General features: G+C 40.4%; 4 protein-coding genes and 1 pseudogene across 4 annotated transcripts; 4 read left to right on the top strand and 1 right to left on the bottom strand.

Annotated features, from left to right (window-relative positions):
* Window positions 1-1773: 1773 nt before the first annotated feature.
* On the top strand, window positions 1774-8269 carry LOC149828145 (putative anion transporter 4, chloroplastic; annotated as a pseudogene).
* Window positions 8270-23878: 15609 nt separating this feature from the next.
* LOC149828144 (putative acetyltransferase At3g50280) lies at window positions 23879-25285 on the top strand. The gene has a single exon (XM_090018117.1). The coding sequence runs from the start codon at window positions 23879-23881 to the stop codon at window positions 25283-25285; it is 1407 nt and encodes a 468-aa protein (XP_089874243.1).
* Window positions 25286-36532: 11247 nt separating this feature from the next.
* Window positions 36533-40181, top strand: LOC149828143 (josephin-like protein). Its single transcript, XM_090016772.1, has 2 exons — window positions 36533-36665; window positions 39577-40181. The coding sequence occupies exons 1-2, from the start codon at window positions 36585-36587 to the stop codon at window positions 40039-40041; spliced, it is 546 nt and encodes a 181-aa protein (XP_089872898.1). The 5' UTR covers window positions 36533-36584; the 3' UTR covers window positions 40042-40181.
* LOC149828142 (uncharacterized) lies at window positions 40067-40802 on the top strand. Its single transcript, XM_090016773.1, has one exon. It carries the CDS (start codon window positions 40067-40069, stop codon window positions 40688-40690), a length of 624 nt encoding a protein of 207 aa, XP_089872899.1. The 3' UTR covers window positions 40691-40802.
* A 7115-nt stretch (window positions 40803-47917) lies between these two features.
* Window positions 47918-53185, bottom strand: LOC149828141 (sulfoquinovosyl transferase SQD2-like). Its single transcript, XM_090018116.1, has 11 exons — window positions 53059-53185; window positions 50856-50922; window positions 50528-50598; window positions 49625-49742; window positions 49474-49547; window positions 49136-49191; window positions 48966-49049; window positions 48803-48890; window positions 48637-48714; window positions 48493-48549; window positions 47918-48413 (listed from the first exon to the last, which is right to left on the bottom strand). Exons 1-11 carry the CDS (start codon window positions 53172-53174, stop codon window positions 47918-47920), a joined length of 1305 nt encoding a protein of 434 aa, XP_089874242.1. The 5' UTR covers window positions 53175-53185.
* Between the last annotated feature and the right edge of the window lie 18904 nt (window positions 53186-72089).

The following is a 72089-nucleotide window of genomic DNA, read 5'->3' as shown; positions in this document are numbered from 1 at the left end:
AGGCTATAGGCTAGGTTACAGCAGAGGGACAATCAGTTGATCTCTCTCTTTCTTGATAGATATAAAGGATTGAATCTTTAAAGGCAATGTTTGCTGTCCTCTTGTGTGATCAGCGGCGGTTGGAAGTCAGTCTTTAGCAGCAGTTAAAGTGCTATTTCCTTATTGGTACTTTGGCGGCAAAAGTCATTAAATACTAAAAAAAAACTAATTGGATGCACTCAGCGTGTCCGACTGGGTGTTGATTGTGACACCCAATAACAATTAACATAGCAAGCATTTTTTTTTTTACATCTAAAACCATAAATGTGATAGGCATGTTTTTATTAGTGGGAACTGACTTTTATAACCAAAATCCATTTTGTATACACGTTTTTTTTGTGATTCAAAAAATGACAACTATGAATACATCATTTTTTTATTGACTTGTGAAAACTTTTTATTTTTGGTTGAAAAAACAAGATGTAGGGACCAATTCATATTAAATTGAGTACGCTCAATACATCTATAAGATTAGATTCACTCAAAACAACTTGTACTTGATTGTAAATCTAGACACTCAATTTTTCTCAAGATGATCAAAATATTTATGTTTTTGAAAGAATCAAGCTCCATGTTGAAATTCACAAAGAGGACAATACGAGAAAACCCAAAAAATATGTCAGACGACTATCTGAGTTTACTCATCTAACCCTGGATGGCTACTCCAATTCAGTCGTTCAGTCTAGCCTATCCAACATTTGAATTATTCTGTCTCTAAAAAACGACCAAACCTATTTAGCCGTCCATCTATGAATGAACAAACCAGTTTACTCATCCAACCAGTTTGAGTAAATAAGGCATATTTGCCTTATCTCCAACAACTTTTTGCACGATTCTGAAAGAATATTCTTTCCAGATAAACTTTCTCTTGACAAGGACTCCTTTTAATTAGCCTCACCTTTTATCCAAAACGATCACATATCCATTTAGACTAGATTCGAACCCAGAAAGCTCTATGATCCAGATATGTTTTGAACACCTATAAATACGAGCCTACCTTTATGATTAAGGAGATTAGAAAGACATCTGAACGCTAGCACTGTGAAGAACGAACACAAGACCGCTGATACCTGTTTTTTCGATCTTCCTCACTTGCGTGGAGGTTTTGTCGTAACAACAACAAAAAACCCTCACTTTTTGACGAAAGTAATGCCAAATGAATAAAAAGAACTTAAACGCCTAAAACGGACCATGGGTCTGAAAAATGTGCATTTGTTTTCTCTTTCTTTCTTTTTATTTGTTCATTTTATTCATTGAGTTAATTTTATTAGTTTAGAGCATATACTTACATGTTTCATTTGTTTATTTGTATCATCCATTGTGTGAGTTGTGCTACCTAATCAAAATGCATGCTCTTGCTTTACCTTCCCTTTGGCGAAGGATAGTTAAAGTTTGAACAACGTTCCTACATCCTTTTAAAGGTATTTTTAGTGATTCAAAAGGTAAGTTTCAATTTTTTTATCAATAATATATATATATATATAGAAAGAGAGAGACAGAGAAAGAGAGAGAAGATTGTGTTGCCCTTTTTTCATTAAGTAACCATTACGACCTTCCAAAAATCATAGCTTTAGGTGTTTTATGTTATATTTAGATCGTTAGATGTTTTTATCTTTGTTTAATAGAAAATGTAACCATGTATTTGGTGTATGCTGTTTTTTTTTATTGTGTATCCATCATTGGTGATAACATATGCTGGTAAAAAATGCATACTTGGTAAAAAATCTTTAAGACATGGGAGATGCTTTCTACGAATCCACGCCAAACCTCTTTTATTGGCCAATGTTTGTGATATCCACAATGGCTTCAATTGTTACAAGCCAAGCCATGATCATTGCAACCTTTTTCATTGTGAAGCAGTCTTTCCAGTTTGTTGGTTACCCCAGGGTCAAGATTATTCACACCTCCAAGTCACAAGGTTAAGTATGGCTATTCTCTTTGGCTTTAGAAGTCAATCACAATTTGCAAATGCTTATGGTAAGAACTAACAAAGCCTATGGAACCTCTTATAGATTCCAACTCTCTCTCTCTCTCTCTCTTTGAGTTCACAATAATAGTGTATGAAATAAAGGTCTAGATCTCATATCAAGTGTCAAAACCAATGTTGTCAGTATTAGTATCAGCCTTGAATCGTTTGACCAATGACTTGACTGTATCGGTCGATACCAATACTCAAGTAAATTATTGTGTATCGATCAATGTCAATACTTAAGTGAATTGTTTTGTATTGATCAAAAAATAATAAAAAGCATTACATGTCAATCAGGGACATACGACAGCTAACTAAAAGGTAGCTCGAAAAAAACTGAACAAGACCATATATGAGGGCAATCTCAAGTGGACTAGAGATCGAATGTTAACCAAGTTCGAGTCGCGTCAACCACTACTGTTATAGGATAACTTAGTTAATTTGCAAAAAATGTCTAACCCACCATAAATGAAAGGAGACAACTTGACTAAGTATTGTTGGTAACATAGAGCAGTGGGTCACGGCCAGAGCCGAGCAACAATAACTGCATCATAGAAAAAGCAATCCGAGCTTATAAAGCAAGAGAAAACTAGTTCTTGGAGAAATGTATAAAATAAGGACCATCTGACAACATAATGATTTGTGCTCTATAAGCCATCATCTATAGTAATGGTTCATGTTTGATGCCTCTAGTACCTCATATGTGTTATCAAGGAGGGCGAATGGTCTAAGAACTAAGAATTTTATGGGAGAACCAGGAAGCTAGTCAGATAAATATGACTAATTTGGGTTCACACGAAGGTTTCTCTCCTAACGTTCATCACAGAAAATGACAGTTTCTCTATACAATTCATATTGTCTAAACCCGATGAACAAACAAACATGACAATAGTTTGGTCAAAAGAAGAAACAATCCTATCATCTAACCTAGTCGTGAATGTGGTGTCGTCTAGTTCAGACCAAGTGTCAGTCAAAAACCTCTTTAAAAAGTCCAAGGTCATAAAAGAGCCTCTCCTAGTCGCACCCTCAATGAGAATCGAGGGTCTAGGTTGCAAATAGTATAAACAGAAAATGGGCAAAAGAGAAAAACTCTCGTAGGTCCTGAAAAAACATTTCAAGAAAAAGGGTTACCATCATAATCTCAGTGAAAGGAATAGATAACATAAGATTGACTCTCCCACTAAAAGGACTCAATCCGAGACAAAAAAAACACAAGAAAGCCTGGACTCTTCCATTTCTTCTTCTGAAAAAGACCAACATGCTTAGAAATAGACAACTACAGGTCAGGGCAAAATCATAATGGTATGAAAGAAAAATGTAATCTTGCATGGGTCATCATTTCACGATTGTAGGTAAGCCTTAAAAAAACCATAAAATAAAAAAATAGAAATGTTTAAAAAAATAAAAAAGTTTTGAAAATCCAAAAAAATAAAATATTCTAAAAATTCAAAAATGCCAAGAAAATCCAAAAATATTTCCTTCTCCCGGGGTCCAAGCTATTCTCTTCGTTGCAGGATCATACTATTCCTATTGACAAGAGCAAGATGACCTTTATCAAACCCCTTTCTTTTTTTTCTAAGATTATTCCCAATGATGCTTGTATGTCAAAACCACGTGAGGGCATGTTAAAGGAGTCGAACTTATATACAATATAGAGATAGGGTGTTGTAAAGTTATTCAAAGTCTAAATCTTTTAGACAAGAAGGGACCTGTAGTAGCTAAGGACACAAATCCCCAAACTGGCTCAATATTGTTCGACAAGATCACCTAAGTAGTCTTGAAAGATCGGTTTACTTCTAGACACTGGTCCGACCTCGTTCAACACAACCCACAAATGGTTTCTACATCTCAATTGTCCTGGGCACTATCCTAACCTCGTTCGACGAAACCTACAATGGCTCCACACCCAGTCATCCTTGAGCTAATCCAACCTTATTCGGTAGGAACTATAACAGTCTTGACAATCTAGTTCATCGTGGCTCCAACAATCATAGGAGGAGGATAAAACATCATCATTATGCATAGTATGACATTAAAAGATCATTAAAGGTCAAAGTTCTTGTCCCAAAATAAATCGAGTTCTCTTCAAAACAGTTCTTCTCTCAAGTAGGTCCTTGCACCTGAGAGTCTAACACATGAGATAACCAAGTCTTAGAAAAAAGATAAAGAAATAACACAGTGAGACTAAGATGCTGTAATCCAATGATTCTAGCCCATGAGTCTATAATGACAAATTATAGGGGCATGGGATTATTATCGTTGCATAAATGCAGATCCAATGAAAACCCACCTAGGTAACCAATTCTCTAGAAAAAAGGTTGGGTGTTGAATATATTTGATGCAAAATCTGCTTCATAGGTTGGTCTTTTGAGAAGCCTTTTCTTTTATCTTGATGGAAAAAAACAAAAAAAAAAGAAAAGAAAAAGAAAAAAGAGGAAAACCAATACTTACCTTTAGATCTATGTCATAGTGGCAAACTCTAGTTATATAATTGCCTTAGGAATAAAGGTTAGAATAGAAAAATCAGAGTTATGAGAAAGCCAATACTTGCATCTAGACCTATGACAAAGTAATAGACTCTGATCATATGGCATTTGAAGGCAGAGGTTGGATGGCTAGTGGCATCCCTTCTACATCGAGAAGCCATGAGACCCATGGTTGTCAGGTCTCAGGTAAAAGGATGGTAAAACTGAGGAATAAAGCCCCTCCAAGTTAACGACAAAAGAAAAAAATTTACTCAAGGACAATACATGCACTTGAATTCATTTTCATCAAGTTCTATTCCTTCAGAGTTCAATCCTTAGTGGGGACCATCAGACTTAAAAAGAATGCCTTGAAACTTAATCTTATATCCCTATAACTAGTCACTTAAAAACCAAGACAGAATTAGAGAAGAAAAATTCTAATAAAGCCAAGTGTCAGTCTCTTGTATCAACCTAAGAAGAGGAAAGTCAAAAGTGTAAGAATCTCAAGTGCAAAAATCAACTTGTTAAGAAGATTCTAATTTGGAGAACAAAGAAAAAAACAAAAATCTCATACTTTATATGATCAATCATTCATAGATGTCATAAGCTACCCACTCTATCACAAATGCATAAGTCACACTGCACATTATAAAAATTCATTGCATGTATCAAAGAGTCAAGCCATAGAGATCCTAAGTTTGAGGAGTACACATAAAGATTTGCCCTATCTTCGATTAGAAAAGAAAGAAAATAACAAAAATTCTATAGTTTATATGATCAATCATTCATAAATGTCATAGGCTACCCACTCTATCACAAATGCATGAGTCATATTGCACATCATAAAAATTCATTGCATACATCAAAGAGTCAAGCCATAGAGATCTTAAGTCTGAGGAGTACACAAAAAGATTTTCCCTATCTTCAGTGCTACCTAACCGAAGTATGCTTGACTCTTCTCATTGGGGCAAAAAGTTTTACGTCTAAATTGATCATCTTAGGAAGGGTATCTCTATCCTAAGATGTTATTGAGGCATCTTCACTCTATATATGAACTTACAAGAGGTGTAAGAATCTTGATGTTTGCCCATACAAATTCTCAAAAAGAAAATCATTCATAAAAAGCATAAAAAATCAAAATAGGCCTAAAAAGCATGAAAATGAGGCATATTTCTCTTGTGTTATCCATGCCTAAAGCACGATATTTTTTCTTTCTACTAGAAATAAAATGTTCACCATTTGACATTGGCACCAACCTCACTTGACAAGACCACCAAATGGTCTTGGCAATCTAGTTATCCTCAGACTAATTTGGCCTCACTCGGTGAGACCTATAACGGTCTCAACAATCAAACTGCCTCCTTTGGATGTTGGCACCATCCTCATTCGGCGAGACCAATCACGGTCTCTGCAATCCAAATTTTCTTCAAATACTAACCCAACCTCATTCGACGGGACTGAATTAAGTTTCGATGACCTAATGTTCCAAGCTTTGAGTGTCTACTTTATTATAAACCAAATCATATTGATTAATGACAAAAAGGGGCATCTTTAGACACCAAAATTTCATGATGTATAATTGCTAATTTCTTTTAAAGACAAGTGTTTGCAGGTACCCAATAAGAATTGGACACAGGTACCCAATAAGAATTGGACACCCTCACATGGATGACAGAACAAACCGTCATTCAACACGGGATGACAAAATAGACTATTATCTATTACTAGACGATAGAACGGGGATGTTGTCCATCGTAGGACAACATAATACATAACGTCATCTACTATTGGATGACATAATCTTTTTACCATATGTTGTACAAACACGCGGATAAGCTTTGAGGCTTATCACAATTGCCTTGCACGTCTTCAAGGGTGAGAGGACTCTTCTTGAATGAGAAGACTCTTATGGATGAGTAATTCATATCTCATGATAAATTTCTATAAATAGGGGCTCACTCCTATACTTTGGACATGTAGAAATTATCAGAAAATGTAAAAACTAAATACCTACATGATGACCCTATAAGAACATGTCTACCAACGCCTTGCCGATACGTTGTCCTGACGTCATTGAAGAGTACTCATATATATATATGAAGTGCTAATGAACAAAAAGGAGCTTGAATGATAAAACAAACATTCAAGTCTAAACAAGTTATTTTCTCAAATTCCTAATCTATTTATTTTAATTTTATTTAATCTTTGGATTAGGTATTTATACACATTTTTATCTTTGATTTACATATTAGAATCCGCTGCAGTGTGATTCAAGCTACGAAATTTGAGAAACTTGTTTTAACTTTACATTTCTTTTGAGTAAAGGACGGTCAGAGCTTGCAACGGCGTCTCCTAGGATTTCAAAGAGAATTTCATTCATCTGAGTAAATCCCATCTTTCTTGACATTCAAATATTTTTCTAAACACTAAGACTTCCACACAAGAAGGAATTTAGGAGTAGGACCGTACGATTTATCAGTTGGTGGTGGTATTAGATTACTTCATACACCACTTGCTTGATCTTGCATTGCCCTATGAACTGCCTCTCTATTGGCTAAGTTTGTAATAAGCCATCTGTCCAAAAAGTCCAAGAGGAAAGGCAGTTACAAGGAATATAGCAGGATAACCTATAAAGCATATTGAATTTTGAGGTTGAGTTTTACTTAAACTTTGCACTTCATCTTGTGGGTGTTTGCTCACTGCAATAAGAAAATTTCATCGCCCATGCACTTCCCTTCTAATATGCTTATAAATTTTAATTGCTTGTGAACTTTTAATTGCAGTCATCTTTCCTCTGCATTAGTAGATCAACATGGCAGTAAAATAGTACTGGCATGTGGTGTTTCTGTGTGGTCAGTGGCTACTTTTCTCACCCAATGGGCTGCAGAAAGTTCATTGTTGGCATTACTTGCAATGCGGGTTTTGCTTGGTATGGTGGAAGGTGTTGCCCTCCCTAGCATGAACAAAATGATCTTAAGGTACCCAATTTTTTTATCATCTTCTTATATTGATGGTTCATTAGAAATAAATACATCAATATCTCTATGGTATAGGTTTTGGTTTTGACTGAATATTTTGTTGCAAACATGCCTTTTTGAAGAGTTCTGCAGTCCCTTCTTCAAGAGTTGCTCAGGTAAGTTACTGAAGTTATTTGGACTGTTTTATATAAGATGGTTCCCCAAACAGAAAGGTCTAGGGCTGTTGCCCTTGCAATGGGTGGATTTCATCTTGGCAGTGCAATTGGATTTATCATTTCTCCTATTATCATGTCCCAGACTGGAGTTTTTGGACCCTTTGTAATATTTGGACTATTCGGTTTCCTTTGGGTTTTGGTGTGGCTTTCAGCATCATCAGATACTCCTGATCATCATCCTCAAATATCACAGTATGAATTGAAATACATAAAAGATAGTCAGAGGCGATCAAAGTTTACAAAAGAACAGACAGGAGTAGAGGGCTTCCCCCTTTCAGCCTCTTACTCTCAAAGTCACCCACATGGTTGATAATTGTTGCAAATGCTATGCACAATTGGGTAATTTCTTTAGATTCTGTCCATAGATATACTCATTAAATCTGTGCACCTTTTTCCTTGGATTCTTCAGATCCATTGTTTAGAATTATTTATCTTGTCTGGCTTAATATTAATTTATTGTTTACATCTTATTGGCAAGGTTATTTTGTCATCCTTTCATGGATGCCCATTTATTTTAACACTGTAAAGAGTTTGATTGCAACTATACTAGGACTCACTCTAAAATTAGTAGACTCCTATTTAAGAAGGCATCCTCCTCTTTAGTGTGTATCAATAAAAAAAGAAGGTTCAGTGCGGTCATGAACGTAGGCAATTCTTGCCAAACCACGTAAAATCCTTGTTTTTGTGTGACTATTTTTTTTCTTTTTGCTTTTTCGTGCTTATTTCTTCGATCCATTGGTAGGTCTCATTCCCTAACAATAAACAAACTCAGAATTGAATCCAAAGTTATTAAGATAGATTTTTTTTTACTCAAATGCAAGTCTAAGACTAGCACTTTAGTCTCCAACCATTTTCTGTAAAGTCCATCTTAACCGCTCTCAAGTTGCACCCAAACATATATTAATTTTTGAAGTCATTTTCAAGAATTTAATCATTCAAACAGCCTTTTAATTATGTCTGCTCTTTATAAATGATGTTTATAAGTGGCACTATTCTTTTTTTTGTTTAATAGCCAAGCAGGAAAATGATAGCCTCCATGGGATTTGCATCAAGACCTGAGATAAATATTTGATCTTTTTTAAGGTGGTTAAGTGGCATCTTATTTATATAAATGTAACACATAAATGAATTGTTTTAAGCCACAAGTATGATAAACACAAATACATTCAAGCAGGCCCCCCTTCTGATATGTCATCAAAGGGTTGTTTCAGACTAGTTATTTTAGGATCTCTGGTTGGGATTACTCGAACCTGAGATCCTAGAGATTCAAACGCACCCTAAGTGAATGTGATAGTTGCGCCACACTGCTAAAGCCAAGAATCTTCCAGTTAGAAAAATAGAAATATTAACAAGAAACAAATTTCATTGAAGTGCATTGTTACTTTATGTTGACTGGTTAAATGTGATTTTACAAGGGTGTGAAGAGTGAATTCACATAGCCATACTTTAAAAGTGAAAACTGTTAATGCACAAGGAAAACTGTCATAGAATAGGATGATTATGGAAACCATGATCAGGATCAGTATGGGAAAACACAACCAACATCAAGAACTGGAAGTAAGACATCTTCAGATTCATATGCAAATCAGAGCAGAATGAGAAAGAAAATTACAAGTTCTCGAGTTTCTTCCATGACTGCTGTTCTTAGATTTTCAATCATGAACATGAATTTGCAGGTTCTCTGTTTTCAGTTTTTGATACTCATTGTAGGTTTTCATATAGGCGCCTAACATATGGCAAATTTATGTTGATTCACCAAGGTTTCCAACCTTTATATTGGTAAACTTAAATTACGACAGTGGGGATCCATTGTAGTCCTTAAGAATCAACAAGAATTTTTGAGGCCCATGTTGAGAGCTCTCACCTCTCTATCCAAACGTACACTTTGGATCAGCTTTTCATATCTTTATTCTCTGTTTCTTGGTCTAGGCATCGCCTGTACTGTTGTCGCCCTGTGCCTAGGCCATTTCAGGGCTAAGAGTTGTAGTTACTTAATGTTTCCATTTGGTTGTTTTTCCTTGTTGCTGATACCAGCAAGATCCAGGCAAATGATGTGAAGTACTAATAATTCATGTGTGTGTGTGTGTGCGCGCGCGTGCACGCTGTATGTGCGTGTGAAAAGATTCATTCACTACAGACAGGGGTGTCAACGGGTCCGGTTTGGTTTGGACCCAGGTGGAACCAGACCTGACCCCGATTTTCGGGTATGGTATCATGTTTGGACCTGAGACTAATCGGACCCACCATAAAAGAAACCATACCTGGACCTGATAAGAACTACATAAACCAGACCTGGGCTATACCCGGTAAAATAATATTTTTTTTTATCATTTTTACATTGAAAATTCTGGGTCTGGTATAAAATTTCACAAACTATACTCAGTTCCATGTATTAATTGGACCTTTGGGTCCCGACAGCGGTCTTAATGGGGTCTTCTTATTTATCATCATACCTTGACCCTATAGGGTTTGGTAGGGGTCGGGTCTGGGTAAACCTGACCGGTTGACACCCCTAACTACAAAACGATGGAATTTAACTTCCAACTCTTATCCCCAAACTGAAACAAGAACGATTATAAAGATTCATCAAGCATGCATGGTGAGATGTTAGGTTAATGAAGAGATAGCATAATTGTTCATGCTTATTGATTGAGTCAGCTTAGTTCCAAATAATGGTGAAGGAAGGTTAGGACGATGATCTGAACCTAGGCAGCTAAAGTCTCTTCACATTTGAGAAATTGCCTCGTATAATACCATCAAGTCTTGGTTGGTTGCATGTGAAAAGCACCATATATAACAGTCCTCCTTGCCCTTACTCTTCTATCTTATCACTCCATCCACAATCACTAATGACCCTTAACCCCTCCATTCCTTTTATGGTTGTGTGTGTGTGTGTGTGAGAGAGAGAGAGAGAGAGAGAGAGAGAGAGAATAATTTGGCCACACCTTGTAGAGAGAATTCTGAGTAGAATTTGTGATCTTGGGATTAAGGAAGTCCTCCATTATGTACTACCCGAGAAGAGAAATGACAAAGAACACGATAGTGTGAGTCTGTCAACTCATGACATGTTTGCTTAAAAAAAGTTCAAGTTGTGATTGTTGGACTCAGGGGTCAGTCTTGTAACCAGGGACGCAAACAGTTCGGATTGTGGATCACAAAATACATTGCGCAGTCAATCCGATCGGATTTGGAACAGCCAAAATTTGCAAAAAAAAACTTCCTGAATCTGATATGTTTTCAACCCTACTACTAACCAACTTTCACAAGTTTCAATGGAAAAGTATTCTCAAGTGAGAATCACAGTCACAGCTTGTACTTTCTTGTGTTTCACTAAGCTTGAGAAAGTAATGTGATAATAATTTGCAATCACCAAACCTGTGAAAACCCAACTTTCACAGGGTGTTGCAAAAGTGCCTCAAGTGTTTAAGATTTCAACATCCAACCTTTTCTTTCTCCAAGCCAAACATTTGAACCACCTGCAACACTATAGTGTATGACACAAGTGTGCGAGTGTGTGTGCATGTGTGTATAAAATGAACTTGCATGAGCCGAGCCAAGCTGATCAACCCATGTTCATGTTTTGCTCATCTTACTATAAGCAGTTTGCAGCTCAGCATGCTGAGCACAATTTATGAGCTCAAATGAGCATTGCAGAGTCGCCCAGCCAAGCCAACCTGAGTCATGAGCTGCTTGGCAAGTTTTTCATCCCCTACTTGTATCAAGTGTTTTGATATTTATCGTTGTATATGGCATGGATGTTGATATGTATCATGTTGACCAAAAACAGGATTTAAAAAAAAATTGAGATCTCAAGCCTATAAGCATGTTATTAAGATCATTATCTTTAGCATTTCAATTGCCCTATTTCGAGAATTTTGAAGATACGAAAAGAGTTTGTTACAATTGAGTTATCAAGATTCAACTAAGCTTGAACCTCAAAAGAATCACTGTTTCGCAAGATAAGGTAACCTCTCCCACACTTGAACTTGGCAAGCCAAATTAAGAACAAAAGAATAGAAAGAGAAAGCTTGAGAATCATAAAATCTGATGATAAAAAAGATGAAAAATGAAAAAATTTATAGACTTTAGGAAGACCAAGACGTTTTTGTGATAAATAAAATTAAAGGTTATAAATCCAACAGTTAGAAAATTGAATGAAAATGACCTTGAACAGTCACCTGCCTATGACCGATGATCAAGGGCTTCCAAAATCGTTCAATAGTTACAAAGCCCCATAAACACTATATAAATATATTTTTTAAAGTCTTTCAAATGGTCAAACCATTCAAAAATGAAAAGTCAAAAGACAACTTGGTTAAAGCAAACCTCAGCACTTCACATGTTGTATCTCAAGCACCTTTACCTACATACGCGCATATGTATAATGGCGCATCTGTTCCTACGCTACGCGTAGCAACATCCACAAGTCACTCTAACACACACAACTTACCAAACTAAAGAATAGAGAACAAACACCCTGTTTTAAAACAAGAGAGAAATTTCTCCCTCTTAGATATGGGATTAAACATTTTCAAAGCACTTTTGATAAAAAACAATAAAATCATCAAAACTTTACAAATATATTATATTTTGAAACTTTTTTCATAGCAATCATCTACCATATGCTTGTGAAATGCTTGAGCATAGCCAGAAGAAGGATGGTAGTACTAAAAAGATTTGATCTCACAATAATAGGATGGAAATCAAGTAGAGAGACACCCACACATACGAGTTCTCTTGATTTACATTTATATAGAAGTTTACAACTTTCCTAGATTACAGAATTTCAGTTTTACAAAGATAAGAACAACATTTGAAAAGCCCGTGCGTTTCTCTACGAGATAGACGTAGACATTTCTGTGTGAGTTGAAGATGATCATGATTACGCCAGACGTTTCTCCAAGCGTTCTTCCAAGTAATTGTGCCAGACGTTATTCCTTAAGTTACGTCAGTCTGATCTCTTTCCTTAACATGCCCCTTCAATCTGAGTGTGGTGTCTTCAATGCTCAGATTGGTTCTAAAGAGACTGAACATAGCAGAATTTAATGATTTCGTGAGTCCATCTGCTAGCTGCCCATTTGATCAAATGAATTCCACAGTAAGTTTTCCCTTATTAACAAGATCCCGAACGAAGTGGAAAGCAACTTCAATATGCTTGGTTTGTGCATGAAAAATGGGATTAGACGCCAAGTAGATTGCTCCTAAGTTGTCACACCATAGTATGGGAGCAGAAGGAGTAGAAAATCCCAACTCATTAAGTAGAGATTGAACCCAAAGAAGTTCGGCAGCACCTCCAACTAATGCCTTATATTCAGCTTCTGTACTTGACAAGGCTACAATTTTTTGCTTTCTAGAGTACCAAGTGACAACATTGCTGCCCATAAAGAGTATTCACCCTCCTGTTGATTTTCGATCATCAATACAGTCGGCCCAATCAGCATCGGCAAATGCTTGAAGCAATAATGGGGAATTAGAAGGTTTAATTATAATCCCATATTCAGTTGTACCCCGAAGATATCTGAGAATTCGTTTAACAACTTTCCAATGATCTATGGCAGGATTATGCATATATTGGCAGACTTTATTCACGACAAAGGCAATATCAGGGCGTGTCATGAAAGCATATTGAAGGGCACCTACGATGCTGCGATAAAGAGAATCATCTTGAAATTTTTCTCCATCCTTGTGTAGCTTGGTAGACGAACTCATGGGGGTGATAGCTGGCTTTGCTTTGTCCATTTTGGCTTGCAATAGAATCTTGTTGAGATAATTGGTTTGACATAGAAGAATTGTACCAGCATGATATAGAACTTCCACACCCAAGAAATAAGATAGTTGCCCCATGTCCTTAATAGAGAAGTGTTGTTTCAGGGCAAATATTATTCGTTGAATTTCTGAATGTGTGGCCCCGGTGGCAATGATGTCATCAACGTACACAAGAATATAAACTTGAGACTTAGTGGAGATGAATAGAGAAGCATCGAACTAAGAGATGTGAAACCCATGGTTAAGAAAAAATTCACTTAACCGCATGTACCAAGCTCCTGGGGCTTGTTTTAAGCCATAAAGAGCCTTGTTCAACTTGCACACATAAGATGAAAATTTTGGATCAACATATCCATCGGGCTGGAGAATATAAACGTCCTCATGTAAAATGCCATCAAGGAAGGCATTATCAAAGTCAAGCTGCCGAATATCCCATTTATACTGTACTGCCAAAGATAAGAGAATACGAATAGAGGTGGGTTTAACAATCGGACTGAAAGTTTCTGAAAAATCAATTCCAGCTTCTTGAAGAAAACCACGAGCCACCAACTGCGCCTTATGTCTGGAAATGGTCTCATCTGAATTATACTTAAGTTTGTAGACCCATTTTGAGGAGATAATATTGAAGTGAGACTGCGGAGGTACTAGCTTCCATGTATCATTCTTTTGGAGCGCCTGAAATTCCCTGTCCATGGCTGCACACCAATTTGGATCATGCGTAGCTTCTTTGTAGGAAGAGGGTTCATGGGGAGAGAGAATGGTGGTAGGTCCATTGGCAACAAAAGTTTTGGGTTTAAGGGTCCCGGTCATGGACCGGGTGATCATGGGATGAGTGTGGGTAGATGATGGTGGATTGGGAAGTGAAACTCTAGGATCAAGGGAAGACAAGAGAGGTGGTTTGGTGGGGAAGGCGACACGGGTGAGCGGGGCTGAGGTGGAGGTAGGCATGTCGGTAGAGAATTCAGGAGGTAAGGATCCATAATCATAAATTCCTATTGGTGGTGAAGAGGGAGAACGTTGATTCAGTGAAGGGTCATGGGAACTAGTATGTGGCAAAGTGGGAAGCAAGATTCCCCATTGTGCTGATTCAATGGATTTGGAAAGACCTTGAGTCGGCGGGCCAAGACAGTTTTCATTAAAAAAAACATGCCGACTAATGATGATTTTCTTTGAGTTTAAATCATAACAAAGGTAGCCTTTGTGTTTAATTCCATACCCAATAAAAAGACATGGTTTGGTTTTTGGTTCAAACTTATGGGAATTGTAGGCAGTTAAAACCGGATAGCACGTGGATCCAAATACTCTAAAATGATCATAACTGGGTTTGTCACAGAACATCATTTCGTATGGAGTGACATTCAAGGCATGTTTCATGGGTAGCCGATTGATAATATAAGTAGTTGTCGGAAATGCATCAACCCAAAATTCATGTGGCATTTTGGTTGAGTCAAGCATTGAGAGCCCCATTTCAACTACATGCCTATGTTTCCTTTTGACTAGATCGTTTTGTTCCGGAGTTCGTGGACAAGAAAAATGGTGACGGATTCCATTGTCAAGTAGAAATCTTTCAAGTCTATCACTAATAAATTCCCCTCTATTGTCCGTTTGAAAATTTTAATTTTGCCATCAAGCACATTCTCAATAATAGACTTGAAATCAACAAAGCATTGATATACTTCAGATTTAAACTTAAGTGGAAAAAGCCAAACAAACCAGAAGAAGTCATCTATTAGCAAGAGGTAATAAGAGAAACCTTCTCGAGACAAGATTGGAGATGGTCCCCAAACATCTCCATGAATTATTTTTAGTGGTTTGACCGTCTTGTGTGTGGCTGCCTTGAAGGGTAATTTATGTGCTTTGCCAATGAGACAACTTTCACAAAAGAAGTCGCCCTTATTCTTCAACGAAATAAATTTCTGTGAGGAAAGAAAATCCATAAGTTTATGATTAGCGTGTCCAAGCTGTCGATGCCATGTGACAAAATCTGTTTCTGTCTTGGTTCTATCCGCAAGACACACCTCCGGAGTGGATATTTGAAGTTCATACAACTCCTTTGGCGTCTTCACGCCCTTGAGCATCTTCTTCCCAGTGCGACGATCCTTAACAAAAAATTCAGTGGGAGTGAACTCAAAAACGCAATCATTGTCAGCAGTAAATTGACTTACGGACATGAGGTTTTTGGTAATACGAGGAGCATATAAGACCCGATTTAGATTAAACATAAAGGGTCCAGAATTAAGAGCTATAGAACCAACTTGAGAAATAGGAACTATACTGCCATTACCAACAATTATACCTTCTCCACCTTGATAATCTTGAGGATGTTGAAGCTGAGAACCATCATTGGTTACATGATTGGTTGCCTCTGTGTCAGGATACCAAAAGTCTTTTTGAGCTTCATCAAGTGTCATGGCAGAATATACTTGTGGAATATCCCAGCAAGTTTTGGCTATGTAGCCTTTTCGCCCACAATATTGACATACAACTGGTTGCTGAAAACGACCACCTTGATTGTCAGATTGTTGAAATCGTCTATTGTGCTGGTTCTGATTTGAACCATCCTTTGAATCATATTGAGGGACATTATAATTATGCCTTCCATGGGGCGGAAAAAACCGTCCTCCTCGCCGTCCTCGGAAATTGTTTCTTCCTCGTCTTCGGTAGGCCACAAATGCAACCTGCGTGTTTTCAGATGTTGCTGGAGCCTTGGATTTCAGCATCTTTACCCTCTTCTCTTGATTCAAGAGAAGGTCATAGAGGTTAGAAAATGACAGATTATCGATGAACGAGCTTGTAGTGATAGCCGTGATGAAGCTTTCATATTCCTCTGTCAATCCATTCAAGGTGATTTGAACAAGATCAGAATAAAAAATTTTATGGTTGGCCGCAGCCAACGTGTTGGCGAGAGACTTGATTCGGTCGAGATATGTGACCATGTCCGCTGTCTCCTTCTTAATAAAATTGAACTCTTTCTTCGGGAGCATGATTCACAAAGAAGACTGAGAGCCGTAGGACCGTTCTAGATCTTCCCATGCTTCTCGGGCCGATTCAACATGGAGGATTTGACCCAACACTTGTTCTGTAACTGTAGCTTGGATCCAGCTTAGCGCTAATTGATCAGCACGTTCCCATTCTTCATAGGCTGGATTTGACTTCTGCCTATTATCTTCCTTCTCAACAAAGCGGGATGGTGGTGAACACAAACCATCAACGAAATTCAGCAAGCCTTGAGACTTCATTACAGATTTGATCTGGCTTTTCTAGAGCAAATAATTCGATTTGTCTAGTTTCACCGAAACTAGGCACGCCGCAGCATTCCATTGAGCTACTGCCATCTCCTTAAAACACACTGGATGAAGGATCGAATGCTTTAGAGCTTGAAAAGCTCTGATACCATGAAAAGATTTGATCTCACAATAATAGGATGGAAATCAAGTAGAGAGACACCCACACATACGGATTCTCTTGATTTACATTTATATAGAAGTTTACAACTTTCCTAGATTACAGAATTTCAGTTTTACAAAGATAAGAACAACATTTGAATAACCCGTGCGTTTCTCTACGAGATGGACACAGACGTTTCTGTGTGAGTTGGAGATGATCATAATTACGTCAGACGTTTCTCCAAGCGTTCCTCCAAGTAACTGTGCCAGACGTTATTCCTTAAGTTACGCCACCCTGATCTCTTTCTTTAACAAGTACTGCACACACAGATCATTGGTGTGGGGGAGAAGTTATCTGCATCACATGGAATAAGTGGAGTGGAAGAGAATTTTATGATTCCCTTTTATCTGCATCATTTCTATGTACAGTGTTTGTTCAGTGTGGGGGTATTCAAGCTTTCAATATACGTCCTGTCGGTATCATGGGCATTAGATGTTGTGGGGGTAAAGACATATATACTCTCAGTCTTATCAACTGAAATACAGAGTAGGAGGCTTATCCAGCAATTGACTTATTCATCCCTTCATGTTAATTGCTTACTGAAGAGATGAAATGACCAAAGGAACCAACAGGGTGGGCCCCTATTAGGAAAGGAGCTACAGCTGATACATAAGGCAACGTACTATAAGCTTGGAGTTGGCACAAGATAAGGAATGGATTATGCCATATGGGACAAAAGACTTTCGAGAGTGAACTGGGCTCCTTGCCGGACTATTATGAATCATGTGTCTTTTATGTCCCTGTGACATTGTATCTTGCACACAAGTCTCTTTTCCTTGAACAGCCAGCCCAAAGATCACAGCAAACAGCCTTGCTGTGATCTCAAAAGAGAAAATGTGCCTGGGTCCACCATTCAAGAGCACTAATGCTGTCTAAGTGAGTTGATTCACCATCTTAACAACCCAATAATTCATCAGTACATTAGAATTCATGGTTTATACGTACTTTTTAAACATAAAGTCTCCATTAGCAGCCTGATGATGTTCATTTTGGATATGCATAGCAATGAGATCCATAATTCTTGGCTAGTTTCTCAAAAGTGCTGAAGAATTGCCACAGTTATACTGCTCTTGACAAATGGTTCACCATTCTTTTGTTCAAACATAATCACCTTCTTCTTTGATCCGAAAAAGAGTGCAGGTTTGGCTCACACACACACACACACACACACACAGTTGCTTGATTTTGATATGGAATAGACCACAACAAGTGGGGTGCCCGGTTCACTGCATCTGACAGTTTTGTCACAGAATTTTGATTGTCTTTTCTATGTTTAACAAACTAGGAACAGAATATTTTGCCTCGCAGATGGGGCGGATCCATTAAGTGGCCTGGTTCTCAGAGAGGGTTCCTCGTCATAAAAAAAAAATATTTCACAGTTTTTAGCATATCATCTAAGGGAAATTACAAACCCAAGGGCTCAAATTCAATGGTATAGTTTTTGTTGTCATGGATACTTTCCAACTTTATTGGTTAGCCAAAAAAACGGCAATTAAGTGCTTCTGTAGGTTAGCCAATTTGGCAATTTTCACAATGTGCAGAAACTAAACAGAACAGTGTGCATGCCCCCGTGCACACACACACAAAAAAAAAGAAAAGAAAAGGCTACCTGAAGTGCAAGTGACTGTGAACCATTGCAATGGTTGTACTAAATCTACAATTAAAAAGAAAAGAACAAAATAGAATAGAACAATGCCTTTATAAAATATTCTGATTGTCCTGCAACAACCAGACATGATAACTCTTTATGAAAAATACAAGCAAGATCAAAGATAGAGCCTCAATCCTACTCAAGTAGGGGTTGGACCTAAACTGGTCTAGCCATTGTCATCACTTAGCTGGGCCTTGGGCTGCCCCAAATCTTAGAGAATCTTATGCTGCAGGAACCATACTGATGGCTAGATACAGATCCCATCTGCACAAAAAAAAAGGATAATCTCAAATACTATCATATTGCACATGCACATAACTTGTTGGAGGTGCTCACTTGTCATATTTACCTGACCAAATTCAAGATCCAGATCCAGCTGGATCCTGCTAAACACAAACCTGGTTCCAACTCACTGTATCTCACATGTTCATTATATAGTAAAAAATTGTAGGAGAATGGTGGATGCATGTACGTTTTTATGGTTTTGTATCTCTGCTTATATAATTTCATAACCCTAGAAGCACATTAGTATCTTCACAGCCAGGATTCTCAAATCCCAATAATTAATCCAACCGACCAGACCAGCCTTCACTTTGTAAATTTGTGAAAATATCTGTCATTGAATTTCTTAACTGCATATTACACAACTAAAGATCTCAGTTTACTAGCTAGTTTCAAAGAATGACCGACCACGGATTTCATTCAGTGGTTTCTATCACTAAAAGATACACCACATCCTCTCCCTTTTAAATATTTGGAAAAGATTCTGGTCTGATTTTCCTACAAAGTTAGGTAAACTAATAAAAAAGAAGCAAGGTTACCTGAATTGCTCTCTCTCTCTATATATATATATAATTCAGTCTGATTTCCAATCAAGTTAGAGAAAATAATAAGAGGCAAGGTTAGCTGACTCTCTCTCTCTCTGCCTGATTTCCAACCATGCTAGAGAAAATAATAAAAAAGAAGCAAGGTTAACTCTCTCTCTCTCTCTCTGCCTGATTTCCAACCTTACTTGGTCAATGTACAGGGGTGATAGGGGTATCTATGATTGATAGGTAGGCTTCAAATCCAAAGAACATCAAGGGAAGAATTCTTCCCCATTCTTACTCATTATTGACATGATGTATCCAGGTGCATGAATACGATAGTACGGGCCATGTTAGTGAATCGCCTTCTGACTTTTTGCTCTCACAAGCCTTGCCATTTTGGCACTAGTAACGTATATATTTAATAACCCTTCATAGGAAAAATCTTCATCCAGATCACGAGCTCCCACGAATGCTCTATCTCCATCACCTCTTTATCATTAAATTCAACAGGACGTAGCCCAAAAAAACGTGACCAAATTCAACTTGGCGTTATTATTATGCATTGCCAAGCTGTCTTCAGCAGTCCATCTGGAGATGAATGGGTATAGAAGCAAAACAGTATTGATATTTGTCTGTATAAATTTGTTTTTATATTATATATTCATGTACTATCTTAAGGACCTATCTTGGAATGGACGGCTGATTAGAGCCTAGCAATTAACGGGTCAGGTTTGCCCGGACCCCGACCCGAACCAAATCCTATAGGGTCTGGGTATGGTGATAAATAAGAAGATCCCATTAAGACCCGGGTCTGGACTTGAAGGTCCGATTAATATATACCATACCTAAAAATTGGGGTCGGGTCCGATCCAAACCTGACCTGTTGACACCCCTACTAGCAATGTATCATCAAAAGTACATACTTTTCAAATTGATTTTGTGTATACCCTTTTTGAGATCTCTCATCTTCTCAGAGGTTGGAGTTTATAATTTTTAAAGTTTATAATGACAGAGAAGAGAACTTTTAGATATAATCAATACAAAAAATTGAGATTGCTAAACTAGTTGTTTGCTTATCCCAAGATCGTTTAATTAATAGAAGAAAATTAGTACACGGATTACCTTAGATTGCATCCTTAATTATGTGACAAGTGGGTTGGAAGGAGAACTTAGTGGGGGCAGAAAGTAAAAACCTTACATAATTACATACCTTGAGTGGGACCCACATTCATGGTTTGTGATCCCCACCAAAACGTGTGGCCCACTGACCAATTGGCATGCTTACAAAATTACAAATAATTCCAACTATGCATATGATGGCTGGCTGTATCCTGCTGGGATGCACATGGACCCTTGATCTAGACTCTAACCCAAAGAAATATGCAAATTAACCGAAACAAAGGACAGTTGGATCCTTTGACAACTAATTTGGTATAGTTAAACATAATTAATGCCCACATAATCAAGCTCATTAATGGAAATAAAGGACCAACTTGGGAGAGCACAGTGATTGGACTACACAGTGCCTCAGGACGACAGATCTGCATCCATAGGTTTTGAACCAGTGATTTCCCATCAATTTGGTGATGCTCATTGTGAAAAGATCAGATGCAATATGATTGCACAAATATTTGTGCATTAAGCACTTGATCACCCTCCATCTTGGGGACATGGGCTGTCAGTAGTTTGGCCCAAGGCCTGATGGAGGGACATTAGGTGCTTAATGGACAAATTTTGTGCCATGTGATTGCACCCGATCCGAACTCATGTTCATGGGCCGCTTTACCAAATGAGCTCTCTATTAATAGATTATATTTCGACAACATAGAAAAGGACATTTAGATTCATACTCCTAAGCTGGTATCCAATCAAAGGCCACACAACGGGCGTTGGAAGAATGAAGGCATTTTCATTAAAAAATCTCATATTTCTTGTTTTTTTTTAAATAAAATCACCCTGCAAAAGAATAGCTGATAAAATACAATGGCATGATAAACAGGGCATTTACATTATAAAGAAAATATCATGATATTTTGAAAAATGATTGCAATATTTTACAATTTACAATGCTGACCAAAAATATAATTGTTTTTTGTGATATTTTCAAAATAAATAAAAAAATGCTCTCAAATGGATCTAATTTAGTCAGATCTTGAGATTGAATCTCACTCGGTCTTCGTTCAAAAAAAAAAGAACAAAGATAGAAGAAACTCGCCAATATGACTATGTATGTTGTATTTCCTATATATTGGCTTGGGTTCAAGAAAAGATATCATATATATATATATATATATATATATATATATATTTCAAATTTTTTTCCTCATTTTATAAAATTAAGACCGAATTGTGCCATACATATTGTTTGCTAATGTTTGTCCACAAAGGCTCTGATAATCTGATATGGGCAATTCATGAATGTCACCAAATTAATAGAACATCAAGAGTTCGAAACTCATAGGTATGCATTTTTTGTTGTGAGGCTAAAGCTGGGTGTACTTCCTGTTGGGCAAGAAAGACATGAGGTTTTACGCCAATGAACTCAATGAATGTGACAGTTTTTTTATTGTCCAAAAGTATATATATAATTATCAAAATATAAAAAACTCCTCAAAAAGGCATTTTTAATCATTTTAGTAACCTGAAAAATGATGTTTAATTTTAAAAATAAGCAATATCTGAAAACTATCACAATTTTTTAGCAAAATATCTGCCTTAGAAAACATCACCCTAAAATGTCTGTGATATTAATTTGTAACCATGACTAAACCCCCAAATCCAACATCTTAAAAACCATCCACCAAAGACAAAATGATCTGTCCATGTAGCCACCTAACTTTGATGTCTCCATCAACTGCCCTGGTTGGGAAAAAGGATCAGGTGCAATCACATTGCACATTTCAAATGTGCTGCACCTGATCTCGCTGATTCGCCTATCCAGAATGAGAATGAATCCGTGCAATCACATGACATAAAATTTGTGCATTAAGCACCTGATTGCCCTCCATCAGGCCTTGGGTCCCACAACTGATAAGCCCTGTCCCCAAGATAGAGGGTGATCAGGTGCTTAATGCACAAATATTTGTGCAATCATATATTGCACCTGATCTTTTCAACATGAGAACCAGGTGATGTGGCACCTCATGGTTGGCCTCAAAAACCTTAAAACCCACCTAAGCCCGAGACCTGGCCCTCTATTTGTCTAACCTCTCCAACGCGAATCCAATAATCATGAGTTTTTATTTTGATTTTATTTTTTACTGGTAGTTAACTTCACAACTAGATATGTAATACCCAAAGGGAAGAAAATAAAAGCTAAATATATATAAGGTTGATTTTCATTACAAACCACTTAATTAGTTTTAAGAGAAAATCACACATTCACACTTGTGAAAAGTTGCTTGGTTCCACCTGAAAGCATGACTTTTAAATCTAAAACTTTGGTGTTTTCATAACCGTTGATTTATTGAACTGTCCTAAAATCTTGCACAGGGGCCGGATCCGGAGATTCAAGTGTTGATCTTCACTACTATATAGAGAAATTTAGCAGAAAGCAGTATTTTTTCACATTTTTTTCTGCTTCTACTGCATTTATCCAACTTTGTAGACGCAATCTACATAGTTTCTTTAATAAAAAAACGGTTTTTTTGTTGGATAATATTTTTATAACATATAAATTGGTTTTCCAAGGGCTTCAAAAATCAAGGAACTCAATTTGTACCAAAATTTTATGATTTAAACAAAAAAACCATATTTTTATATAAGAAAAAGATTATCTAAAGTGCAATTTCTAGCAAGCAAAACATGTTGAATACATATATGAGGTTTGGATTGAGTGGATACAACTTTCACCTATGATTTTCTGACTACAATATACATACAAGTCTAAAGGTCAGATGTGATTTAAGAAAACATACAACAATGGATACAACGATAAGATATGATTTGATTTTGAGTTCAGTTCCACTCATATCCCATCTTCATACCCCTCATAAATCTTATGATGCAAGTTGTTCTGATCAAATCTATCTTATTGATGAATTCAACATGGTTGCTTTACTACTGGATTGTACTTAAAGAAAAAATTATGATTTTTTAAATTACAAAATTGTGTTTTTTCAATAGTTGATTTTTGAATTACCAAAAAAACTGAATAGGAGTAGGATTTGGGCGATTTAAATGTTGATCAAAAAAACTTGCATCAATGAAATCCCTCCCAAGGAGGATATGAAGATAGAGATGACATAGGGGATGAGTGGAACCTGGCCTCCACAAGAGTCATCCTTATCCTTATGATGTAAAATGATAATACTTTTTAACATTCTCGATTGCTGTATGCTCTTACTATTATTTTACACCCACATGTCATCCTGTTGATATATATATATATATATATGTGTGTGTGTGTGTGTGTGTTCATAATTTATACCTTCCACCACCTTCCTCACTCACTAAGTGCATGGATTAATGCCAACTTGCCTGCTCTATAAATCCCTCTCCATCCTCTCCACTCTCCCTCACACGACGAGAGAGAGAGAGATGGCGATAGTATCATCAAATACACACTCTTCTATTGTAACTATGCTCTCGGAATGCACCATCTTCCCAGAGAGCCCCTCCCCACCCATCCTCTCCAAGCTCACCGTTGCAGACCTCCCCATGCTCTCCTGCAACTACATTCAGAAGGGCGTCCTCCTCCCCGACCCGACGGTCCCCTGCGAAGCCTTCCTCCGCCTCCTCAGGGCCGCCCTCGCCCGCACCCTCGTCCACTTCCCCATGCTCGCCGGCCGCCTCCGGACGGACTCCGGTGGCTTCGTCTACGTCGACTGCGACGATTCCGGCGTCCCCTTCCTCCACGCCGCCGCGCCGGGCCTGTGCCTTGGCGACGTCCTGGCGCCCGGCCGCGACGTGCCGGCGTTCGTCCGCGAGTTCTTCGCGCTCGACGGCGCCGTCAACTACGACGGCCACTCCCGCCCGCTGGCCGCCATCCAGGTGACGGTCCTCGCCGACGGCGTTTTCGTCGCGGCCACCGTCAACCACGCCGTCGCCGATGGGACGTCCTTCTGGAACTTCTTCAACAAATGGGCTGAGATTTCCCGGGGATCGGACGAGGTGTCTCGCCCACCCGAGACCCTCCGGTTCTTCGTGAAGGACTCGGCGGCAGTCCTCCGGTTCGAAGGCCCGGGAAAATCACTCGTTTCGAAGGCGCCGCCGCTGAGGGAGCGAATATTCCGTTTCAGCCGGCGTGCGCTGCTGGAGCTGAAGGCGCGCGCGAACGAGAGGTGGCTCTCCGGCGGCCAGCCGACGGAGATGGAGCTGATTGGAAAGGAGAGCAATGACGATTGGAAGGCGAAGCGAACGCCGGCGACGACGGAGGTGTCGTCGTTCCAGTCGCTGTGCGCGCAGATTTGGCTGTCGGTGACGCGCGCGAGGCGGCTTCCAGCGGCTACGAATAGGACGACGACGTTCCGGATGGCGGTGAACTGCCGGCGCCGTCTGAGCCCGTCGCTGCACGCGGACTACTTCGGGAACGCGATCCAAAGCGTCGCGTCGACCGCGGAGGTGGCGGAGATGCTCCGGAGGGAGGTTGGGTGGGCGGCGGCGTTGCTCCACCGAGGGGTGGCGGGGCACGGGGACGCAGCCATAAGAGGGAGGGTGGAGGAGTGGGAGAAGGCGCCGGGAGTCTTCCCGCTGGGGAACGCCGACGGGGCGTCGATCACCATGGGAAGCTCAGCGTGGTTCCCGATGTACGACAACGACTTCGGATGGGGGCGGCCGATTGCGGTGAGGAGCGGGCGGGCGAACAAGTTCGACGGGAAGATGTCGGCGTTTCCAGGCCGGGAGGGCGCCGGAAGCGTCGACGTCGAGGTTTGCCTCGCCCCCGAGACCATGGCTCTGCTCGAGCGCGACCCCGAGTTCATGCACTACGTTAGTCCTTCTTGCTGAGAGAGTTTGGGCCGTCGAAACTTGGAGCAGCCCGATCAGGTCATTTGGCAAATGAGACCTGTCCTCATCTGCCAATCTTGACCGTTGAATACAGTTTCAGGATTGTGCCACGATGGCATGCCCCATCCCGCCAAATTTTCCTCAAGAGAGAAAAGGGAGAACACGGATCCGATCATTTTTAGATGGGTTTCATAATGGCATTCAATCCTAGCCATCCAATCAACGGTTAGATGGTTCTGCTGAATAGCTAGCTGCGATGAAACCCATCTTATTTCAAATGATGGGATCCGGGGTAGATTTTTATTTTCATTTTTTTTTAAATTCTTAATTTGTTTTTAGAGGTTTCATAGTTGTTGAATGGAACCCGGGTTTCACAAAAAAAAAATCTGTTTATTACACGGGAATGTGATGCCGACTGCATAAAACCCTACTCTCTTTCATAATGGAGGGATGCTACGTATGGGTTTCGAACTTGTGATGTCCCTTAGTTGTTTACCTCATGTTATCATGCCCTATTCAAGCCAAATTATTTGGACTGTACCTTGCTTTCCACATTTGTGGTGTTTACTTTTTCTCTTTTTAATGACAAGAAACCTTTGTGGAGAACCTTGAGTGAGATATACGCCCACCCTACTTTACATGACTCACTTGTGGATAGGGGTGTCAACGGACATGGTTTACCCGGACCCCATCGGAACCAAACCCTATAGGGTCTGGCTATGGTGATAAATAATAAGACCTGATTAAGATCCGATCGAGTCTCGACTCGAAAGTCCGATTAATGCATCGACCCGGGTATAGTTTGTAAAATTTTATATCAAACTCGGACCCTACCCGAGTTCCGATCAAGACTTGCAATTTTTCAATGTAAAAATGATAAAAAATAGATTTGATCAGGTATGGTCCTAGTCTGGTTCATGTAGTTCTTATCGGCTCCAGTTTTGATTATTCTTATAGTGGACCTGACCCATTGACGTCCCTACTTGTGAAAGAGCAATAAAGAATTTAATGGGAATGGGTACAAATTTCTAAAAAACTCGTCTTGTTTTTTATATATAAGCAAGTTGGGGTTGGGCAAACCCCTGCTAGTTATACAACCGTACCATTGGGTTTTGAACTTGCAACGTTCCAACACAAGGTGATTATAGTAATAACTGCCTTACTTCTATATATATATATATATATGATATGTGGAACAATTTGGGTACAGATCGGTTCAGTTTTACGTTATGTGGAACCATTTGGATCGGTTTTCAAAATGGGTAGGGTCTAAACAGTTTCAGGTCTATATTCATTATATACCCAAGACCTCACCAGTTTTCTTTACGGGTCTAGATTTTCGATCCAACCCAAACCCATGGTTGTATTAGAAACGGTTGGGTCAGGTATAATTGGTTGGGAATGTCTGTTTAGGTCAGTTATGCCCGAGCTATTTACTCTCTTAATTTAGGGTTGAGAAATAAGATGAGCTGCTCGTGGTTAGATTGTGCTCAGCTGGTAACAAGCTTGTTTAAGATCATAAAATTAATAGAGTCGACAAGTTGAATCGGGACAACAGGTATTTGGTTTGACTCACCTAGCCAGGACCCAGAAACTTTTATGGTGGGTTGACAAATGCTAAACAAAGAAAATTTCTTAGTTAGGCCAGATTTTTTTTTTTTGGTGAGCCCAGAAGTTATTTTTTTTAGAGCCAGATGAAATATTTTTGAAATTAGCGACGGTACAAATTCTGTCTCAAATCCATCGCTAATTATCGATAGATCGGCGACACAAAATTTTTGTCGCAAAAACTGTAGGAACTTAGCGACAGAATTAGCGAGGGAATTTTTTCGTCGCTACTTTTTGATTTAAACCGTCTCGCCTAAGGCGCGAAATTTTCCCTCTCTCCCCCGTTCAAAATTTAAACTAATGTTTGATTTAAACGGATCCCTGACGTCGAGGAGGTCAAGCGACCACTGGCAAGGCTTGTCAGACGATCCCGCTAGCCAATGAAGCGAAGCCTCGTGCTCGCTCGAAGATCTCGTTGGCTGATGTCGACCAACGCGACGACCGTCGAGCCATCGCCCAACTCCGACGCAATAGAGGAGGGCAGGGGAATCTCGATGAAGGGCGTGCGGATCGCGGGGCGGCCGCTGTACCTGGACATGCAGGCGACATCGCCAGTGGACCTGCGGGTGTTGGACGTGATGCTGCCCTTCTTCACTGGCCGCTTCGACAACCCCCATTCCCGCACTCACCTCTACGACTTGGAGTCGAATGAGGCGGTTGAGCGCGCCAGGGAGCAGGTCGCTTCCACGCCACCTACCTCCCCGTCGGCCTCCTCGACCTCGATCGCCTTCGCGATGCCATCTGCCCTGACACCGGCCTCGTCTCCGTCATGGCCGTCAACAACGAGATCGGTCCATTCCGACCTCTGCGAGACCCAATCAGAGATCTTGGGGCCGAGGGCGTACGACTTGCTGGGATCCGGTGGTGGGTCGTCTTCCTCCTCCGCCGCCGGCGACGAATCGGTCCAAGTCCGGCCTATTGCTGCCGGAATTCCTCCCGACAGAGAGCAAATTTTTTTTAAATTTAGCGACGGATTAGTGATGGATATTATCCGTCGCTAATTTAAAATAGCAAAGGACTCGCGACGGATATTATCCATTACTAATTTAAAATAGTGACAGACTCGCGACAGATCATTTCTGTCGCTAATCCATCGCAAATTAGCGACAAATAAGTTTTGTCACTACTTAGCATCAAAAAATTCGCGATGGAAGATATCCGTCTCTAATCCGACGCTAATCCATCGCTAAACTGTTTAGCGACTGATTAAGGTCGTCGTAAATCCACAAGTTTCTTGTAGTGTGGCCACTCATTTGGCATAGTGAACCCCATGGTTTATAGTAGAAAGAGGAATCAAACTGGATGAGGAACATATTTTCTTTAATAAATAAATAACAAAAGGGAAGGGGAGGAGTGGAAGAAATCTATTTTTTTCCTCGAGTGAAAGATTTTTTCTTCTTCTTTTGCCCGACAATCTATCCTGTTAAGTGATTAAACCAGATGATTTATCGCACAAAGGAGCACACAGGTTTTTTTTTAAACAAAAGAGAGATTTTTTTTTTACCAAGAGACCTACATCTGAGAAACTGAATGCCTCATCCCTTTCGACAAGGGAAAGTATCAAACTAAAGAAAGGGGGAGGGAGAAAGGATTACCTTATTTTCTTTCTTTCATCAGAAAAGGTCTACCTTTTACAGACGCCAATCCCTGCACGCCGGCCCTTGCACACTAGCCTGCACCTTTTTTTTCTTCATAAGCAACCACCTCCAGAAAAATGCCGGATTATTGTTATTGCTCATCTCCCTGTACTGGGACATTACAGGTTCTAACCCCACATCGGTGGTTGCCTGCTTAACCCCATCAATATCAAACCGTAGATCTGGAAAAGAAAAAGAAAAACAAAGCACAATAAAAAGGGAAAAATCATAGGTAGAAAACAAAAAGGAATATCAACAAGGGGCTACTCATTATATTTTTTTTCATCGCATTTTTTTTCCCGAAGATTAGACCGAATCTAGCACGCCTGTTCCCTTTGGAAACTTCCAATAGCTATCAACACTTCTTTTGCTGATTGAAAACAACAACAAAATAAAACAAACAAAACACAGGTAAGTACAGGCAAAGCATCGACTGCTTCTGCTATTTTTCCAACGAACACAGGTAGAGCACAAATCGGTTTTGCATCTACATTTTTTTGCGAAAACAGGCAAAAGAACATAGCAGAACATAGGATAACACAAGCAAACACAGGCAGAGCATCGACAAAGCGCTGAACACCTTTGTTTTTTTTTTTTGGCGAATAGAAAAAAACAGATTGGCGCTCTTTGCTGACTGAGAAACAAAAAAAGAAGGAAAAACCGACTAAAGTGTTGTCCATAAGCTTTTGACTTTTTCGAGAATAAGGTATTTATACTTGTTTATAGGTAAAAATACCATATTAACCCTGTTCTTTACTGGAAATTCTAGTCATGTCCCCAAACAGGCGAATTTACCTATTGTCCCTGGTCTTTTCAGGTATTTACAGTCATATCTCACAATGTTCATTTACTAACTTACCCCTGCTTTTAATTTGATTACCTGTATTGTCCCTGTGTTAAAAAATTACTGCAGTGCCATTTATCTTTGCTAAATTTTACTTATGTATCCCTAATTTACAGTGATAGTCCTTGTTTTTCTGGTAATTTCAAAAAAGACTTGCACTCAATTTTTTTTGACACATGGTCAGTTTTTTGATATTTTGCAGAAAACCCTGTTTCCTTTAAAATTCAGTTTACTTGTAGATTTTTTTTATTCGCAGTTTTCTATTATAAACCTTTCTGAAATTACAGAAAACACTTATTTTATAGTTTTGAATTATGAAAGTTATATTTCATATACTTTTGGCTAATGCTCTTCAGATTATCTACTTGTTGAATGTGAATCTATTCTTATCATATCTTACCATTTTTAAAAATATACATAATCAAATACAGAAAAATGACAAGGTGCGTGTCACTGAAATAGCCAAAATCGACAAACTTAATGGCATAAACTTTTACATTTGAAAGAGGAGGATTCCTCTTGTTCTAACATTGGAGGGCATCAAGAATGCGCTCACTTTTGAAATGAGAGATCTTGATACTGCAACAATTGACGAGGTCAAAACCTCGTATAAAAAATACAAAATGGACAACATGTTGGCCAGAACCATCATGTTAACTTATATGGATGATGATCTCATTAGAGTATTTGAAGATTACCCTACAACTAAGTTCATGTTTAAAGCTATTTCTAAGAAATATAACATCACTTTTGAAACCTACATTTAACTTTTGTTAGAACAATATAATACATGTACGAAAGAAAATTATAATGTTGTTGACCATGTCAACAAAATGATTGTTATGGCCAATGACCTGGCAATTATTGGGAATATAATTCTTGACCGGAAACAAATATCTACCATTTTGCATAGTCTACCATCTTCCTGAAAGATGGTATAAACATCTCTTAAGTTAAACTCTAAAAACCCAACCTTGCAGGAGCTTTCTGTTTAATTAAAACTTGACCAGCAACACATGCAACAAGACATAAAAAGTGAATTACACTTCGCTAAAGATGGTCCCTCTCGAGGCTATAGCCTTTACATATGCCCATAATTTAAGAAAAAATATTTTAAAGGCAATGACAAATTTGATAAGAAAAGAGGTCAAACATTCTACAAGCCATAGGCAGCGGCTTCACAAGTGAAGTACTTAAAATATGGAAAACCTGGACACTTAAAGAGAGATTACAAGAGTCGGTCAACCAATAACACTGGTAGGAATAACAAAAATAATCAGCAAAAGGAGATGCGAGATATAATATGCGTGATATCAGAATGCTCTTATGTAGACCAAGTTCTTTCGGTTGGTGGGTGAACTCTGAGACAACACGACATATAACAATGACTAAGGAGAGAATGGTAGACATGGTCGAGTACCAACCTTGTGAACATCGGGTGTACATGGGCAACAACACTTACTATGATGTTATAGGTATTGGGACCAATATGATTGAAACTTCTAAAAATAATATATTATTGTACAATGTTCTATTTATACTATCCATGAGGTACAATTTAGTGTCTGTCCCAGCCCTAGTTGCCAAAGGTTTTGAAGTTAGATTTCACCCAGGGAAAGTCAACATGGAAAAACATGGATGTATTCTATTTGATAGTATTTTTGACAAAAATCATAGACTATTTAAAATCAATGATTTTGATATAAATAAAGTTTCATCACTTTCTGCTTATATCAATAATGTCTTCCATGTGGACGTAAATGTCTGGAAAGGAAAGAAATCAAAGTTAGCTATTTATCTACATTTGATATGATTGTTGATCCTTTAACAAAGGGCATACCAGAGAAAATGTTTTCGAAACATGTATCCTGTATAGGATTAAGATATGTCTAACAAAGATATATGTTTGGATAAAAAACTAAAAAAATATAACTCATTCTAAGAATATTGATGCAAGAAAAATACACCAATAGTGAGAGGCTAAATCCTACATCTTGATTTGTTTCGCATGACCAAGTAAGAGATGTTGATCTTATGAGATTTTCGTGGCCATGTTTCATGGATGGTCTCACCTGTTGAAGAGAGAGGTGGGCCCACTCTCTCCCTAACAGGTGAAACCGCCCAGGTCGAGGACCTTATCCAGAATAAAACTCTTCATTCTGGATAAGTTCAAGGTGAAACGACGTAGCAAATTCATGTTGGGTTAGTGACCACCCAAGAGGGAGTAAACCTCTCCGCATACAACTCTCTCTTTTATAAAGTGGAGAGAGGGTTCACTCACCAACATTGCACATTTGAAGTGAGTAACCCCCCCCCCCCCCCCCAAACATCCATTTAGTTTGGGTCCTTTATGAACTCAACCTCTATTGGAGTACGCAAAAAAATGAGTTGAGCTTAACACCTCATATTTAGTTCATTCAAATTGTTTATCAGCTCTATTTGCACTTGATTTGTAAAGGACGGGGGGGGGGGGGGTAGGGATAAGAAAAGCCACAAAGGATCCTAACCATGCATGACCCCATAACAATAAGTTCTCAAGAGGCCTGAATCTCACCTTGATAAGTCTCAATCCAAATTTTAACCCGACAAGGGCTAGAATGAAGTGTCAACATGTTAGAGCTTAGATTGAGTTGGACTTAGTAGGACCTAGTCGGCGATGTCTACCCAGATAATGCATATGGGCGGAAAAATGTTTTTTTAAGGATTTTTTTGCTTTATGCAACTTTCATGAGAAAGTGCTAAGCTGAAAGTGTCATGGTAGCATAAGTGGGCTTCATTTTTCTGACCTCTTACCACTTTTTATGTGTAAATCCTGAAAGCAGGTTATATGCCCCCCCCCCCCCCAAACAGGGCATCTCATGTTCGGGGGTCCCAAAAAGCACCACGTATTTAAGTCTGTGCATCTCGTTTTCCCATGTTTGTCAGCATTAATTAGCATTGGAGTTTGATGCGATTGCAAAGACTTAATTACCCTCTCCTCCATTGGTGCCCAAAAAAATAACGATTGTAGAAAAGGAGTGATTGTAAAGACTTAAGTGCCTCAAAGATGATTATTTAAGACTCAGTCTCTGCACTGCAGGATTATCCGAGAAAAAAATCTCTCCTGGAGGAGGCCATGAACATCAACCCTCTCACTCTCTCTCTCCCTTCTCTTTCTGCTTCTGTGCACATCCAGTAGAAGATCCTACATTGCTCCATCAAGCACCGACTGACCTGCACATTGACTGTTGTGGAGCCTGATTCAGAGTTTTTATCCTTACAGGAGGAGGGTTTGGGGGCTCCTCCCAGCGTGGGTAGCATCATTCAACTAAATGAGTTGTGGATCCTAATTCAGAGTTTTTACCCTTACAAGAGAGGGGTCTGAGGGCTCCTCCCATCGTGGGTAGCATCATTCCACTTGAAGAGTTGTGGAGCATGATTAAAAGTTTTTACCCTTACAGAAGAGAGGTCTGAGGGTTCCTCCCAGCGTGGGTAGCATCATTCAACTTGATGAGTTGTGGAGCTTGATTCAGAGTTTTTGCCCTTACAGGATGAGGGTTTGGAGGCTCCTCCCAGCGTGGATAACATCATTCAACTTGATGAGTTGTGGAGCCTGATTCAGAGTTTTTGCCCTTACAGAAGGGAGGTTTGGGGGCTCCTTCCAGCGTGGGTAACATCGAAATGAACCTTAATCGTTTTGTCAATGGTGATCCAACGAAACGATGGTGAGCCGGCGATCCGATGGTCATCCGGCAAAACAAACCTGAGCCATAAAAAAAATCTGTTTAAACTTTTCATCGTCATCGTCTTCTTCTTCCTTCTCCGTAAAACACTGTAAAACCCTCTCACTCTTTAGAGAAGAAATCAAGGGAGGTAAATAGTTCCTCCTGGAGAAGGCCATGAACATCAACCCTCTCACTCTCTCTCCCTTCTCTTTCTACTTCTGTGCACATCCAGCGATTTGAAATATGATCTCCGGTTAGGGAGATATGGCCCTGACAAGTTGGTCCTAATTCCGGTAGCGATTTACAGCGATTTGCTTACTGAATAACACTACAAATCGTATAGTGATTTGCGAAAGACACTACAAATCGCTATAGTGAGATCCAACAACATTATAAATCGCTGTGGGGCTTGATGGAGACCCAAAAACACTACAAATTGCTATAGTGATTTGCGAAAGACACTACAAATCGCTATAGTGATTTGCGGAAGACACTACAAATCGGTGTTGGAAGACCGAATAACACTATAAATCGCTATGAGGCTTGTTGGAGACCCGAAAACACTACAAATCGCTGTAGGAAGGCCCGACAATACTATAAATCGCTGTTGGGAGGCCGAATAACACTATAAATCGTTGTTGAGCTCGTTAGAGACCCGAAAACACTACAAATCACTGTAGGAAAACTTGACAATACTACAAATCGTTGTTGGAAGACCGAACAATACTATAAATCGACGTGCAACTCGTTGGAGACCCGACAATACTAAAAATCGCTGTAGGGGAGTCATTGAAAAAATTGTGGGAAAGAAACAGAAAAAGAAAAATAGAAAAATCGTGGGAAGGGGTGTTACGAAAACCTCAAGCAAGAAACAACCGAAGGAAACATAAGCCCCACAATTAAACAAAACACGTTATTACTCTTTTTCGATAGTTAAAAGAGGGATCCGCGCCGGGGGGGGGAGCTCCCAGACTCCCCTCCTGTAAGGGCAAAAACTCTAAATCAGGCTCCACAACTCATCAAGTTGAATGATGCTACCCATGCTGGGAGGAACCCCCAAACCCCCTCCTGTAAGGGCAAAAACTATGAATCAGGCTCCACAACTCATCAAGTTGAACAATGCTATAGTCAGTGTGCAGGTCAGTCGATGTTTGATGGAGCAATATAGGATCGTCTGCTGGATGTGCACAGAAGTAGAGAGAGAAGGGAGAGAGAGTGAGAGAGTTGATGTTCATGGCCTTCTCCAGGGGGAACTCTTTGTCTCCCTTGATTTCTTCTCTAGAGAGAGAGAGAGTTTTACAATGTTTTACGGAGAAGGAAGAAGAAGAAGATGACGATGAAAAGTTCAAACAGACATTTTTGATGGCTTAGGTTCATTTCGCTGTGTAGACTTTGAAGAGTCAACATCATCCCCGACTTTCTGGATGAAGGACATGTTTATCCTTTTTTTGAATCGTTTGTTTTTTTTTTGAATGAAGGGCATTTTTGTCATTTTCTCAAACCATCGTTTTATGAGAAGAATAGCAAGAAAGGATACTTAAGTCTTTGCAACCACACCAGACTCCAATGCTAAATAATGTCAACATACACGGGAATACGAGCCCCATGTGCTTGTATACGTGGTGCTCATTCAGACCCCCGAACAGAGACGTGGGATTCAGTAAATCATCGGGGGGAGAACATACACCACCCTCTCGTAAATCCTTGCGGACCTCCCTTTTACCTTCTTATTGTTGGCAGGACTTTTTAGAAATCCGTGCCCCTTCGCATAAAAGGCATTGCCCCCTTTCACGGGAGTTAAAACAAAGGAAGCAGATCAGGTCATGCTGAACATGAGCGTTTTTGCTCGTGCTGACATCGTGGCCGTCCGTTTGCATTTTGGATGAATGCCACGTGGTTTTGTAGACTTTTGAGCTTTTTAAAATGCAAATCTGATGGCCACGATGTCGGCATGAGCAAAAACGCTCATCTTCAGCATGACCTGATCTTTCTCCTAAAACAAATGGACCCTAAGAAACGTTAGGGGCCAATGTCGACGTAAAATAAGAGTGAGCTCCCTATTTTATGCGCCCACATATGCACAATAGGTATGCTTTGAGCTTTACATTGGGACTGTTGGGTCGGGTATCCAACCGAATCCAAAACGGACTACCCAAGCCGAGCATAAAAAATGTCGTTCCAAGGTATTATTTGGGGGTCTACCTGAACCCTACACGGGAAATATGCAGGTCAAGTTTGGGTTGTCATTTTTATATCTGACCTTACCCATTTAACCAGAGTATTTTAATGAATATAAGCTACCAACGGAGCCCCCTCTTGTCTGGTAGGAGCAGACAGTGCACGTCACCTTGTGTTGGGAAGTTGCGGGTTCAAAATCCAATGGTACAGTTGTATAACTGGTTGGGGTCTGCCTAACCCCAGCTTGCCTATAAATAAAAAAGAATATAAACTCTTTAAAATTATGCAGATTTGAGTTTAGGATTTCATTTTCTTGACTTGATAAACCCGAATCCAGTAACTAGCTATTGGGGTGGGTTTGAGTGCATGCTGATGGGTCTGGTACCTGACCTGTTGGCAGCCCTAATTGAGATGTGTGATTCAAAATCCAACTTCAATGGTATGAGTGAAGGATTAGGTGGATCTCCAGTCTTATAAGTCCCAGCTCATCAAAGGAAAGTTGGGTCAGGCAATGAGCCTTGTCATCTCCACCGTCCATTTTAGAGATTAGTGTGGCCCACTGCAATGAGAGTGAATCAGGTACAATCACAACTATAGGTGCAAATGGATCGGATTTGGTTATACCTCTAATGCAAATCTAACACTTTATTTCCAGATACAGATCATTAAAGTAAGATCCAAAAAAGGTATTCAGATCTGGTTCAAATTTACATATTTGGCTAATTTCGGATTAGTGCTCTATGTTAGATCTATGTTCGGATTTGGATCTAAGCCAATCTGTTTGCACATTTTACTTGTTAAAGCCTTGATTAATTGACTAGGGATGTCAATTAATCGGATTTCATTTAGTTGTGTTTGATAAGCCAAAATCATATTCAATTATAATCGGATGCAGATATGGTTTTGATTTTTTGCTATCGGAGAAACATCCAAAATTTGATAAATATCCGAATCTGTTTACATGTAAAAAAGCAGGTTCGGTATTTCACCATCCGAATCCGAATCCTAATCCAAATTTGAATTTATTTAACCAACATCCGATTAGTTGAATATGGTCGAACCATTTACATCCCTAATTTTGGTCTTCTTCTACTGGGTCCAGTATTGCCATTTACATTTTAGAACTGGACTTCTTACATCATCGGATCTTATCCAGATTCCGATTCAGCTTCAGATGGACGGCACACAATTCATGTTAGGATGTTACTCCCAAACAGATCTTATTGAAAAGGAAGGAAGCCTTTTTGATCTGATAGAGATCTGTTTCTTGCCTTGTTGGGTGTTGGGGGGTCGGAAGGTTTGAGCTTCGCTAGGCTTCAACAGCGTTGATGGAGATGAAAAAGGAAGTCTATCATGAGAAGCAACGCCTGCAATTCTGCCTCTTGCATGCTCTCAACAATCTCCTGCAGGTCTCTCTCTCTCTCTCTCTCTAGACGATAGACATGTTAAATCTGAAATCTGAATCCCCCATCAAAGTTTTGGGTATTTATAAGAAGATGGTATTAATCTTTATGGGTATCTTGTTTGAGTTTGGCCGTGATGAGAAGATGTATTCATTCAGCGAGTTCAAAAAAAAAAATCGTTGTTTTTCATCGAACCGTGCTTTAATTTTAGTTGCACGATGAGATGCTTCAACCAAATTTAGTTTAGTTTGAGACCAACCATGATGGTGGTATTGGTCCTCAAGATGAATGGTGAAGATGGTGGTGAACTGCAGAATAATAGATTCTCTCATAAACAGATGCATGCTTGGGTTTGTGTTTGTGCGTGTATTATGCAAATAGGGTTCTAATTGACAAAAATAAGGTAGCAGGGGAGGGAAGAAAAAAAAAAGTTCCCTTGTGTTTAGACTTAGACCAATAATTTTACTATCAGAAAACATTCCGTGCTTCTGAAAGCATCCGTATGTCTTATTATTTATCCCATAGAAGGAAACTCATCGCTTCCCCGAAAGTAAGGGAAGCTTTGGGAGACCCGCTTCCAAAATATGGGAAACTCGATTCCCTTTAGCGGGGAGCCCGCTTCCTCTTCGTTTCCCAAATTGATTCCCTTTAGCTTCCTTAAAGTTTCCCTCTCGCTTCTTGTCAATTCCCCCTAACTTCTTACGTTTTTCAAACTAGAAAATTGTAAATTTTTTTATAACAAGCTTGCATGTTGGTTTTATATTGTTTTATATACATGTTCATGTCATTTCTTATTTGCTTCTGCCCGTGCCTCATATTGCATTTTATGTATTTCCTTTTAAATTTAATGCACTTGCATAATCTTTTCATAACCGTATCTAGCTTCCCGCTTCTTACTACTTTTTAACACTCTCTTCCTCGCATATCCATTTCATTTCCTGGTAACTATGACTTATCCCGTACCTCAAGAAATCACTCATTGGCTCTTATTCATAAGGTTTCTTTCTCCAGGTCTGAAGTGCTTCCCACCTAGGAGGCGATCCAACCATCCACTTATCCAGAAAAAAGGGGATGAGTTGGAATATTGTATCCAAGACCATAATGCAGTATCCCAACTTGTTCCGCATTGTGGAAGAATAGATGCATCCAAGTTCCTTTGTCTGATACCTTAACATAAAGAAAAACATGGTCCTAGCCTTTAATGTTCTTCTCTTGCTTAAAAAATTGAAGCTGCAGAGGCCACCCTGTTAGCTATTCCAAAACTATGCCCTTTTTGAGATTGTCTGAGTTGAAATTGAACTCCAGAGGATCCTAGTCACAGACTGCAGGACCTTTGCTGACCTCTGTTAGGCATATAGACCCCTTGATACATTCTATGAGCATGAGTCTGAGAGTTTGTCAAGTCCCAAACCGCAAAGATGACTGTATATGCACCTTTTTCTACAAATTCATGACCACCATCCTTTATCATTAGATCAGTGCCTGGTGATATTGTAATCCATCCTAACCTCTATTCTGTGCAAAGCTTGTCACATGGAAAATGTGTAAATAAGTTGCGCACATGTCATACAGTTGGTTACTTGTGTAGAAATAGAAAAAATTAAATATTCAAATCGATTAGGCATTGTAACTGCCGTGATTTGTGAAGTTCATGTGGTGACACTGGAGAAGAAGAATGTATGTTGGTCTGTACAAGAATAAAGTTAAAGAGAATAATTGATTTGTGCTCAAAGCATGTCTGGCATGTATGAGAGGGAGAAGAATCTTTGTAGTATTTGTGTTTGCTGCTAAATATTTTGAGGTTTATCCATTCAAATGTGTTATGGTTTAAAGGGGATTTGTCTAGGTTTACATTTGTTGCTTTAAACTTAGATTTGCATGGTTTTTCCAAGAAACAAGTGTTTATTTATTTTTTTAGTGATTTTGTAGATGATTTCAAGTTTTAGAAGTCTGGTTCATTTTCTGAGTTGATGAAGCTTGGATTTTTCATTGTAATTTTTGGTTAGTTTCAATGAGATGAACACTCGTTTCTGGTTATTGTTGTTAATCAGTATGAAGGGAATATATAGTACACACACATCGATCACTTGAACGTTCCTGATAATGGAAAACTGGCATCTTTATACAGGGTGTTACATCAAACCAAACAGTGCCACTGCTTTTCTACAAAGATACATGATGCATTGTGAAATTTGAAGGTAGTATTTGAATCCCTCAGATTTGTGGTTGTAGGGATCAGATTTGGCAATGGTTCTACACCAAACCCGAGCTGCTCAAACACTGAATTTTAGATACCCACTTTTCAGGGATCTGGAATTCATTTTTTAGGCCAAATTCATGTATCCCTGGCATGACCTCCTTTGGGGTTTGACCAGAGTTACATGAATTTGTGATATTTGATTATTAAATATGATATTCATTGCATTGAAATGCACCCGAAGATTGTCCCACATGAACATGAAACTTGTCCTGCTAATTGGGCATGCTCGGGATGGTAGCCATCCAAATACACTTAAAAGTTGAACTAGCTTTGAATGTTGTGCTGCCAGAAACTGGCTCTTTATCTGGAATTTGTGTTTTTATTGATCTTTCATCCTCACCATTATGGTTCCTTGTTCTGCAATTACACAAGTCTTTAAAAGCAGCAAAATGTTCTCTGGTTCTTGAACACTCCTCTGCATTCTCGTATTCTTTTTTGCTTGTTATAACATAAACGTATTGTTATCCTGTTAATATATATAAGTTATCTGACTGTGATCAACATTTAGGCATTGGTTCAGTAGATATCTTTTGTTCCATGATTTCGAAATTATTGTCTAATATGATCTTGTCTGAAAATATGAATTTACATGCCTCACATGTAATAATTGGTTTTCTTCTTGAACATATCATATTTAATGTCCTTTTTGTAGCTTAGGTAAAGGAATCATTCTCAAAAGAAGATTTGGATGCTATTGCCGACAAACTGGCACTTGGTGATTTAAATGAAGATGGTTGGAGTTTTCCTTCTATAATATGGAAACCCCACCGCAACAGCTTGACTGGTAACTATGATGTAAATGTTCTGATTGCAGCCCTTGAGGGAAAAGGGAAGAAGGTTGTATGGCATGATCACCGGAATGGATCATCTACTATCAACCTTGATCAATCTCCAGATATTTTAACTGGTTTGATGCTCAACATTCCAGTGAAAAGGTTTGGTGGGCTTTGGAATGGTCGGCACTGGGTTGCAGTACGGAGAATTGATGGCCTATGGTATAACTTGGACAGTGATCTTCGTGAGCCTGTAGTTTTCAAAGATGATGACGAAACAAAGGAGTTTTTGGATTCCATTCTTATTCTGGGCGGAGAGATTTTAATCATCTTGGAAATCAGAGGGTGAATCAGCAGTTTCTTTTACACTTGTTATGGCATTCTTAAAAAAATCAAGGCATGCTGTTAAAATAAGTCATCTTTGTAGGTGTTCGACTGTGTTGCTTGGGTTATTCCTGTTTATTTCATGTCTTTTGGTTTTAGTGTTTTCAATTCTTGTTCTTCCTGATGTAACTTTCAAGAAAAGTAGCTCGGTTCCCGTCAAGGGAATGAGATTCAGGGAAAGGTTTAAGGTTGGTGGTCTTGGTCTGCTTGGTGAAAAGATGGTTGAGTTGCTCGGCCCCGATCTTCCTTTTACAGTTTTTGTACCATCAGAGCAAGCATTTGAGGAGGTTTTGAAGATGCAGGCTAACAGCACTGGTGATACACAGAAGGCAAATGAAAGGGATGTTGTTCTTTCTCGTATATTAGGTTTCAGTGCTGTTCCTGAGCATTTGTTGTCAGTTGCAATGTCACTTGGGCAAGAGGTTTCTGTGTACTCGATTTCTGGACTTAGGTTGGATGTTACAAAGGCTTCTAATGGAGTTCTAGTGGTTAACAATGTGCCCTCCAAGTTGGTTGATCTCAGAAGAGGAGAGGTCATTGTGCACATCATAGATGGGGTGATCATGGATGCAGAGTTTGAGCAGTCCGTCAGGCCGGATGCTGAAGATGATTAGCTTGTGGGATGCTAGATTTGGTATTTCCACTAGAAGGAACTTTTTTCTTTGGTGGTGCATTTGTTGTATTTTATTTTGAAAGGTATATATATATATATATCATTTGCCAGAAGCCCAATCTCTTGCAGCAAGATAACTGGGGTCTACTTTTTTTTCTTTTTGTTTTTATTTATCACCCGAGAAACTCCATCTGGGCTCAAAGACCTGGTTTCGCTGGCTCAGCCTGCCATACGTACGCTTGTCGGCCTAGAGACGTAGAACTCTGAGACTAAGACCCTTTCACACAGGCCCTATACTGGACGTTGCCTTGTGCAAGGGAGTGATGCTTGCAAGAATCGAACCTGGACTGCCCGTCAGATGGTGTAGGCCCCGCCCTATTATGCCAATCCCCCAGGGGTTAACTGCGACAGGTTCAACAACCGTTGAAACCGACAAACAAGACAAAGAACACATAAGCCAAAAATAGACACAAAATACAGATAAAATCCGAGGCGATCAGTCCGGATCCGAGGGAGGCCTTAGCGGCAAGTGGCGTTGAAGATCCGGAAGGCATATGCGTAACGGTGCGTATACATCCGCCAAAATATAATTTACTAACTTGTTGAAATTAACCGGGGTCTGCCTGAAAATAGCATTGTTGCGCGACATCCAAACGGCCCACAAGAGAGCAACCAAGTTCTCCAAATGATCCGCCAACTTTTACATCTACGAACTGGCTGGGGTCTCCACAAGAGGTCTACAACGAAAGACTCCTGGCGCACGGACACGACCGGTTTATTCTAGGTACCCTTAAAGATATCTTGAAAGACCTGACATTCACAGAATAGGTGCAACGCAGATTCCTCGACCCTCTCGCAGAGAACACATTTACTCACAATACAGAAACCTATAGACTTGAGGAAGCTATCTGTCTGCACCCGATCATGCAAAATAAGCCAAGCAAGGAAGCGCGCTCTCGGAGGAGGACCTTTGCCCCAGATAATTCTCATCTGGAACCGATTCACACCTGCCGGAAGGAGAGAAAGGTAGGTGTCTTTAGTGCGAACGGAGCCATTCGGGGTGATCGCTCTACAAAGGAACTGGCTCTGAGCGACGTCGTCGCCCTCACCACCCCACACAGCAGACCAAGCTTGAATCCACGATCTCCGCAGATGCGAAATGGGCGACCTAATTGCGTGCCGACCCCCAAACAAAGACTCCACTGATCCATATTTAGCCTGAAGGAAATTCGCACAAGGGGACCCCAATTGATGCACAAGCCAACTTTGCTTAACAACCAGGACAATACTTCTTAACCTAGAGTCCGAAATCCCCAAACCCCCTCTATTCTGCGGTAGCCTTATCGTTTCCCAACCCACAAGGTGACGTTTTTTATTGTTACCTTGCCCAGACCACAAAAACCTGGTCAATACTCTAGAGAGCTTTTTATTGATCCCCACGGGCATAAGGAACATAGACATAATGAATTCTGGCATCGCATTTAAAACATGCTTGATGAGAGTAAGTCTGCCGGCAATCGAAAGGTAGGAGGCCTGCCAAGTCGCAATTTTAGTCTGAACCTTTTGGAGAGTGGCGTTCCAAGCAACTGATGGAATCCGTGAGAGCTGGAGCGGCAGACCAAGGTAGGAGAAAAACTTATCCGAAGTGGCACACTGAAAGATCTTCTGCCCAATGGCCTGCATATGCGGGGGAACATTGATCATGGAAATGCAACACTTATCATTGTTTAGCGAGAGACCCGACATCGATAGGAAGAAGAGGATGATTAGCCTGACTCTTAACATCTGTTCGATGGATCCAACGCCGAAAACAATCATATCATCAGCGTAAGTAAGAATATTGCTCTGGAACTCCTGAACTCCTAGTGGCTTAATAAAAACACACCCCACGGCCCTCTTGAGCAAGACTACAATGCCTTCAGAAACGACGTTAAAAAGCAGAGGGGACAAGGGGCATCCTTGCCGAATACCACGCCCAACCTTGAACTGCTTACCACAGGCCCCGTTAATCTGAATTTGGGATTGTGCATTAGTGACCAACTCACGCACCCAGCTAGAGAAGCGTCGACCAAATCCAAAGTTCTCCAACATGTGAAAGAGGAAAGGCCAGTGCACCGAGTCATACGCTTTGTGGAAGTCAAGCTTCAGAGTAAAGAACGGCCTCCCGCTGGACTTCATAGAGTGAACCACCTCTGTGGCCAAAATAAATGAATGTTGCAGCCGTCTATGGGGAATGAAGGCAAATTGAGCATCTGAAAAGATCTGATTAGCGACAGATCGCATCCTGGTAGCCAATACCTTGGCGATGATTCAATAGATACCCCCTAAGACCGAGATAGGACGGTACCGCGCTATGTCCACCGACGTAGCGTCTTTCGGAATAAGAGATACAATGGCCAGGTGATAGATAGATGGTAACCGACTGTTGCGGTGGAACTCAGCGAACATACTCAGAATATCACCCTTAACACACGTCCAAAAGGTGCGATAGAAGTCCACAGGATAACCATCAAAACCAGAGGCTTTCCACCCGGACAAAGTTGTAACTGCCGCAAAGATTTCGTCTTCCGAAAAGGGCACCTGCAAAGACTTGGATAACACATGGTCGATGCAACGAATGAAGTCCGTACCCATCGATCCACCGGCCGAGGGGTTTCTGGCATAAAGCTTGATGAAGAAATCAGTCACCGCTGGTAGAACTTGATCCCCAGAGTGGTAAACACCTTCAATGCATATGGAAGGAATGGCATGCCTGCGATGCCTATGAGAGGCAACAGAGTGAAAAAAGCGAGTATTTCCGTCACCCGCTTTAAGCCAAATAGCACGAGACCGCTGCCTCCACCGAATCTCCTCTTTCATGTGCCACGACCGTAAAAGCAGAGTCAGCTCTGCGGATCTAGCGTTCAGGCAGACAATACCTGAGTTCGACATGGAGGCCGAGTCTGAGAGAGACTGGTGGATCGACGACAGCTCACGCTCCCAATCCTCTATATGCTGAAATTTACTGATATGCCTCGAGATAAGCCATGATTTAATTGCTCGAGACAAGCGGCGACACTTAACCACACAACGAGTAGCCGCCCTAGCTGCGGTGCACGAGCCACACCAAGATAGACGGACTACAGACTCAAAATCTGGCTCTGTGATCCACCATTGCTCAAATCTGAATTTGATGTGGCGGAAGAAACCATGCCCCCATCAGATGACCAACTGACTATGGTCAGAGACAGATGGAGAGAGAAGACAACATGAGAGGTCATTTAGCGAGGTCAGCAGAACAGGAGAGACGAGAACACGGTCAAGCAAGCGGTAGCATGGGCGAGCGCGATGATTGGACCAAGAGAAAGCTTCACCATGATGCGGAACAGAATATAGTTGGTTTGATTGAATGAAATTTTGGAACCCAAGCATAGAAGCCGAGCAGGAGATAGGATTACTCGAGTCGGAGGAGGACAACAGGCAATTGAAATCGCCCATGATGAGGTGCTGGTCCCCAAAAGACAGAAGGATCCTATTCAGGTCCTCCCAAAACTCCTCTCGACGGCTCGGTCGGTGCGGATCGTACACCATGGTGACCACTGTTGGCATCGGCTTAGCTGGAAGGGGAATGGCGACAGATAGAGAAAATGTGCCTTCATCAAGCTGGTAGGCTCCAAGGGACGGCCTCCCAAGGACAAGGATACCGCCTGCAAATAGCAACGATGGCTTGAAGAAAGACACTGCGTCACGCCAGATCTCAGATACTACTGAGCGACAAACCTCTGCCATCTTGGTTTCACAGATAGCGACAAGGTCAGGGTTTTTCTGCCGGATCCAACTAGCAAGGAACATGCGCTTCTGAGGGCAATTCAAGCCCCTGATATTCCAGCATAGAATCTTCATGTCAAGAAATCAGGAAATCCCCGCGGAGAGCGGATCCGCGCAGAACGCCTTGGAGATACCCCAACCTGAGATGCAGAGACCTTCGAAGACCGTCGCCTACCCCTAAGTGAGGCACCCTCTCGCCCCGACCGAGAGCTCTCTCTGATTGCCGACGAGGACCGCGCAGAGACTGGAGGAGGATCGGAGGCACCAACGTCCACCAACGGCAAATCCTCGATGATAGCAGCGAACGACTCCTCCATCATGATATAGATGTTGTGCAACTGCGACTGAGAGAGCGATAAATGAAGACGCCGAGCTGCTACGTCCACTGAACAACCCAAAAAAGAATATAGGTGGTTGCATTGAGAATACTGATCGACCAGTGAAGACGCTTGCTGAACTGGAGGAACATCTTGCCCACCGAAACCTGACTCCCTGAGTGGATGTAGCACGATAGGAGATGAGTGTGGTCCGACAGCTGCGAAGGAAGGAGGTGTAGGGATGAAACTGCATGAACTTTGACGTAACAGATAGGGGCAGCAACGATCACCGATAGCCGACACCACGAACGAGGACCCCTCTACGAGCAAGCAGCGTATACTAGGCGGGGCCAGATCACCATTCAGACGCCGATAAGAAATCCCCACAGATACTACACACGTCGAGACCTGAGTCGATGACCGAAGCAAGCACACCCGACCAGAGCAAACCTCGATAGAAGGAGAGACGCCAAAGCCCCTAGCCCTAGAAGCCACCGAGATGCCAAAGCCCAGAGCCCTGGTTGCCACTAAAAGAAAGGATGCATCGCACCACTCAACCAGTCTCCGAGCCCTCAAAAACCAGTTGGGGGGCGATCGAAGCCTAACAGACCTGATAACACCGCCAGACCCCCCGCAAACGAGCTCACTGCCTCGAAAAAGCTCATCAATAGGGAGTGAAACAAAAGGATGATAGCCGCAAACACCACCCCCCAGACAAGCCCCAGCTGCCCAAGCACCTCGGGGTGCCCCCCAAAGGCACCAATCCATACCGGCTCTCGAGTCCCTCAAAAGATAGGCGGCAAAAGATGACAGCAGCATGGAAATTGAACGGGGCAGATAAAAGCTGCATGCAGGCCCCAAGAAAGGCTGGATAGAAAGCTGCAACATATAAGCCGGCACACGAAACTGAGGACCATCATGGAAAAGACCCACGGGTGATATAGCCTTGAAAGACGAGCGGATAGCGTTCCGCGACCCCTTAGAGATCTCAGCTTTGCACGAGAGCCTAGCAACGACCGAAGACGGCGTCACCAAGGCCAAGGATAGCAACGATCCTTGAGCGACGCTAAACCCACGCACCCTCCCAATGCAAGAACACCTAGCACGAGGGCGAGGGAAAGCGAAGGGACAACCCACCATTCTTCTGGCCTCAAAGATGCCTCGGGTAGCAGAGAAAGGGTTAGCAAAGGATAAAAAACGCCTGCTAGTAGAGCTCATAATACCCTCAAATCCCACTGAATACCTAGGCGACCTCCCATACTTGCAAGAAACACAGAAAGGAGACCCCGAACATCCGGCGGCGTCATACGAGGGCGCATGGACATGCAAAGCATCGCATGATCCAGGGGGAGCGAATTGTGCTAGATGATCACCTTGTCGGACCCGACTCGAACCAAGCATAAATCGCTTACCCGTGAACGGCATCGGACATGACAGCGGCAAACGCGTTGACACCCAAAAAGACCCGATCTTGATGGCCAGAACGGAAGAGGAGGGGTCCTGCAGTTCGGCGACTCTCACCCAAGGCGAGAAGGAGGCCTTGCACCGCGAGCTCTTAACCTTGGACGAAACCCGATCGCAAGGAGGAGGATGGCTGATAGCACTAGAGCGCCTGCATACTGGGTGGCGCCTGGAACGAAAGGGCGAGGCACAATGAAGGCATGTGTGACGCTTACGGAAATTGAGCGCCAAACAAGCGGCACACCACCAATCACCCGGCTTAGCCTGTAGGAGACGCGAACCAGAAATGCTTCTTGAGAAGGACCGCTGCCATGAAGGCGAAACCTCCTGCCAACCGTGGGAGCTGCCTGAACAGGGATAGCAGCGGTAGAAAAATGGAGCTCTAAGACGAGCACCAATGGAGCAAGCCCTTAGTGCTTCAACCCTGACGGCCCGCACGAAGCGACGAACGTCTCGAGGAAACAACGAACCGGAGGCCAGACAAGAATCGAGCACTTCTGAAAGCGAGATAAACAAACGGAACGATAGGCGGAATGGGAGGGCAACAAGGACACCTCGACGACGCAAGGCAAAAGCGAGCCCCCATTCGTTCAAGGCCTCTAGGATTGAAGACAGAGCTAGCTGGTTGGACCGCATAGAGAGTGAGGGGCATAAGCCCCAGAGGAAGGGGGAAGAGGGTGACATTGAGCCAGGCAGAAAATTCACGCGAACCTCATCCTTTGAAATACAACACTGGGATACAAGAGAGAGAGAGAGAGAGAGGCCTACGTTAAGGTAATCCTTTGAAATACTTTGGTATTGCTCCGGAATCAGAATATCAATAAAGAATGAGAGCGCAATGAGAGAGATGGTTGGAACGGAAAAGAAGGACAACACTGGGATACAAGACAAGCCTACTCTGTGAATTGAAGCATACCGCCACTTTTTCGTTCATTGAACAAACATTGGCTTCCCACAAATTTCCGTCAATGAGGGCGATCACAAACCAATACCCACGATCACTGACGAAAGGCGAGGCACCGAAGAACGACGAAATCGGTAACAAGATTTTTTGGCTCTTGATCGGTCGGAAATCGGAATCACATTGTGGAGAAGGCCTGGTTTTCTTTGTAGTTTGTATGAGAGAGAGAGGAAATACGGGGGGGGGGGGGGGGGGGGGGGGGGGGGCTGAACCCCTGTCTAAGTGACCGGATTTAGGCATTCAAGCTAAAGGACAGTGCGAGATTGATACTAGGGGTGTGCATCCTTTGCCATAAGGCTGAAACGATAAGGGTGACTTTCTTGGTGGGTCGAGGGGTACCTTGTGGAGCTTTATACTGCAGATACTAAAAGAGGACCATGGTCAATGTGGCATCTCTAGGCCCGTGCCTGTATCAGGAATGTCCGAACCATCACCGTGGTTTCTCCTCGAATAATAAAAAAGGAGAGAGAGAGATCTAACCAACGTTATGATAATTCAATCACAAATCTAGGGAAGGCTGAAAAAATTGCTTCCTTTAGTACAAGATACTGTTGCAATTGTACCCGTCATAAATTTACAATTTACATGAAAAAAAACAGGAGATTCAATAATAGAAAAAGCAACAATCAATCATCACACATACACAATGACAGCCATCCATTAGTCCATCCACCAAAGACACTTAGCCATCTTTAGCCTCTGGTTCCCTGAATATCAACCGGGCCAACCACTGCACAGGACTCGATGATTGAGCTCGTTTTTCCTTCCAGAACCAAATGGCAGCATTGTACTGTTCGTTGCGTATCTTCTGTGTTGCTGTTCTCCAGTCATACTTCTCCATCTCTTCCCTAGCAGCTCTTCCCATAGTTGTTCTCAGTTCTTCACATGAAAGCAGCCTCTGCACTTTGTGAAGGCAATCATCTACGTCACCATGTGTATAGAGGTAGCTTATCTTTCCATCTTGATCTTCAGGAATTATATCTGGTATTCCTCCGGCACAGGCTGCCACCACAGGAACACCTGATGACATGGCCTCTAGCACCACCTGTCCGAGCGTTTCCGACTCTGATGGCATCACAAACACATCGCCGCTTGCATATGCTTGTGATAGTTCCTCCCCATGTAGCATCCCTGTGAAGACAACAGGCATGCCAGAGAACATATTTTCTAGCTCTGGCCTGCAGACAAAACTAGAACATATGAGTTGCAAATTTCATGCATAATTTGCAGATGCTAGTGGGCAAAGCTTCTGCTTACCGGTATGGTCCATCTCCTATAAATGCAATTCGCACAACCGGAAGTCGATCCATCAGCCTACATGTTTTACTATGATTTCAGAAACAATCTCAACTAGATTAGAAGCAGTTCTAGCTCAAAAATTGTAGCTCCATAAGATCATACCTCTTAAGAAAATCCAAGCTCTTTTCAAATCCAAGCCGTCCCACATGAATTATAAGTGGCCTTTCTGGTTCACCATTTCTGATCAGCATAAAAAATCAAAGACTAAGATTTGTGCAATCTGGAAGCACCAAAAAAACCTAGTAAAAGAAAAGGGTATCTTGCTCACGTAAGCCGGATCCGCATCTTTTCGCTTCGGTAACGTGGATGGAAGCTCTGAGAATCAACCCCTTTGTCCCAAAGTCTTAATTTGTGAGCTGAAAATTTAACAAATAGTGAGGAAGAAGGTCCAACAGAAAACAAATTTGCATAAACTTGTAATAGAAGCTTACGTTCAGTTGCATCGGCAGCTAGGAGATCTCGACCAATGGCAACAGAAGGAACCAGAGTAAGATCAGCGGCCTTGTGAAGAAATTCTTCATAATGTAAAGGTAGATTTAGCAACTAAAACTGTTCAAATATTAGGACCAAAAGGAAGATATGAAGTAACAAGTTGACATACTTATGATTGCCCACATAGGCTTCACAAGACAGCTGGATGTGTATCTTGGTATGTATCTGCATCACAGCCACAGTAGGCAGGATTGAGATGAACAACTACTACGCAAAATATTATTAGCATGTAAATGGAAAACTAAACCAGAGATTCTAATGATATTTCAGCACATTCCGGACTCAAGACGGATTAAGAAGAGTCCTATCAGACGTCAGTGAAAGTGGGACTGCAAGGAGCCTTGAGTACTCAAACTTGATACTAAGACTCTCATTCCCCATGCCTAAGTGAACTATGCTTATGCTTTCACTGAATGATCAACTTTAGTACAGAAGGAAGCTACTCACATTGGAACATGAGTGTGATACGACATCACCAAGGGAACACTTAGCATTTTGGCAATAGCTAGTGCACCAAATACCTGGAAGTTCAAAACAGTTAGTGATGGAGAGTAACCATTCACAATATCAAGTTATTCCAGTTTGTTGCATAGCATACCATAACCCCAGGTGATGATGCATGGATTATGTCAGGCTTAAACTTTGCGACCTCAGAAATAATTCTTGGGCTCAAGGCCAGTGAGAGTGGCACGCTTTGGTACCATGGGCAGGGGAAGCTGCAAGTAAAATACAAGTGGTTAGCAGTCCTGGGTAGATGCATATGGAATAATCTCCACTCAAAATGTGCCTTGACGATAAGCTTAATCTTATCAAGTGTTTCTTTTAAACATATCTTAAGTACCTCATGTCAGTTTACAATCCAGGATCAAAAGCAGATGCAGTCAAGGTTTTCAAGAACATAGCTATGTCACATGGGTGCGGGTGCGACACTTTAAAAAAACTTGGGTGCGGCAATATATATATATATATATATATATATATATATATATATATATATATATAGTCCAAAAGTTGGACATAAATGACCCTGGGTGCGTTGACCACACCCAGGGTCAGGTTGACTGCACTGGGTGCCGCACCCGCACGCTCACCCGTATTGCGTCGACGCGGGTGCGGCACCCAGTTGGCCGAGTCCCTGTGACATAGGAACATAGTAAATGCAAAAACAGAACTGAGCATTTTGCAAGATGAAAATTATTAAATAAACCATACAGGTTCTGCTGGTGCCAAATTTTTTAGTTTCTTAAATATCATAAAGTTCTCTTTGGAAATGTCTACCTTTTATAAGAATTACTTTTAGCAGGCTGTCAAGCTCAAATGTGGTGATTCTAGCTCTTACAAAAAAGTCAGAAGTGAATGGCTTATCTTTACATTTTATAGGTGTTTAGTTGCATAATGTATTAATGTGCATGCGCTTGCACACAAGCGGAGTGAGAAAGAGGGAGGCATAGATATTTCTAGGAAGTTAGAATGTCAGGTATATGTATACTATAGACATTACCTCCATGAACCAATTAATTTTGCACCATAGAACTCTTTTGGAACGCCTTCATGATTAGTGACAACAATTACCTATACATCAAACAACAAAAGCATTAGTACTTATCCATGTGAAAGATATCACCAATATTAATCTGAATGGATCAGTGTCCTCAAGAGTAACTAGAACCGCCATTTTTTTTTTTACTTGAAACTTATTGGAAGAAAACATGCAAGATTGGAATTGCAAAACACAAACAAAGATGAGTGGGCACCTGAAACTTATTAGAAAAAAACATGTAAGACTAGAATTGCAAAACACAAACAAAGATGAGAGGATCAAGCAATACCTCATCCCCCATTTCGCGTAGATACTTGATGAAATTCTGAAACCGATTCTTATACCCTGAGACATAACTGCAGCACCAAATGAACAGCATCCATCAGCTATGAAAATATCATTCATCCAAGGAGAATTCATCCTTCCATATTTGTCATGTTAGCCCCAGCAAAAAACTTGTATTTCATCAAAGTTAAGTGCTACTTGCGGAAACAAACTATTATTTATTTTCAGGGCAGAGAATTAGTGCAAAGCAAGGTTGCTTCCTTTAAAGCTCAACTTCCTGCCAAATGCAGCAACATAATTACTTTGGTTTAATTGCTGCACACTCAGCGCAAGCTGACTTTTAAGTTTTAACCCCAATGAATACGAGATCTGAAGATCAGCCTAATGTTTCTTTAGGTGATACGCATGTTCAAGTTTAGATCTCACTATATTAGGTTTCTAAAATCCTGAAAACAGGGCTTAAATAAACCACATACCCGAGAATTAACCCATTGAATAAAATTAGCCGTCTCTAGAGACTGGACACAATAACTATCCAAAGAACTTATCTGTTGCCTCTAACAATTAGCTAAAACACTATGGCTTTGTATATCTGAATGCAATTGATCTTTTTCTTATCCTTTTCTTTAATCAGTCAGAGTCAGAGCAATTAAAAACAAACATGTGCGCACAAGGGCTTTGTCGGATGTAAGAAGAGATTAGAAATTAATTCAAAGAAGAAAACAATTTAGGACCACTCTTTTTATGAAGTACTTTTGTTTGGACTTTGATGATGCGGAATAGTCCCATAACGATGAATCACAAAATAGTGGTGGAGTTTATATCCTACATGGTGATTCAATCATTTGTTTCAAGAACAAGGGGATGATGAGATGGTAACCACACACACACGCTCCGTCTGTCCATCGAGCCGGGCCGGGTCGAGGTAATTGGCTCTTTAAGGCCATATCCTTTAATCTAAGTTCAATATTCTTTTTGTTCCGCATTAATTATTTTATTTGAATTAAATAAAAAAGAAAAAAGAAAAATAGATAATGGATCCTTTCATTGACGGGTCACGTCACTTCGTAACAGGTAACCGATCTCTTCTACGTCTTTAGTATCCGTTTAGGAATTATAAAATGTGGTTAGAGGGTTGCGATTACGATGACTCTTAAGAATTATCCTACAAAATTTGTTTTCTCTCTCCTTGATCTCTCTTGCTTCTCTGAAGGCGTTTCCTGAAATGGAGAGTTTTGTAGCAGTTGTTTTCAGAGGTTGTTTTCGGAGGGTGATCTATCATCAGAGTACACCGATCCAGATCGCCGAGGCTATTGTATCTTAGGGGAAGGATGTTGGATCTTTTTTACAGCGTATGTAGGGGCGGGGGCGAATTCTTTCTAAGAAGAGTATTTTTATACGTCTTAGCCTATTACAGAATATTAACATGTTGTCATTGTTGTTCTTATTTTATTCTATGCATCTGTTTGATCTGTTGTCCTCGTCTAAATTTTGGTATAAAACAATACTTGACATGATTGAACCCTGTTACAGTTTAAATCTATTGTTAAACATGCATATCATGTTGTTTTGTAATCTGTATCATGATATTGTTTATAATTCTATCATGCTCTTCTTTCTCGTCTGGTAGGGGGACTTTTGAATGTCATCAAGTTGACGGGATGTCACAAGTTTGAAGCCCACATATGACGTACCTTGCCATAAGGTTCGAAGCTAGGTGTACTGCCGGGTGGCGAATTTGCAGTTGGTGATGGTTTTTTTTCCTTGGACTATCCAAAAAAAACAAACAAACATGTGTTCTTTTTCCTAATTTAAAAAATAATAATAAAACAAGTTTTGTTTTCCAGCTAAAAGGAGGGCAAAATCGGTTTCTGAAGACCTAGAACAAATTAAGCACAGGAAAAAAACACAAAACAGAAACAGCAAAAGAATTCACACAGAAAAGCAAGAACCAACAAGATCATAGCAATTGTGATGTCTAGTGCAACAAAACACTTAAAAACTTTAGCACCCTTTTTTCTTTGGTTTGTCTAAACTGGAAGTCGGGTAACAAGGCGGAATCAAACAAATAAATCTAAAAGAAATTTAAACAGACCAAGAAATTGGTGAAACAGAAAAGGTTTAAAAACCCATCTCCCAACTTCAAATAGAGATCAGAAAAAAGATCAACAGAAAGCAGAAAGAGTAAGCACAGATAGAAAACTAACGCAAAAGGTGAAGGCTCGACGAAGAGGGCTATCCTTCTAGGCCTGGAGCTGGGCACAATAAGATGCTCCTCAACCGGTGGAACGTTCTCTTCCACCTCATACACCATTTCTACCATAACTAGAGCTCCCTCCCTCCTCTAGCAACTGAGACAAAGCTACTGCGCAAGGTGGTCGTTCCAAAACCAAGCAAGGAAGATATTTACCGGCTGTTTCTGTACGGAATACGCTGGAGAGACGCTCGGGAGGCTGCCGGAGCTATATATAAGCAATTAGTTATGGTGGTCTTAATTTATACGTGTATGACTCAGAGAGAGAGAGAGAGAGAGAGAAGACGTACAAGAAATGTGGAGAATCTGATTACTAAGAAGGGTGTAAAGAGGATATTCTCAATGGGAGGAGGGAATAATGGGAAGGATATACCTGTGAGATCGTCTGCGTCTCTCCTTTATTTAATTTTGATACTGTTCCTGCTTAATCAACGGCTAATGGTGATTCTTTTAAACTGGGATAATTTTCAAATTGGCACCTATTTTTTCAACATTATTTCAAAATCTGCACATGTTTTGAAGTTTTTTTTTTTAAAAGATGGGCATGCACCCAAACATTTTTTCAAAAAACTTTAGAGCTCAGCCAGACATACCTATGTTTGACATGCCGGCGGCATAAAACCCCAAGGTTAGGAACCCCAGCCCGGTGGCATATATTGGGTGTTGGCTTGTTTAGAGGGACGACGCCCATAAAAATCGAACCTTGACCACTCATCTAGCCTCCAAGGCCCCACCCCATATGGAGGGGAATCCTTGGTTCAGGTGGTGAATAAGGATGTAAACTGGTGGTTGGGTTTAGGCATTACCAAGTCCGACTTAATCAGATATGGCCTAATTCGGTTCGGTTTCAGATTTGGGTTTTGATAGAGTAAGATAAAACCAAGCCCGGAACCGACTAGACATTTACACTTAATTGGATCTGGTTTTTAATTGGGTTCTAAGTTTTATCTGATTCGGGTTCCGCTTTGACTGCAAAACTCGATACCAAACTCGAATCCAACTATTAATCCGAGAAAACAGATTCGGTTGGATTTCCAATCCAAACTCGTTCTGTTTGCATCCCTAGTGGTGATGCCCTAGAGAGTTTGATGATCTGTTGTGTAGCCCACCTCCAAATAGTTAAAACCTCTTGCCCACCCCTATTTTCATTAGGGAGCCTGTTGCTTGGGGCTTAGGCAAGACAATATCGAACCCGTGACACTCTTCAACTTGAAGGTGTTAAGTTGACCCACCTAAGCAGGTGAGGAGAAACCTTGTGGGTCATCCAAACTTTGTTGTGATTATTAGTTTTAATAGGCTGAGCCAGCGCGGTTAGGTCTCTGATTATGAGGGTGGTTTTTTCATATAATTTTTTAAAAAAAAGTATCTAATTTTATTGCAAACTCGAAATATGAGCTTCAAGAATTTAGTAATCACTTTTTTTTCTTCTCCTATAAAGTTTGATATCTCTTTTTAATAAGTTGAACTAATTTGTTGCGGCATGGGGATGGGGGAGATGACCCAAAGAGCAATACATTTTAAGGATAAATCAGAATCAATAAAATAAGAATTTAGAGAAGATATTAAATCAATAGCCACCTAATTCACGAGCCTTTCATAAATTAACTGCAATTGTATTTTAATTTGTGGAGGTTAAACAAGTAATATCTTTTCACTAATTAAAGATAGGTTACTAGTAATTGTGGTTAATTTTAAGATAAAATTACTAATCTACCTAAACAAATTGTGGGTTTTATGAAATTTTTCAAACATTAAGCGTTTTATTGAATTATGACAAAAAATTTAGTGTTACTTTCTTCACATGCTCTGACCCCAGTTTCCCGTTGGGGGAAGAAAAGGAACAGCATTGGCTGGAAACCTAGTGAGCATTCGTTGGTCCATTGGAAAATGATGCGAATCGCTAAAAGTATAATTCCTTCCTAATTATCATGGGACGCTTCTGTTACTGGACTAGCTTTCTGTCCATTTGGGTCCACGGTTTTAGGGCTGTCAATGGGTCGGGGTAGTACCCGATCCATCAAGGTATACCCAAACCCGCCCAAATAACAATTTGATAGGTTCAAGTTTTGTGGGGTCACGAAAATGAAATCTAAAACCAAGATTTGTATGATTTCAAAAGTTTTTTTTTTCTAAGGGCAAGCTGGGGTTAGGCAGATCCATACCAGATATCTCTTAAGCCCCATGTGGCAGAGGGATTCGAACCTAGGCCTTCAGCTAGGGGTGGCAATCGGGTCGGATTGGCGTGTCAGCATACCTCAACCCGAACCCGACCCGTTTATTAAACGGGTCGGCTGTGGCAAACACGAACCCGACCCGTTTAATAAACGGGTAACCCGACACGACCCGCCAACCCATTTAATAAATGGGTTGGGTCGGGTAAACGGGTTTTCAGGTTCGCGGGTCAGGTTAGCGGGTCGGGTTGGCGGGTTGACGGATCGGGTTGGCAGGTAGGCAGGTTGGCGGGTCGGGTTGACGGGTCAGGTTGGCGGGTTGGCAGACGAGTTGGCGGGTCGACCCACCCGCCTAACCCGTTTATTAAACGGGTCAGGCGGGTTGGCATACCCTAACACGAACCCGACCCGTTTAATAAACGGGTTAGGCGGGTCGACCCGTTTATTAAACGGGTTCATTTTTTCCAAACCCGAAACCGCCTAAGAGGCGGGTCGGGTTGGCGGGTCGTGTCAGGTTTTGCCACCCCTACCTTCAGCCACTTACCATATGGGATACCACCTCAGTGGTATTATTTCAAAAGTTTACTATTACTAAAATTAAATGTAAAACACTAACCGGGCTCTCGTGGTTGGTAGGGCACCTCTCCTTGTGGTGGGACGTTGGAGTTTCAAACCCCAATGGTACGTTGGATAAGGATCTGCCTAACCCCAGCTTGCCTTAAAAAAAATGTATATGTAAAACACTAGGGGCCGGTTGGTACGTTGGATTCAGGTCGAGTATCTGGCCAAAATTATAACCCAAACCCGACCCACATATTGCTAGGGTTGGGGTCGACCTGTATATTATTTGGGTTAGTACTTCTTAATTCTTATGCCAATACTCAGGAATTCAGGTTCAGGTTGGGTCTGGTGCCCGCTAAAAACCCTTCCCATTGGAAGCCCTACAAGGCTTGAAGGCTAAGGTCAGCATTTCCCAGGCTGGATTGGCTCGGTCAGCTGACTCAAACAAGGTTCACTCCATGTTTTGGTTGGTATAGGTATACACTGCTGAGCCAATGAAGTCCTAGTTGATTCGTGCATAGATCAAGTTAGCCTGGTGCATTAGGCTTGGAGTTGACCCTTGAGATCTAGGCTAAAGCCATGGGACCTAAGGCGTAGGTTTGACCGATGCCGAGCCATCTCGAACAAGTCTCAGGTGACTCACGTCGGTTACTCTCTCTCTCTCTCTCTCTCTCTCTCTCTCTCTCCAAAAAGCCCTAGAGCTCACTCCTTGCTCACAAAGTTGTGAATTTATAACCCGAAGAAACCTCACCCGGCACAAAGACCTGGTCGCGCTTACTCAGCCTGACATACCTACGGTCATCATGCCGGCAGCGTAAAACCCTAAAGCTAGGATCCCTACCTGCGGGACCTATATTACGCATTGATTTGCGCAGAGGGGTGACGCCCATGAGAATCGAACCTTGACTGCTCGTCTAACAGCCAAGGCCCCAATCCCCTCCGGGCATGTAACTTAGCTTATATGTTGGTTTTTCCAGACATTTGATCAACCATTGACTCCCCAGTAAAGGACACGTGATACATTGAAAGTAAAGCATTAAAATAAAGGGTAAAACTAATTACAAAGAATTTAAAATAAAAGGTAAAAATGGTTTAAACAGATTTACTTCAATAGAAATATCACGATAGCCTAAAAGTCAATGAGCAATGAGAACACAACGCCTTCTAAAACTACCTAAAACTATTTTAGGTATTAAAAACACATTTTTAAAAACTATACCTAAATAAAGAATTTCTGGAAACATTTATCATATGGCATCTCTCTCTCTCTATATATATATATATATTTATGTATATATAGTGTTATTTTGATAACATTTTCAAAAAGATAATAATCTATATTGCATCAATGTAAGAGTGCTTTTATTGAACCTTTCTTTCTGCAGTAAATATCTTGACAGTGGCATGATTTTGAATTTAATTAAATTAACAAAAAATTTAGAAGAGCTTTTCGGTTTAGGATTGTTAAATCCAAATAAAAGATAAAACATATATCTCATAACAATTAGAATGTAATGTGTGTATTTATTTCTATATAAAAATATACATCATTTTTCAAATAAAGTAAATTTAATATCTTTCTAAGGCATAAGAGTTTCTTTTTTATGAGCATTATTATATTTTTCGTTGAAATTAAAATTCAGAAAATAAAATGTATGTGTTATATTTTTAAATATTTATATGCATTACTTTGGTTATTTTATTTAATGTTTAATATTTAATTATTTGTTCATGAAGCATATGCCTTAATGCATCAAAATATATACCTTATCTCAAGTATAACGTGGCGCCTAGCTTCGCCTCAACGCTTTTTTACAATATTGCCCCAAAGACATGCTTGTAGCTCAAAATTTTTTTTTCGGTTAAGACATAGCTCAGTTAAATGCACCCACTTATCCAAAAAAAAAAGGACAAATTGGATTCACACACCTATCCAAACATTTGAAAGCTACAAGGGTAGTTTTCACTATTCTTTTAGGGTGTGTTTGATGGCAGAAAAAGTTACTCATGGAAGGAGAAACTTTCCATTTTTTGTGTGGGCCCCACATGATGAAGGATAAAATTCTCTTACCACTTTCCACTTGTTGGAGAGTACAACTCCCCAAACAAGTGGATGGGACCCAGTGGCTTTTTTATCTCTGATACGTGGGGCCCACTAGGGGTTTTCCTTGCTTGGGCCTCCAAATAATATATATATATATATATATATATATATATATATATATATATATATATATATATATATAAAGAAATATGAGATATGCAAAATATATACCAAATATCTATATATCTATATATATATATATATATATATATATTCCAGCAGGCCATGATCCCATACCGTGAAACCAAAGTGCCACTTATCATGGAAGATGCATGTGATGTTGATGAGGCGCCATTCTGGATAAGGTGGGAGCCATATTGATAAACTCTTTCATTTGTGGTCACATGGAATCCTCAAGACCTGTTTTCTCAAACAGTGCATTCCCTCCTTTTTTCAGATGGTGATCAGGTGCGTGTCAGCTGTGGGGCCCAGCAGTAGATGAACGGTGATGGGTGCAGCAACACACTAAAAGTGTGCAATCACATTGCACCTCAAAGTCAAGCACCTGATCAACTTCTTGGTGGCACATGTTCCACAACACTGGTCATGCTCGGCTCTATCATGACGAGTGCTCGGACATGACAGGAATAACAATTGAGACAATGAAATGGGATCAGGTGATCGGGGCGATCACCTCGGTCACTTTAACAACCAATCCCTTGGGAGAGTTTTGAGCCTTCTAGCTCAAAAAATCTCTAGCCCACAAAGAACACTCTCCCAAGAGATTAGTTGGTTGTTTATGTGTTCGGGTGATTGCCCTAATCACCTCATCCTGTTACATACAAAGACAAGGTGGTCTAGTTAGTGAACAATATTTGATGACTTTTTTTATATTTATCAAGGGAAAACCCTGGTTTAGGTGGTGAAGCTAGTGAACAATATTGATGACTTTTTTTATATTTATCAAGGGAAAACCCTGGTTTAGGTGGTGAAGCCCAGGAGAGATTGATGCACCAAAATCTCTAACTTAAGAATTAAAAAATAAAATTTGAAATTTTAATAGTCAATCATTTTTCAAAATTCAAATGATAGTTCAGCAAAAATAATAGTTTAAAAAGAACAAGTCAACAAACCCTAAGGAGGTTAGAGGTGAAATTTTCTACGATGACTTGGGTCCCCAAATGTTTTAGATTTGGGCCTGCATTTTCATAATCTATTAAAAACTATTAAGATTCAAAACATGGTTTTATATAAAATCAGTATTATACAAACATCATTATACAAAATATCAAAAATGTGCTCATGAGCGAATAATAGAGAGAGTAAATTCTTGATATCATTGCATCATCTCCTTCAACACCCGTTTAATCGTTGCTTGTATATCATAAAATAGGTCAGACTCATGAAAGTCCGGTAGCTGCAATGATAGCAACCAAAAGAACAAAGCTAATATCTGCATTATCATACTTCAAACGTTGGATCATACATAAATGAATGAACTGCGAATTAGTATATGTAGTGTATTGTTTCCAGTTTGAAGAAGTAGAGTGAACTTCATAACTTTGTTTCGATAATTATCTACATGTGGGTATTCACAGGATAAAATCATAGAAACAACTGAGATTATTCAAAGGTTTATTATTCTATGTGAATTGATAACTCGAATGGCTAGCTCAGTCTGTTCCAAAGAGAACGGTTTCTAAGACTGAAAGAGAATTCTTCAGAGACAGGAATAAATGAAAAATGCATCCCAACTTTTGTAAAAGTTATAGGATCTACCATCTGCGATAATAATTGGTAGCCTTGTCTCATAACTTTGATGACTAGGGACGTCAATCCATTGCTACTTGAGGAGCATAGTTGTTAACAACTTTATCCATCAAAAGTTGTACCTTCTATCCTCTCTTGATAGAATTGAAGAATGAATGAGTGTGTCAGGTTTTCTTTTATCCAACAACCTATTTACCATGCTTTGGTCTTTTAAACCAAATCGAGCATCTTGTCTATGATGATGATTTAGCGTTTGTACGTGATTATCCCATAATATTATGCACTAATGCACATCGAGGTTTGCCATAAACCTTCAACACTACAAGAAACCTGTGGATTAGCGACGACCTAAATTTGTCGTTAATCCAATGCTAATTCATCGCTAAGCAGTTTAGCGACGGATTAGCGATGGATAACTTTCATCGCAATTTTTTCGACGCTAACTAGTGACAGAACTTATCTGTTGCTACTTTCGTCGCTAATTTGCGACGGACATGATCCATCGCGAGTCCTTCGCTATTTTAAATTAGCGATGGATAATATCCGTCGCTAATCCGTCGTTAAATTTTAAAAAAAAAATAAAAAAAATTGCTCTTTGCCGGCGCATTCTCCGGTAGGAAGCAAATTTTTTTTGCATAGAACCGGCGCGTTCCGACATCGGAACGCTCTTCCGCAGCGTGCCAATCACGGCGGGTCGGGTTGGGTTATTACTTAGCTCAAAAACATACGAAAAGAGGGTAAGGAAAAGGATTTTTATAGCGTTTTCGTTAAACCCCCAAAACAAAAGAAAAAGAAGAATGAAATCCCATTTTTTTTTGTTTTTTTGAGGAAAATGGAGACAGGACAGAGAAGGCGAACCTCAACTTGACGCTGACCGAAAATCTTCCAGAAAAAAAAATGAAACCCCCCAATATCAATTGCCCTTTCCATAGAATGATAACCAGAAACGAGAGGGAAGAAAAAAAAGAAAGAGCAGGGTAAAAATCGAAGGAAAAGAGAGAGAGAGAGAGAGAGAGAGAGAGAGAGAGAGAGAGAGAAGAAAAACCTTGATGCAGTCGGGGACCAGTTCCTCGAGGAGCTTGATGCGGGCGCTGATCTTCTTCCTCCTCGCCTGCGCAAGAAAACCAAAAGGAAGTTTAGTGTGGAGAAGAGAGAGGGTCGTGGACCATCGATGGGGGTGCATTATCTTTACCCTCTCAGCGAGGCTGTGACTGTCGGTGACCTGGCCGTGCCTCTTCCCGTACGTTTTTGAATTGAGCATCACCCGGAAGGGCGGTTTAAATCAAACAGAGGGAGGAAAAAATAGAGGGAGGGAAAATTTCGCGCCTCAGGTGGGACGGTTTAAATCAAAAATTAGCGACGGAATTAGCGAGGGATTTTTTTCGTCGCTAATCCGTCACTAAATAGCAACGGATTAGCGACGGAAAAAATCCCTCGCTAATTCCGTCGCTAATTAGTATTTTTTTGTAGTGTTTTGGCGACAAAATTTTTTTGCTGTTAATCCATCGCTAAGTAGTGACGAATTTAGCGAGGGAAATATTTTCGTCGCTACTATTGCAAATATTTCGAATGTTAGCGACAAATAGTTTTTCGTCGCTAATCCGTCGCAAATTTGCGACGGAAAAAATCCGTCGCAAATATCCGTCGCTAATTAGCATTTTTCTTGTAGTGCAATCATTTATCATCGTATGAGCATGTTGTGTATATCTGATAGTACCACTATAATGAGAATTAAACTAGTTTCTCAGAAAGAAAACCATCCAAACAATCAGAAAGTTTACAACTTCTTGAACCTCAGGTCGGGGGCATACTCAAGTCATCCCTAAATGCGACCAGAAGTACTTGACGTAAGTACAACCAAGACTACGTAGTCAAAATCTCATATTTACTGGTTCATAGTATAGTTTCAGTTGCAAATGTCTGAGTCATGACAATCTCACCCTTTTGAACTTTTAGTGTCTCGAATGACACTTCAATCACTCGAAGGGTGATTGATGCATATGGACATGAAAACATTTATTTTATTTTGTGAAACCTTGGGGCATGCAGACTTATTATCTCGCACAAGAGTAGATAAAAATCTTTTATTTGATTTGTAGGAGTGTCTAGGACGTGCCGACTTAAAGTCTTGCATATAAGCATTTTGAAAATAGACTAAAGCATAAGTACACAAAATTCTGTATTCTAAAAAAATGCTTGCGTAATGTAAATAGAGCAAGAGTAAGCAAACTGCACACTCTCTATAAATATATACGTACATATTTTCACATATATGAAAGCATCATTCACTAAAAGGTCATCGTAAATAAAGTAGTGGTACGTGAAACCATATACCTTGAATAAATGCTTGCATAATGTAAATAGAGCAAGAGTATGCAAAACTGCACACTCAGTATAGATATATACATATATATATTTACACGTATATGAAAGCAACATCCACAAAAAAAGCCATCATAAATAAAACAAAGGTACGTGAAGTTGCATGCCTTAAATAAATGCTTGTGTAATGTATATAGAGCAAGAATACATAAAATTATGCACTATGTATAGATATATGTATATATTTACACGTACATAAAAGCATCATCTGAAAAAAAAACCATCATAAATAAAACAGAGGTATATAAAACTGCATACCTTAAATAAATGTTTGTTTTTATATGTATATTTGACGTAAATCACTACAAGAAAAAATCTAATTGGTGACAGAAATAATTCATCGCAAATTTATGACGGATTAGCTAGAGAAAACTAGTCTTTCGTAAAATTGAAATTCGTTATAGAATTAGCGACGGAAAAATTCTGTCTCAAAATCCATCGCTACTTAGCAACGGATTCGCGATAGAAATTTTCTGTCTCAAAATCTGTCTCAAATTAGGCATAGATTAGCGACAAAATAATTCTTTCACTAATCTGTCGCAAATTAGCGATGAATGTCACGACAAAAATGTTTCGTCGCTAAGTAGCGACGGATTTTGAGACAAAATTTTTTCGTCGGAAATCCGTCACTAATTTGTGATATAAAAAGGCCCATTTAGGGCACGATCTCTCTCTTCCCTCCTCCCCCCTCCTTTCTCCTCGCAACCTCCACACCACTCGCTTGCCGCAGTTCCTTGACCTCTGCAACCAACATGGCCTGTGGTTCGAATCCGATTACGACTCTGACGTCATAGTCGACATCCTCAACACTGGGATCTGGCCTGAGAGTCGGTCTTTCTCCGACCTCAACCTCGCTCTGGTGCTGGCGCGATGGAGCGGTGCCTGCGAGGAGGGCCGGGTGTTCATGGTCGCAAATTGCAACCGGAAGATTGTCGGTTCATGATTCTTCTCCAAGGGGTACGAGGCCACCGCCGAGTTCCACTCGCCCCGTGACTTTGACGACCACGGATCTCACACAGCGTCGACGACCGCATGCAGGTATATTTTTTAGGCGGACATGTCCGGCTATGCAACTGGGATCGCGAAAGGCATCACTCCTAAGGCTCGCCTCGCTATCTACAAGGTCTGCTGGAAGTCCGGCTGCTTCGACTTCGATATCCTTGCGGCCTTCAATCGGGTTGTCGCTGATAGCGTCGACATGATCTCTGTCTCGATCGGCAGGGGATTTGTCCTTTACTACCTCGACTGCATTGCCTTTGGCTCCTTCGCGGCCGCGGCCAAGGGCGTCTTTATCGTCTCCTCTGCTGGGAAGGAAGGGCCCACGAGGATGTCCGTCATGAACCTTGCCCCCTGGATCACCACCGTCAGTGTCGGGACGATCGACCGAAACTTCCCCTCGTAGGTCACGCTCTGTAATGGCAAGACGTTCGCCGACATCTCGCTCTACTCTGACAAGCCCCTTTCCGGCAACATGTACTCTCTTCCAACAAACAGGGTGAGTTTTCTGGATCAGCCATGCCTGATGATGAAATGGAGAAATCAAGCGAACAAAACCAGTATCTTGCCATTAGCGATGTCAAGTGTCTGACCACTGTTAAATTTCTACTTATTCAGGTATGCTCCTCCCACCCCCGCAATGTTTCACTTGTTATTTCTATTTGGATATTTGAGCATCATATTCATCAGGTTTATATTGGTATTAATTCGATGTCTGTGTTACCTGTCTTGTAGAGAGGTTTTATTTTTCTCTCTCTTCTTTCATTGTTGATTTTTCAAGTGTTATGAAAGATCTCATTTGTTAGGCTCTTAACAAATATATTGTATACAATGACGAACCATCTTTACTCATTTTGATATCTATGAACCTTATCTACATTTGATTACATCTATGAGGACTTCTACAAAATAATCAATTGACCCCAGAGAGAGAGAGAGAGAGAGAGAGAGAGAGAGAGAGAGAGAGAGAGAGAGAGAGAGAGAGAGAGAGAGAGAGAGAGAGAGAGAGTATTTTCTTGGCTTCAAGGTTTTTTTCTTAGCACAATGGAAACTTGAGATGAAATTTTTAACTTCACATTGTTGATTCTCATTGTTGCATGATGGACATGTTTTTATGGGATCTGATTGCTTGGAGGCTGCTTGTATTGTTCTTAGATTAGTGTGCTAATAGAATTCTTGTTGCAAACACTGATACAAATCCTGACACTCTGGTATAGATCTCCTGAGGTTCTTCTGGATATTGAACTCCAGTAGACATGGTATGTCGGTTGCATCTTTGGTAATTGTTGAAGAACAATTAGAACTTACAAGCGACATTGTTATTCCAAATTTTCATTAACATGAATTCTTACAATTCCATGCTTATTATTATTTCAACAACATAAAGATTGAAATTATGTTGCAGTTGAGCTTGTTACAAATCAAGCACTCTTTCCGGGAGACTCTGAACTTCAACAACTATTGCACATGTTCAGGTTCTACTGGCTCACCCTTAACTTTATAAGTTTTTCCTTCTATATGAACTACTGCATTGCTTCAAATGGTTAGTTAGAAATTATTTCCTTTTCCTTTGGTTGTAGGTTGCTGGAAACTCCAAATGAAGTGTGGCCTGGTGTAAGTGCACTAAAAAACTGGCATGAGTAACCACAATGGAAGTAGTTCTTGATCTTGACCCTGTTGGCCTGGATCTTCTCTGGGTATTATATTCCCATTCCATTTTTTTTCTTTTAGATCAATAAGTTCATGTTAACTCCTTGACTTACATATGTGCTCTAATATCTACAGAACATGTTGCAATATGATTCCTCAAAAAGAATCGCTGCAAAGAAGGCAATGCAGCACACTTTGATTAAGTGAGATCATTTGCTTTTGTCAAGCACAACAAACATACCATGTTGGATGCTATGTAATTAACATGTTTGTCAGTTCTCTTTCCTAGTTTTTTAATTAACATGTGCACAAGTGTCAAATTGTCACTAATATTTGGTTTTGCGACGGAATATAATCCATCGCTAATCCACCACTAAAATAGCAACGAATATGTATCTGTTGTAAAACCAAATTCGTGCTTATTTAGCGACAGACTCGTGATGGATCATGGTCGTCGCTAATCCATCGCAAATTAGCGACAAAAGTAGCGACAGATCAGTTATGTTACTATTTAGCGACCAAAAAATTGCGATGAACGATATTCATCGCTAATCTATCGCTAAACAGTTCAGCGACGAATTTGCGATGGATATCGTCCATCGCTAATCCGCATTTTAGGTACAAAATCTCATCACTTGCACCTATGTGGCGCGTTCAAACAGATTTTATCGAATTGTGTAAATAATGAGGTTATAAACTATTTTTTGGTGAAAGGAGATGACTAATGTGTTGTCGAGTTGAAACCAAACTTAGTTTGAGCCGTCTGGACTGAGCCCGGCTCATTTTGGAATAAAGACTCGAGCTTGGCTTGATTTGGGGGGAACTGAGCAGAGCATGGTAAATGTGAACCTAGTCAAGCTTGGTTTCAAGAAAATCGAATTTAACTTGGTTAATGTGGAACAAACTCCACCATAGAAATAGCTCGGTCTTAACTGAGTCAGAAAGCAAGAAGGGGAGGGGTTGGGGCCTAAGGGCTGAACCGGCTCGGTTCCTAAAAGGACAAAGGGGGTTCTCGGGGGATCCTTGACCGAGCCTAGCTTGATCAAGAACCGGTACTGAGCCAGGCTTGGCCAAGAACTGGTACCGAGACAGGCTCGGTAACAACTGAACCGAGTTAGGCTCGGTTCCCATAGAGATTGACTCGGTATAGGGAGAACATAAAGACCAAGCTAGGCTCGATTGTCAACCAAGTCGGGCTCTCCCCCACCTTACTAACTAAGAACCGAGCTGACCGAGTTGGGCTCAGTCCCGTTAACAACCAGGGATAGAGCTGAGCTCAATTTTGACAAAGCTCAGTTCGGTCATGGCTGAGCTCAAGTCAGCAGCAAAACCTGCTACTGCTGCTTGGGGGGGGGGGGGGCGCATGGCAGAATAGAGCCAACATGGCTCTGGTTCCCCGATTGAAGCAAACGGGAGGATAGAGGGGCTAGCAGCCTAACCACAGTTGTCGTGGGCAGCTAAGGCAAAAATAGAGAGGGGCCATAGTGGGGGAGGGAGCGACATCAGCCACCCCTCCTGATCATTCCACCAAAAGCGGCAGCAACCTCCAGCTGTTGCTGTTTTCTAGAGAAAACAGAGAAGAAGAGGGTGTTGGGCACCCTCCCTCCTGACAAGCCAGTGGTGGCTCTGGTTGCAAGTGGGTTTAGCAAAGGGGCGAGGGCATGGGGGGTGGCTGAGGGCGATAGAGGGCACCCCATGCTCGGGTGACCTCGAGCCAGCCCATTCGGCCAGCCACCATGGTGGTAGCAATAGCAGCAGTTGTTTTTGCTGATATCTGAGAAAAGCAGAGAAAGCAGAAGGTGGTGAGGATTGGGGCTCACCTGTGCAGAGGTGGTAGCGACACAGCTTCGACGATGACTCACTAGGGAGGGTGGTGGCGCACAAAGAAGGAGGGAGAGCAGCGAGTGAGGGGGGAGAGAGAGGGCAAACATGGTGAGAGGGAGAGGGATTTGAGAGTGAGGGGGAGGAGAGGGCAAAGGTGGTGAGAGGGAGAGAGATAATGTAGTGTGAGGGGGGTTAAATAAGGAAAATCGAGAGAGAGAGAGAGAGAGGGTGTTCGATCTGGATTGGATCCAACCCAAGAGTGTGAGAGAGCGTGTGTTTGGACCTGGGTTGGATCCAATCCCATGTCCAAACCCAAAAATAAGAGAGAGGTGGGGGGGGGGGGGTCGTATTTTGGTGTTGGATTTGGGTTGGGTCCATTTGAACCAAACTCTATTTATATATATATATATATATATATATATATGTGTGTGTGTGTGTGTGTGTGTGTATTTTATATATAGTGTTAAGGTTAAGAGTATTGATTCGAGATTGGATTAGATCCGATTATGATCCAAATTTCAATTTTAAAGTGAAAGTGTTGAGTTCTTTGTTAGTTTGGGTCTAAAGGGACCCAAAATCCTAATTCTCTCATGTGAGATCTATCTTGGGTCTTGTTTGAATCTTGGATCCAAACACAATATATATATATATATATATATATAAGGTTTCCATATGTTTTTGAGTAGTGATCCATTTTTTTAATCAAATTCTCTATTTATGAATCTTTATTTGGGTTCAAATTGTTTTTGGGATTGGATTTTATCTTTAACCGGTCCAATCTCATGTCGTTTTGAGTGTCTCAGATCTCTTTAGAGATTTGGCTCTGAATTATTTTGAACCTGGACTAGGTTTTTTAAATGGATCTGAGTCCTTGTTATAAAGCTCTATAAGTTCGGATCTATATCGGATCCGAACATATTTAATTAAGATATTATGTGAACCCCATAATTGACAAATGTACCGTTGGGATTGGGTTTCATGGGTGTCGATCCTTGTGGATCCCCTATCGAGATTTAGATCCATAAAGAGCTTGTTCAAGCTATATACCTTTTTAACATCCAAAAGTTCATCCATTTATTCTTTTTTAATATCTAAAAGTTCTTGTTATAAAGCTCTACAAGTTCAAATCTATACTCAAACGAGATTCTGCGAATCTCATAATTGACAAATGTACCATTGAGACTGGGTTTTATGGGTGTCGATTCTTGTAGATCTTTTATCGAGATCAAGATCCATAAGGAGTTTGTTCAAGCTGTATATCTTTTTAACATTCAAAAGTTCATCAATTTATTGTCGGTTGATGAATTTATCATAAAAATACTGGAAATACTCCTGTATCATTTCTAAAAAACCTAAAAAAATTATGGACTTTACATGAAAACCCTTCGGCCTCCCTCCTTGCCTACCCTTAGGGGTGTCAAGAGGTTGTTTTGGGTTCAGATCCAGGTGAAACTAGACCCAAACCTAATTTGAGATGATGGTAATGGGTCTATTCGAACCCACTAAAAGAGAAACCATACCCAGATTCTATAAGGATTACATGAACCATACTTTTACATTGAAAATTTGTAGATCTTAATTGGAACTTGGGACGGGTCCGGGTCTGGTATGAAATTTCACAAACCATACTCGGCTTCATATATTAATCTGACCCTTCAGGTCCAACCCAGATTCTAATCAGGCCTTCTTATTTATCACCAAACCCTGACCCTATAGGGTTTGGTACGGGGCAGGTCCGGGTCAAACCCGGCCCATTGACTCCATTACCTACCCCAAACAATATTAATGACTTGTTGACACATCACAATCTACAAGTGTCAAATATGGGTTGGGTCAGGGTTGGCTCCATACTGAATTAACTCTTAATTAGTTGGACGGGTTTTGAATTGGGTTTCAACTCGGGGCATATGGTAGAAATCCGAGAAAGGATATGACCTAACCACCTTTGAGGTGGATTCACAAAAGTCTGGTTCTGTATATTAGTTTTCCTGTGAAGTGGATAAATTGGGTCAGAACAAATTAATGCGGTATTGAACTTGTTTATTTATCTAATCTTGATCTGGATCTAAGATAACAGTTGTTTTGAATATGACCCATTTATAAAGGGGAAATATTGGCTACTAACGAAGGTAAGGTACCAATGAATAGAAATAACTCTTTTCTTATTTTTTTATTTATTTATTTTCTAGATCAAACGTTTCGGATGTGATCTACATGGTTTGTTTAGTAGAAAACTTATTTTGAAACATGTAATTATGGCACATAATTAGGTTTTTAAAGGAGTTAAAAAAAAAATCAAGAGCCCACTATGTGCCAAAATTTCACAACTCAAAAGATCATGTTTTTACATGAGAAATGCAAGATCTTTAGCAAACAATCAATGTGGTTAGATTGAGTTGATACAACTTGCTCATATGATTTCTAGTTTATTAGTTCTTACTTTCATTAGTGCCTAATATTTTCTAGTTTATAAAAAGGAAGTTGGTCTGGTGGGATATCTGATCCAGATCCAACCTATGCGAGAAAGCCTTGTTTCGATGAGGAAAAACAGCGGGTGGGGCCTCACGATTACACAAACTTACCTGGTCCACATCTGAAAGCTATGGACACACCTGTGCACTAGCAGGGTTTGATCCAGGGGTTTTCAACTCAACACCTTCACAGCCACTCTGCCGGCAACCCCCATGGTGGTCAGATCGATCCAACCCACTTGCACACCTATTACCAGTAAATCCCAACAAAACAGGATTTACAGCTATCAAGTAATCTATGACCAATGTTTTAAAACCTGCTGACTCGAAAATCGGTTTATCCTTGAGTGACTCGTGACTCAGCCAGATTATGTTAACTTTATTTTTTATATAAAATATATAAATATATGTATATATTATCTATATTTTATAGTATTTTATTTTTATAATATATTTAATATGTAATTTTATTAATACATGTATAATCATATTTTTATATATAATATGCATAATACTTATATTATATTTCATATAATATATATAATTATATATAAAATATATTATATGCCTATATTTATGCATGACTCGCCCATGACTAGGCTGAGTTTTGTTAATGCCGAGTCACACCTTTTTTTTTGACCTGGTGACTAGGCCATCCGAGCTGAGTCTAGGTTGATCCATCGAGTTTTTAAACTATGACTATGACTATGACAAGCAGTGGTGGGTGGAGATCAATAATTCATTTGCTGTTTTTTTTTTTTCATGGATATGTCAGGTAGGTAGAGAACATGAAGTAAAAAACTATATATTCCCCTTTGAAACCACTTTAAATATTTGGAATTGAAAAGAGAATGATTCTGGGTGAAGATTATCATATAAAGTGGATGCTGGTTTTCTCACCTGCTGCAATTGATAACGATAGCCCACCTAATCATTCGTTCTGAATCAATCAAAGGCTCTGTTTGGAAGCCTTGAATTGGAGGCCCATCGCGGGTTCCCAACACCTTCTACTGTTTGGGAGCATGGCATTGGGGCCACGCGGTGGCTGCCCCTATGACAAAGGGGAGCCTACCCCTAAAAGGGTAAAACACTTTGTAAGTGTTCTGCCTGGAACACATAACCCGGCCTCTTGACCATATTTTGGCAACACATGGAAATGGTGTTTCTACCATTGCAAAGCTCCTGCACAACGCCATACTTGTCAATCAACATGAAGAATCAAAAGAATCAACCTTTGTTGTTTGTGAAAATGTGCACGAGGGATGCCAATAGGGATGGCAGTGGACTGGGGGAAAGCGGAGCCCCACCCCGCCTCGCCCCGTTTGGACCGATGATGAAGGGTATGAAACGGGGATGGAGGCGGGGACGAAGGTTAAAATCCATCCCGGCTCGGAGATGGAGGCAGGGATGGACGTACACTTTTCCCGCCCCGACCCGTCCCCGCTTCATCCCCGTTTGAACCGGGGATGGAGGACATGAAACGGGGATGAAGGCGGGGGTGGAGGTTAAAATCCATTCTTGGAGGGGATGGAGGCAGGGATGGAGGTTCTAATCTTGAGGCAGGGCGGGGGTGGAGACCTTGTCCCCCGCCCCGCCCCACCCCACCCCGCTGCCATCCCTAGATGCCAACGGGGCTCCACGTGGTTGGTAGAAGCTGCCAGTGCACGTCTCCCTGTGGGACGTTGCAGGTTCAAAACTACTATGGTATGTTGAATAATAACTAGTGGGACTTACCTAACCCCAGCTTGTCCTAAAAAAGAAAAGAAAAGAAAAGAGTGAGACAGTATGACACCTTCACGTTTTTTAAGAGGTCACGCTACCACCATCTCTCTCAAGGACGTGCCATTTTAGCCACGTGTCCTTGTCACAAGTGGACATGCTGACACAAACATGAATTTGTATGACCATTATTTTAATATTTTAATAATTTAATAATTTAAAAAAATGCAATTTTAAATATTACAATACAATAATTTATTCTATTCATTACAAAATAAACAAATTTGTGTCCTTATATTTTGTGAGCCGAACCTGCATCTAGGGCTACTAGTAAACGAGCCCAATGAACTAAATAGAGGGTGTCCAAGCTGGGCTCATTTTTTTGGTGTGCTGAGCTGAACTTGAATTAATAGAAAGCCTGAGTTAAACGATCCACATTCAAGGTAGTTGGCTCGCTTATGGAAAATATATTTTCAAAACTAAAAATAATATAATTTGACCTCTAAACCTATGCCGAGCTCAATCTTTCTTATTTACAACATGAATGCATTATTTCAACGCTCTAAGCAATAAGATTTTAATTTCAAAAGTTATTGCTTGCAAGCCCAACACCTCACCTATCTATCTATCTCTCTATATATATATATAAGAAAATAAAAAATTACAAAATAGACACGATGCTAAATGAAACATGTTATATGTATCTATATGCTTGTTTTTATGAGAATCACTTGTTGGAGCATTTGATTCCAATGCATGGATAAGTTTATAAGTTTTCAAAAATCAATAGCTTACCATTTTCATAAAATTTTGATACTCCAAATACCAATTTTGCATCCAAAATGCACGATCGAAGTGCCAATTTATAGTAAATCAATCATGTTAAATATATTTATGGGGTTAGAATTTCAAAAAAAAAAACCATTAGCATGCACACTTTTGTTGTATGAATATAGCCACCAAATGACAGATCTAACTATACAAATGTGTTTAACATTATTTATTTATTATGTTAAAAGGTTTTATCAGGTAGAATACATATATATATAGATATATATATAGAGAGAGAGAGATTATGTTTACCAACCAAATATATATGTTGGGTGGTATGAATCAAGATTTTTGTAGGTTTTTTTGCAAATCTAATCGTGAAAATGCATTTGACATGGTCCATTTGCTAGGAATCGACTGTTAGAACAGGGATCACTCTTTCCCTATTTTCAAATGTAATCCTTCTCTTTTTCATTCCCTTCTGGTCTATCACCCTTCAACCTTTACTCGTGTACATGACGTCTTCTGCTGAATGACATGTTTTCTTCTTCTCAAACCCTCTCCAAAAAAAAAAAAAATTATGAGTTTAGTGATTCGGTCTGTTCATGCTTGAACACCATCATTT

The sequence above is a fragment of the Nuphar pumila genome, chromosome 9 (assembly GCF_984573655.1).
Source record: "Nuphar pumila chromosome 9, dmNupPumi1.hap1.1, whole genome shotgun sequence".
NCBI lineage: Eukaryota > Viridiplantae > Streptophyta > Magnoliopsida > Nymphaeales > Nymphaeaceae > Nuphar > Nuphar pumila.
The sequence above is the reverse complement of the archived record's forward strand: the minus strand, read 5'-3'. Positions and strand labels throughout refer to the sequence as shown.

Excerpts from the sequence above, each read along its gene's own strand:
- LOC149828141 (XM_090018116.1), bottom strand. The coding sequence starts at position 53,174 with ATGGTAGAAATGGTGTATGAGGTGGAAGAGAACGTTCCACCGGTTGAG. Across the intron at positions 49,743-50,527 it reads AAATTAATTGGTTCATGGAG|CTTCCCCTGCCCATGGTACC; the intron begins GTAATGTCTATA and ends TTTTACTTGCAG. Across the intron at positions 48,715-48,802 it reads AAGATGCGGATCCGGCTTAC|AAATGGTGAACCAGAAAGGC; the intron begins GTGAGCAAGATA and ends TATGCTGATCAG.
- LOC149828143 (XM_090016772.1), top strand. The coding sequence starts at position 36,585 with ATGGAGATGAAAAAGGAAGTCTATCATGAGAAGCAACGCCTGCAATTC. Across the intron at positions 36,666-39,576 it reads CTCTCAACAATCTCCTGCAG|GTAAAGGAATCATTCTCAAA; the intron begins GTCTCTCTCTCT and ends TTTGTAGCTTAG.
- LOC149828144 (XM_090018117.1), top strand. The coding sequence starts at position 23,879 with ATGGCGATAGTATCATCAAATACACACTCTTCTATTGTAACTATGCTC.
- LOC149828142 (XM_090016773.1), top strand. The coding sequence starts at position 40,067 with ATGGCATTCTTAAAAAAATCAAGGCATGCTGTTAAAATAAGTCATCTT.